This window comes from Gossypium raimondii, chromosome 8, assembly GCF_025698545.1.
Source record: "Gossypium raimondii isolate GPD5lz chromosome 8, ASM2569854v1, whole genome shotgun sequence".
Classification (NCBI taxonomy): domain Eukaryota; kingdom Viridiplantae; phylum Streptophyta; class Magnoliopsida; order Malvales; family Malvaceae; genus Gossypium; species Gossypium raimondii.
In genome coordinates this window covers 54,943,659-55,015,747 of record NC_068572.1, presented here as the reverse complement: position 1 = coordinate 55,015,747, position 72,089 = coordinate 54,943,659, and the positions used below count along the sequence as shown (strand labels likewise).

General features: G+C 32.4%; 5 protein-coding genes and 1 long non-coding RNA gene across 11 annotated transcripts in view; all 6 read left to right on the top strand.

Moving 5' to 3' along the window:
- The window catches only part of LOC105792240 (beta-adaptin-like protein C), a 6,603-nt gene extending 3,947 nt beyond the window's left edge, over window positions 1-2,656 (top strand). For all 4 annotated transcript variants that reach the window (XM_052634928.1, XM_012620719.2, XM_012620720.2 and 1 more), the window contains 6 exons: window positions 35-214; window positions 402-494; window positions 902-1,305; window positions 1,439-1,628; window positions 1,697-1,900; window positions 2,105-2,656. In XM_052634928.1, coding sequence (XP_052490888.1) covers window positions 35-214; window positions 402-494; window positions 902-1,305; window positions 1,439-1,628; window positions 1,697-1,900; window positions 2,105-2,404 — 1,371 coding nt within the window. In that variant the 3' untranslated portion in view covers window positions 2,405-2,656. The remainder of the gene's footprint in view (window positions 1-34; window positions 215-401; window positions 495-901; window positions 1,306-1,438; window positions 1,629-1,696; window positions 1,901-2,104) is intronic.
- A 13,630-nt stretch (window positions 2,657-16,286) lies between these two features.
- LOC105792238 (probable E3 ubiquitin-protein ligase RHB1A) lies at window positions 16,287-19,631 on the top strand. 2 transcript variants are annotated; one of them, XM_012620715.2, is made up of 5 exons: window positions 16,290-16,477; window positions 17,679-17,826; window positions 18,041-18,470; window positions 18,592-18,701; window positions 18,798-19,631. In XM_012620715.2, exons 2-5 carry the CDS (start codon window positions 17,761-17,763, stop codon window positions 18,825-18,827), a joined length of 636 nt encoding a protein of 211 aa, XP_012476169.1. In that variant the 5' UTR covers window positions 16,290-16,477; window positions 17,679-17,760; the 3' UTR covers window positions 18,828-19,631. The 2 variants fall into 2 exon arrangements, with proteins under 2 accessions (XP_012476171.1, XP_012476169.1); XM_012620717.2 differs by lacking the exon at window positions 17,679-17,826 and having other exon boundaries at window positions 16,287-16,477.
- A 13,339-nt stretch (window positions 19,632-32,970) lies between these two features.
- LOC105792237 (AT-rich interactive domain-containing protein 2) lies at window positions 32,971-35,826 on the top strand. Its single transcript, XM_012620714.2, has 2 exons — window positions 32,971-34,195; window positions 34,483-35,826. The coding sequence occupies exons 1-2, from the start codon at window positions 33,329-33,331 to the stop codon at window positions 35,338-35,340; spliced, it is 1,725 nt and encodes a 574-aa protein (XP_012476168.1). The 5' UTR covers window positions 32,971-33,328; the 3' UTR covers window positions 35,341-35,826.
- Window positions 35,827-42,941: 7,115 nt separating this feature from the next.
- Window positions 42,942-45,806, top strand: LOC105793689 (uncharacterized). 2 transcript variants are annotated; one of them, XR_008198423.1, is made up of 5 exons: window positions 42,944-43,262; window positions 43,372-43,441; window positions 43,569-43,806; window positions 44,607-44,666; window positions 45,391-45,806. It is a non-coding gene; the product is annotated as an uncharacterized LOC105793689 (long non-coding RNA). The 2 variants fall into 2 exon arrangements; XR_008198422.1 differs by having other exon boundaries at window positions 42,942-43,262; window positions 43,569-44,666.
- A 439-nt stretch (window positions 45,807-46,245) lies between these two features.
- Window positions 46,246-54,894, top strand: LOC105792236 (puromycin-sensitive aminopeptidase). The gene is given in 33 exon segments (XM_052634885.1): window positions 46,246-46,284; window positions 48,851-48,991; window positions 49,079-49,130; window positions 49,133-49,153; window positions 49,372-49,448; window positions 49,516-49,629; window positions 49,711-49,784; window positions 49,877-49,985; window positions 50,067-50,279; window positions 50,360-50,421; window positions 50,566-50,595; window positions 50,681-50,765; window positions 50,873-50,898; window positions 51,116-51,177; window positions 51,252-51,329; window positions 51,474-51,526; window positions 51,634-51,652; window positions 51,806-51,810; window positions 51,915-51,926; window positions 52,026-52,082; window positions 52,187-52,296; window positions 52,369-52,449; window positions 52,550-52,759; window positions 52,839-52,986; window positions 53,081-53,215; window positions 53,292-53,438; window positions 53,548-53,629; window positions 53,715-53,863; window positions 53,958-54,068; window positions 54,143-54,212; window positions 54,215-54,258; window positions 54,414-54,485; window positions 54,613-54,894. Coding segments are annotated over 33 exon segments (2,778 nt in total). The 3' UTR covers window positions 54,703-54,894.
- A 6,291-nt stretch (window positions 54,895-61,185) lies between these two features.
- Window positions 61,186-63,029, top strand: LOC105792235 (cytochrome P450 86A22). The gene has a single exon (XM_012620712.2). The coding sequence runs from the start codon at window positions 61,323-61,325 to the stop codon at window positions 62,925-62,927; it is 1,605 nt and encodes a 534-aa protein (XP_012476166.1). The 5' UTR covers window positions 61,186-61,322; the 3' UTR covers window positions 62,928-63,029.
- The last annotated feature ends 9,060 nt before the right edge of the window (window positions 63,030-72,089 follow it).

Here is a 72,089-nt window from a genome sequence, read left to right as displayed (position 1 = left end):
ATATTTTATCCTCTTTTTACCCCATGCTACTAAGGCATCAATGATATGGATAATTGGAGAATATGCGGAAAGAATTGACAATGCTGATGAGCTCCTTGAAAGCTTCTTGGAGAGTTTCCCTGAAGAGCCTCCCCAAGTTCAACTGCAACTGCTAACTGCAACAGTGAAACTTTTTCTTAAGAAGCCAACTGAAGGACCCCAGCAGATGATTCAGGTCTTGCATTTGCGATCTTCATGCATTTTTTTCTGTTAGTTATCTGTTGATTCTGTTCTGGCTTTATCACATTTGCATATGAAAAGATTTCTCTAATGGTTTTGTTATCTTTGTTTACACTTAGCTATGCGCGTTTATCTTCAGGAATCACATCCCAGCTAATTTTTATCATGTGGGTTTTTTTTAGGTTGTCTTGAATAATGCTACTGTGGAAACTGACAATCCTGATTTACGTGACCGTGCATACATTTATTGGCGTCTTCTATCAACTGATCCTGAGGTATGGTTAACCAATCGCGATTCATTATTCTTTTAAGTTAATTTATTATTCCATTTCTATGAAGTTAATCTCAAGATTTTAAGGAATCGTTTTTCACTACAGAAGACATTTTTAAATTTAGTTCCCTTTCTTATCTTTGAGGGGAAGGACTTAAGAGCTTTAGAATGCTTTTCATCATGTCTGCATGATTAGGCATGTGAGTCCTTTTATTTAAAGACTTTTCCTGCCCCTATGTGGTGGGTTTTCCCTGTAAATCCAGCAAGTCTAATCTTCTGGGTAAAGGGGGTTGCAATTCATAGCTATTGTTGAATGCAGGTGTCACTGTGGACATGATTGTGTCATTTAGAGGTACATCTAGACTACGTGCAGTAAGTTTTATGTAGTTTAGTGTTTCTATTTCCCCCCAGGCTGCTAAGGATGTTGTGTTAGCTGAGAAACCAGTGATTAGTGATGATTCAAACCAACTGGATCCATCTCTTCTGGATGAGCTTCTTGCCAACATCGCTACACTGTCCTCTGTGTATCACAAACCTCCAGATGCTTTTGTTACCCGTGCGAAGACTGCATCTCAGAGAACTGAAGATGATGACTACCCTGATGGAAATGAAAAAGGGTATTCCGCTAATGTTGGTGATGGTGGTGCATCACCTTCAACCAGCTCAAGTAGTGTCCCATATACTGCAGCTAGGCGGCCATCTCCTGCCCAAGTCATGCCTGCACCTGCTTCTCCAGTGCCTGATTTGCTAGGCGATCTGATTGGCCTTGATAACAATGCTATGGTCCCTGCTGATCCGCCAGCAATGCCTTCTGGGTAAGTATGCTGGAATGCTGATAGAAGTCCCGTTATATCTACCAGAACATTTTGCTTTCGGTGTGATAATATTTAAGTTTTAAACACTAAACATGTGTCAAGCTTCACTGATTTCTTTTTACCTTGATTGCAGCCCTCCTTTGCCTATTTTACTTCCAGCATCTACCGGACAGGGTTTGCAAATCAGTGCACAGTTAGCTCGACAAGATGGTCAAATATTTTACAGTTTAATGTTTGAGAATAACTCACAGATCACACTTGATGGATTCATGATTCAGTTCAACAAGAATTCGTTTGGTCTGGCAGCTGCTGGACCTCTTCAGGTAATTACGGTTGGTCTTTAGGTAGTTTGTTAATAGATTATTGGGGTTTAACCGATACTGTTTATTAGGTTCCCCCATTGGCACCGGGAGCAGCAGCCAGGACACTGCTCCCTATGGTATTGTTCCAGAATATGTCTCCTGGTCCTCCTAGCTCCCTTCTGCAGGTTGCTGTGAAAAATAATCAGCAGCCAGTCTGGTACTTCAATGATAAAATCTTGTTGCATGTGTTCTTTTCCGAGGATGGAAGAATGGAGCGAACTAGTTTTCTCGAGGTAAGAAGTTTGTTTCATATTGCTTTAGTTTATTGTGGTACAAAGTTGTCAAAGCCCTACATCATGAAGGATCACACTGCTGAGAGGTCTTCCTCCATGTCCATTTGGAGTGTCATGTTTGTGGTGATTGATCCCTGCTACCAGCACCACCCAATTGTCAATTTTATTTTTTCTAGCATCTAATGATTTCTTCCCATTATGCAGACATGGAGGTCACTGCCTGACTCAAATGAGGTCCTAAAAGAATTTCCAGGCATCATGGTGGGCAGTGCAGAAACAACCATGGATCGACTAGCTGCATCAAATGTGTTCTTTATAGCAAAGCGGAAGCACGCGAATCAGGACGTATTGTATTTCTCTGCCAAGATCCCCCGAGGTATACCCTTCTTGATTGAACTTACAACAGTAATTGGGAACCCTGGTCTGAAGTGCGCAACCAAGACTCCAAATCCCGAGCTGGCACCACTGTTTTTTGAAGCCATTGAGACACTCCTGAAGATTTGATTCCTTCCTCTATCCAGGTATATATTTTGGGTCATCTTAGCAACCTAGCCTAGGTTTTGGATACATTTTGCTCCCTCTTAATATTTTGCTTCACTTGATTAACTCGTATATTGGTTGAATCAATAAACTCATCGAGACACGTATTGCAAAACTCAATCTCTTTGCATAGATGTTTAGTGATCTTGCACTCCTTACATAATTTTTTTGTATATTTCCACTTCCTGATGTAAATACTAGATAGTTTTCTGGTCATTATCAATTGTTACTTTTTGAGGAAGCAGGGGTAGCGCCGGGGCTGCAGGGGCCACAGTCTCCCTAATATAATTTATAAAATTTCAGGTTAATATATCAAAACATCTCAAAATTCTTTCTACTGAAATATGTTAAAAAATATATTTTATAAAATAAAATTCGAATAAAATTAAATATAGTAAAATATATTCCTTTGTATTAAAGAACAAAATTCAAAAATTTGAACTGCCATACTAGTAAAAATAACAAAAATTTAATAAAAGCATACCTCAAACTTATTGTATGTAAATATTTATTTAATGATTTTACGTAAGGGTGTTTAAATCGTCGGTTGAATTAAGACCCAAACTTAATTATTATTATTCAAAATTTTAATTTTTATAATCTTTTAAATAGTTAATCGAACCAAGTTAATTTTTTTAATTCAATCGGTTAATTGAATAAATCAAAATTCATACATGCTCTTTTTCTTTTGATTTAAACAAGTTTAAAATATGACAAATAACACATTGAAAACACTAAATTAAAAACATTATATTAAAAATGTAGTATTTTTTTTGTACTTTTCATGTCTATTTTATAGTCTATATTTGGGGTTCATGGCTATCCCTTTTCAACCATGTCGTCTCTAAAATTTAAATCTTATTCTTCCTTTAAGAGTACAATGTGTTTTGCCACAACATCTAATAATATATATAGTATTTTTGGTGCTTTTATTGATTTTTTATTTTATTTTTATTTTTATTTTTATTTTTCATAAATTTTCTTTTAACCCATTATATTGATAGCTATAGGTTCACTTATATATATAGAGCTTATAGATATATGATATATATTAATAATTATTTAACTTTCAAATTGATAACTTAAATTTTAAAAACTTTTAACAAGCCTTCTACTAAATTAATTTTTGATGGCTGATTGATTAACTAAGGGTTCATTTATTTATATTTAAAAGGTTTTACTGAAAATATTTTCGTATTCTCCTTATTTGTTTCATAGAAAATAACTTGGTCAACGGAAAATGACTTATGGGTCAATGTAAAATAAGCTCTTTTTTTTTTGTAAAAAGACTTACCCTTTTTGAAAAGCGTAAGTCAATTTCCGAAAAAAAGCTACTCTATAGGTAATTTTATTTTTATATAAAATTAACTGAAATCAAGTTTAATATTATTATATTAATAATAAATTTTATTTTATTTTTAAAAAATTAAAAATTAATATAAAATATTATATTTTTCAATATTATAAAACATACATATTTAATTATTCATATTTAGTCATATCATAAATTATTAATATAAATTATTATTTTAATAAATTATTTAATATTTCAATTTTATTTTAATAATAAATTTTAAAATAATAATTGAAAATATTCAATATTAATATTTTAATAATAAGTGTTTTGTAGTATAAATGTTAAAATATGTCATAAGTCTATATACTCTTCACAAATTTGCAATTTAGTCTCTGTATTTTTATTTTCAAGAATTTATTCCTCTACTTTTTGGATTTGAAAATCAAGTCCAATTGTTAAAATTGTTAAATTTTTTTGTCAATTTTGTTGATGCCACATTTTAAATAAAAATACTCACTTGGTAGTCATGTAACTAAAAATGACGTTGTAATGAATCAATTTAACAAAATATTTTTAAAACATGCAAAAAATGTAAAGTATAAATTTATAGGTATAAAATAGACTCAATTAAATAATGAAAAGATAAGAAAATCTTAAATGTATGTTTATTTCATTAAAATAGTTTCTATGAAATATTTTTAAGAAATCATTAAACAATGAAAATATTTTATATAGATTCATCCAAATACCGTAAAATATTAACTTCTTCAAGAAAGTAAGTCATTTTCTAGAAATCATTTTTCAGAAGCCATTTTAAGTGGAACAAACAGACCCTAAATTAATTTAGTCCCAACAGTTAAATTATTTCTAATTGAAAGTACACACACCCTTAATTTGATTTGGTTGAATAAGCATTGAGAGATGGCTGGTATTTGTAATGACTCAAAATTTACGGGTATCGGAAAATTGTAGTATCGGGCCTCCGTCTTAGAAAATTAAACCTGTAGATAATTATTATGAATATTTGTGAGTCTATTTATGTGTTTAATTAGGTTTTAATTAGGTGAATTTAGCTTAATTTAGGATAATTAGCAAAAATGACTAAATTGAGTAAAGGGTAAAAGTTTAATTATAGATTAAAAGAAAGTATAAAGGATCAAAATGACAATTAAGCCAACTCACAAGTATGAGCGGCAATTACTTCATAAAAATCTTAGATTTTTATGATTTAATTATATAAATATCTTAATAAATTATAATGAATATTATTATTTTATTAGATAATGTAATTTATATTAATTAAAATTATGAAATTATATTATAAATTAAATCAAATAGTGACAAATGTAGGGTGATAAAGTTGTAAATATGTAATAACATATGTATATACATTTGTATTATAATTATTTATTTATTTAAAAATTAAGTTAAAAAGATATTTTGATAAATTATAATTATAATTATTATATTATGGAGTAAATTAAATTAAAGACAAGTGTATGGTGATTAAATTAAACATGTGTAAAATATATAAAACACACTTGTAATAAAATAAAATATTTTCTTATAATTTAAGTAAAAGATATTTATGAATTAAATATTATATTATTATTAACTAATACAATAAAGAAATAAAATAAAAGAATAAAAGAAACAAAGAAGAAAAGAAACAGAGACCATTCAGGGAAGGAAAAGAAAGAAAGAAAAGAAAAGGAAAAACTAGGGTTTAAGGATATAAGCTTTAATTTGGTAAGTCAATTAAGTCCTTTTCTTTTAATTTTGATGTTTTAAAAGCAAATTAAGTTGAGGTTTTGGAGATTTTAGGTTTTTGAATATAGTTTGCGTTGAACAAAAGATGAATTAGGGATTTAATTGAATGGATTTCAATTTAGAATTGATAAAAGGATTAAATTGTTAAGTAAGCTATAAGTTTTATGTTTTAGGGACTAAAATTGAGGAAAATTTGAAATTAGGAAAATATGCTGAAAATTTAATAGTTAAATCTGAATTTGGATGAAATTTGAATAGAAATAGAGTGTGAATTGAATTAGAAAAGTAAGTAAACTTAGTTAGGATTAAATTGAGAATAAGGTAGGAATCGATTAGAAATTCAATTATTTATTATAATTAATGCTGTAATTAATAGTGTAAATTATTATTATTTTCAGTAGCTAACAAAGAACCGAGACATCGGCATCAAAAGGAAAGGAGAAAACTATCAAGGACTAAAATGGGAGATTTACGATTTGTATTACTATAATTCAAATCACTTTTTATTAAATGTTTTATATAAATTTTATATTTAATAAATGAGTATTAGGTAAGTATTAATATTTGAGTTGAATGGGAATTGGATTGGATGGTGAATGTGTATGTATAATTGAATTGTATATTGATTTGAATGTGAAATTGAATATTGACTTGAAAAAAAAAATGGAAAGGTGAATTTTGAATTGAATTGTGATTGAAAGTGAAAAAGTCAAATTGAATTGAAATGTGAATTTAGAGACCCTATTAACTAGTCGGGCTGAGTCGGATATAGTTGGCATGCCATATGATTGGAAGAGTTCAGGGATACTTCGACCTCAAGTCGATGAGACACTGGGTGTCACTATATTTCTTCGGATAGATTCAATGAGGTACTGGGTATCAACTTTCTTCGGCTTTGTCGATGAGACACTGGGTGTCAACTGTTGCTTCGAACTATCCGATGAGGCACTGGGTGCCATACTAGAGTGTTTGGTTGGATCCGTGTATCCGCCAAAGTCCGAGTTTTGTTAATAGGGTAAATAATGAAATGATAAACCGAATGAGTTGATCAATCAAGCTACTGAAATGAGATGAAAAATTTAAATTGTGAATTGAAATGTGATACGAAATTGGGGAATAAACCTAAGGTTCATGATGTGTCCAAGTTTAAATTGTGGATATATGATATTAATTGATGAATTGTTATTGTTGAAATATGAAATTTGAATTTAAATTTGTATGTATGATTTATGTTTTACATGTTTATTACTGTTATAATTTGAATTATTGTAATACCACTGAGTATGAAATACTTAGGGTACGGTTGTTTCCGTGCGCAGGTCGATAGAAGTCAAAGGTCCCAGTTCAGCATCCAGATCAATCCCGACTTCTGCATAACTTTAGTGATGTATTTTTCCTTTGGTAAATGTGGCATGTACTTCGGTTTTATTAAAGAGTCTTGTAAGTTTTGGTTGTAAAGAATTGACCTATTATATTTGAATGATAAATGAAACATTAAGTTATAAAATGGTATGTTTGGTACTAAAACTGAAATAGAATGAATGAAGTTTATTTATTTAAACAATAAATGCAAATATTTATTTAGTAAATTACTAAGTTAATGTTTAAGATATGGTATATTGTATGAATTGTGTGAATTGTATGAATTACTAAGTTATAACTGTAATTTAGTAAATTACTAAGTTAATGTTTAAGATAGCAAATATTTATTTAAACAATAAATGAAATTGTATGAATTGTGAATTGGCTGCGGTTTGAAATTGCAGGGAAGGTTAACTAATTATAAAAGGGTTATATTGAGTTTTTTTTTTAAATCACATAAAATAAAATAATAAAAAAATGAAGTCAATTAGTAAAATAAATATTTTTATGAATTTACGATTATATTATAATATGTTTGTTATTTATTTAAGAAATTATTTATAGATTGTCTGATATATCCGGTAATGCCTCGTAGCCCTGTTCCGGTGACGAATTAGGGTTAGAGGATGTTACAGTATTCATAAGATTGAGCAATGTGATATATAAAATATATACAATATATATGAGATCATCAAAGTCGACCTAATACATTGTTTTCAAAATCAGATTAGATCAATCGAGATACCAGTCTAAAATAAGGGGTTGGACTCAATGGCGAAGTTAAGAATTTTGTTTACGGGCTCAAGGTAAATTATAAAATTTTGGGGGTCAAAACTAAAATTATTGCGTTAAAAAATACTTAATTTAAATTTTTTTATTTAAAACTATTCAATTTAATATTTTACTTTTTTTAGAGGGCCTAAAATAGCCAATTGGTTGAAGGTCAAGGCCCTTAACCCCAATGGATTAATTGGCACGTAAATCGGTTAAATGAATGGATCGAATCAATTGAATTAATTTAAAAAACTATTTAAATCCACAATTGAACCAATTAAATTAATTAATATTTTATTTTATTTTTAATAATTTTTGAACACACCCAACCAATTCTAAAAACCTTGCCTAAGTGTTGGCCGTTGAAGTCCAAAATTATCTTTCATCTTCCATTTCAAAGCAAAAACAAATAAATTTGCGCCAAAAAGGAGGATTATGTGTCCCTCCCCTTACGTCTACCTTTCTCTTTTCTCCAACAATAAACAAACAAACAAAAATTGACCTTTTTTAAATATAATTATTAAATTAAAATATGTTTATAAGTTTCACAAATTTAAAATTTAGTCCTTACACTTTTTAATTTCAGAATTTTAATCTTTTTATTTTTTCAAATTTTCAAATTTAAGTTTAAGTTATTTTATTAAATTCAGTTTCATTAAAACATTATTTTATAGTTACATTGCTACGAATATTTTTATTTTAAAATATCACACCAATTAATTTAATAAAAAATCTAAAAATATTAAGAAAAATTAAATAAAAAACTAAATTTCTAGAAATAAAAATAGGGTAATCTGCAAAAATAGTCACTTTTGTTTGCCTCAAGTTACATTTTAGTCACTTATGTTTGAAATGTTACGTATTAGTTACTTATGTTATTATTTTGTTACGAAGTGATCACTCTACCGTTAAGTTCCGTTATCTCTCTAACGGTAATCCTATGTGGCAGTCCAACTAGATTTTAAGTGCCAACTTAGATTTCTAAATGGGATGAAAATAGATTTTAAATTAAATAAATTTAATTAATTAAAATTTTAAACCTAAACCTTAACTGAAAAAACTGTTCATCTCCTCTTTTTAATTTTTCTTCATCTCTTCTTTTTTTAGGTTTTTTTTTTCATTTGATTAGAAAAACTATTATTAAGATCAAAATAGTTGAAATCAAATTGATCGCTTCATAAAGATGGATTCAATGGAGACTCGGTATGTCTTCTTTGCATTCCTCTGTCTCTTTTATTCAATACTAAAAACAAAAGATTAATTTTTTATTGTTTAATAAAAACCCTAAATTAAAATTCTTGATATTTTCTTCAACTTTTTCAAATTGTTCTTGTTCCTAATCACTATATTTTCTAATCATTAAAATTCCTATGTTCTTGTTCCTAATCATCATATTTTCTAGTTTTTTTCACAGTTCTTGAAAAATTGATTGCTCAATCAAAATTTTCTAATCTGAATCAACTTGTATGTTCACAATCTCTTTGTGGGTATTCCATATTATTCTTTCTTACTACTGATTTTGAGCTGAATTACCTTGCTATACAAATAAATCCTCTTTGTGACTTAAGGAATGCAACATGTAAGTCCAGAAATAAACCCAGAATTTTTTAGTTGCCAACATAAAGAGATAAAGAAGATGATCAAGATCCAATAATAAAACCAATTGTAAGTTTTGGGCGTTGGAGAAAACAGGGTGTGATAAACAGGTTATGTCAGAAGGGCTTCACACAACCTAATTAGCAAAGAAGAAAAATAAGAATACAGGAGTGGTAGAAGAATGAAACCTCGAATCATCTTTGCATGAGAAATGTCTCTTGCACTCCACCGTGCACTACGATACAACTATAACCAGCTTCCAGCAAGGAACAAAAGTTCTTCCTTGTGGCTGGTGAGGCACCCAACCATGTCCACATATGCCTCAAGAATGGAGTGTAGAATACCTATTCATTCACCAAAACCAAGTAAAGCGGCTGAAACAAATTTGAGTTATGGGTTATGGAATGTGAAGGATGTGAAAATTTGAGGAGTTCAATTGGGCTTACAGGGTTGATGGTAAGGCATTTCAGTTTGGGAAGAGGCATGAAACATGTACGTTCAGCCAACGTAACAACTCTGATTGGCAACACCGAATGTGGGGCATAACCGAGAATTGCAACATTTACATGCTAACATCTATTATTTTCCCCAACTGGCAACCACTAAATAACTTAGATAGCCCAAGCATGAACATATACTCTCAATATATTTTTAGTGGAAAGAAGAAATGGTAAACAGTAAGGGAGTATTTTTGTTTCTTTGACCTGTCTACTGAACAAAACCAAAAATAATTTTAAATCTATCAAATAAGAATGAAGCAAAATTTCACTTAATAAACCAAAAACAATTGTAAATCTATCAAATAAGAACAAAAAATAATTATGTTGCTGTCTCCCAAAACATATACTTTAATTTTAACTCAGGTGTAGTTTGATGCAAATGTATATGTTCAGTTTTTCATTTTAACTCAGGTGTCAGGATGTGAATAATGATTACTGTTTTCATGTTTTAGATTATGTATTTTAATGTTGTCCAAATGTGAATATTGACTGTTGTCTGAATGTCCTAAAATGTTCATAAATTCATTACTGATGTTGTTTGAAATTGAACTGAATTTGAGATAATGTTTTTTCAGGTTTGAATTGTGCAATTTGTTGATACTAATATAATGTTTTATTTTTCTTTTTTGGTTTAGGTTTGAAGTTGAACAAAATACTTTAGGGGGAGATTTTGGAGGAGAAGCGTCCGACTTAGATGATAGTTCATATAAAGCTTATGAGTCAGGTACTTCTTATTCTGATTTTTTTGAGTCTGATGGTGATAAGGTAGATGAACCAGAGGTTGAACTAGTAGGTGAAATGATACAGAATGAGTTAGACCACTTACTGGATTCAAGTTTTTAGAGTTTAGAAGATGATTTTGATAGTAGCAGTGATGATGATTTGAATAATGACGTGGATTATGATAAATATGGGAATAAAAAGTACCCTCTATTCAATCCTCAAACTGATATGAGGAACCCTATATTGATAAAGGGTTTGGTTTTCCCTAGTAGAGACATTTTAAAAGATGCGATTAACAAGATGGGAGGATAAATAGGGTAGTAACCAAACTAACTAGGAATGACATGCTTAGGGTGAAAGCAGTCTGTGCACCTAGTTGTCCATGGACGTTATGGGCATCCAAGTTAAATCCCAAGGATCCAATGGATGGGAGTTGGCAAATTAAGACCTTAGTCAACCACCATAAGTGTAGCAAAGTAATGAAAAATAAGAATATTACTTCAAAGTGGATGGCTAGACATTATTTACACAAATTTCAAGTTGATCCCAATTATTCCTTAACATCCTTACAGTATATCTAGTTCAAGGGAATCACAAAGCTCAATATGCCAATATATATGATTATTTACTTGAGTTAAGAAGAAGCAACCCTGGTACAACAACCATCTGTAAATTAGACTGTAGGCTATTTCAGAAGCTTTATATATGCCTTGAAGCATGCAAATCAGGTTGGTTAACTGGTTGTAGGAGAATTATAGGGTTAGATGGGTGTTGGCTGAAGGGATATTATGGTGGACATTTGCTTGCTGCTGTTGGGGTTGATGCCAATGATTGTATATATCCAGTGGCTTTTGCTGTAGTTGAGAGTGAAAACAAACAATCATGGTTTTGGCTCCTCGAGTTGTTACAGAGAGATTTGGAGATCGACAACTCCTACAATATATGTTTCATGTCTGACAAACAAAAGGTACTATAAAGTCATGGTATATGCTAAATTGTTTATATAAAAATGATTGCTTAGCATGTTGTTTTAATTGTTTTACAGGGCTTAATAGAAACGATTTCTTTGTTGTTCCCTAATGTTGAAGTAAGAAATTGTGCCAGACATCTTTACAATAATTTTAAAAATATAGAAGGATTTAGAGGCCAAGTTATGCGTCTTACTTACTGGAAAGCTACTAAAGTAACTTTTTCAAGACAATTTGAAGAAGTAATGTCTGAAATGAGGTCACTGTCAGAATCTGCTGAGGCTTGGCTGCGTGACAAGGATCCAAGAACTTGGTCAAGAGCCCACTTCTCAACTAGATGCAAATCTGATCTACTACTGAACAAAAACAGTGAATGTTTCAACAAGGTTAAAAATTATTTTTTAAATCTGACTATTTATCACTTCATGTTGTATAATTGTTGTTTGAGTTATTTAAAGACTTACTCTCCTTGCAGATCATTTTAGAAGCTAGAGATAAACCTATCCTAACGATGTTGGAAATAATTAGAAGAAAATTCATGACTAGGTTGGTTTCTATAAGAGAGGCTGTTGAGAAGTATACTGGACCTTTATGTCCAAGGATACAGAAGAAGTTGTCTAAAATTGTTAGTCAGTCCAATAAGTAAGTTTTGCTAACTCTTTTTTACTTAGCTTGAATTATGTTGCTTGGATGGAAAAGTTTTTAACTTTAAAATGTTACTTTGTTTATAGTATATGGCCGATATATGCTGGAAATGAGAAGTATGAGGTAGACTGTGGATTAGGCAACAAGCATGTGGTTGACCTCCTCAACTCTTCCTGTTCATGTAGAAAATGGGATTTGTCAGGAATCCCATGTAAGCATGCTGTTTCTTGCATACAATTACTTGCTGTGAGCCCTGAAACTTATGTAAATACATGTTATACTGTCACTACCCAGTTGAATATTTACAGCCACTTGATTAACCCTGTAAAAGGTAATAGCCCTAAAAACCTAAAAATTTATGAAATATTACTTATTTATAAAATGTGTTTGACATCTTTAAATTTTTGTGTATAGGTCCTATGCAATGGGAACATGTAAGGGACATGGAACCCATTCTTCCTCCCATAATTAGAAGGCCCCCAGGAAGACCCAAACAAACAAAGAGGAAGGAAATAGATGAAGTAAGAAAGAGTGGATCAAAATTAAGCAAGACAGGATAGCAAGCTAATTGATGTAAATGTGGCAAACCAGGCTATAATACAAGGACTTGCAAAGGGATTGTTGGGGGTAACCAAATGGCAAGCCAATCATCGAGCCTACAAAATTTGAACCAAGCGACCTCAATGGATAACACATCAAGCCAACCACCATTAACCCAACAAAGCTCAAACCTGAGAGCAAATTTTAGGGCCAAATTACCTTTCAAAAGGAAATCTATTTTGTGAACAAAGAATATATCCTTTTAGAAGGGTTGTTGAATCATGTTAACAATACATTTTATCTTAATTGAAGGTTTGAAACAATTTTTTTTTGAAATGTTAAACTATTGAACAATTACTTGAGAAATGGCTATTGGACATGTTATATATTCACCTATTGGACAATTACTTTAAAGCCTGTTGTTTTAGTTGCTGGATTGCAGGTAAGCATCTATTTACTTGCCCTCGCAACCATGTGGAGTTTTAATTATTGAAACATAGAACCTGAATCTGTGCGTGTATTTGGCATTTACAAGATAGTTTCAGGGGCATTATTATTAAAATAATAATCATTTGATAAAAAGTATATTAGTATGCAAGTGTATAACAACTTTTCTCTTTACTGCAAGAAAAGATATAATTACAAAAAGGTAGTTGTACATACAAAAATGACATATGACAATTTAAGAGCCGTACAATGAACAAATAGTTGTGTTCTATGAGCCGCACAGTTTCTCCATTATAGGACCCAGTAGAGTAGGTCTCATGGTAACAATGGCCAAAGCTACATCCTGGAATAAAAACCAAATATCATGTTAAAATAATATGATTCCATAAATGCACACAACATTTAGACTCGAGTATGGTATTAGCATGTTAAAATACAACGTAATATTCACCAATAAAACCAACACGAATCATCAGAAACTACGGTATCTTGAGTCTTGACATATATCATATTCATAGCCTCTTATACAAAAAGTCTAAAGAATAACTCCTTTCCTGTTACGTTATCCATGCAAACGATTGCTGCACTAGATTTCAATAACCATGGTGCAAGAGTATACCAAATAACAGAAGTGACATATACCCTGAACCATGCAGTGCCTTTTTTATGAACTTGTCATTTGAAACACTTTTTGTATCAAAATCACATTCCAAAGCAGCAAAATCATTAGAGACACGACCTAGGATACATTTTATGGAAGAATGACTTGACCCCCAAAACTTCCCCTTCGAGGCACTGGTTCATTATACCACAAATTTAATATCGAGGCCATCGTCACAACATTGGGAAGAAAAAATAGTTTTTCATTGTTTAGTATTTGTAAATCTTATGATGTAATTCATATGCTTGTAACACATCTAGAAACTGACCTGCAATAACATGGATGCTTTGGCACATAGAACAGTATTTCCCATTGAAGGAAATCCATTACTATAAGAAAAATTTATGTCTATCATCTTTCCAGGAGACGAGTTCACAGGAAGGGTAACGTCATCAACGCTGTCAGTTTCCAGCATCGACCATCCTTCATCTGTAAACCCATTAACAGCCTCATTAAATCCCTTAGAGAATAGAATATGTTACTGCCATCGGCCAAGAATCTACCTACACTGACATAGATGGTGAATTACTGAAAGAAGAATAAACATACTTGCTCAATGTATGACTAAGTGCACGCAGAGTGAGGTCTTCTCCCTAACCAAGAATATTCGGTGAGATATTTCGAGAAATCTGCCTCAAATGACGCAAAGCCTGCGCTAACGCCAAGATTATACCATGAGACATTTAGTGTTTTGGTTTAGCTCCTAGCTCTACATTCAAAGAATATATGCAAGGAATAGTCTTACCACCATTGTTGTCTTCTGAGCAAGCAAAATATAGAATCAAAGTATAGCTCTACATGTTTCTGGTTGCATTTTATGGGATGTCTACTGACGCAAAATAAAATACATGTTCACAAACAATTTCAAAACAGTCTGACATGCAGCATGTACAGAAAATAAACCGTTAATTGACTATAATCAGACATCAAAAATTTGTGCACTGATTGTAAAGCTCCTCTGCTCTAGTCGAAATATACATTCTTTGACGGACTTTCAAGAACAATATCGCACACCCTATAAGCTATAAAGCTAAATATCGTTAACAACTTTCAAAATTTTGATACTATAACTAAAGCATTCAAAGAATAGCTTTTAGAAGGGACTACCCCTGCACAAATAGGTATGATAATAAGAGAATACTTGGAGACCAATTCACGAAAATGACAGGTCAAAGGTTTGTAATGCTCGCGAGCATCTGGACACTTGAATTCTGTAACTGTAAAAAGAAAACAAGAGAAATGTAAATTAAATATCTTGAAATGCGAAACATAGAAATAGACGTTGATAAGCATACCCATGTAGATTTGTTCTTGTCTCCAATAATTTAGCTATTGTCTCCATTGCCCTTCTTTTCATATACACATATGTGGTATGGTCGAACCAACATTTTGCATCAAGTTGTGTCTCTAAATCATTCCAAATATCATTTTCTCGAACTCAAACATATACATATTTAGAACTATAGACATCAGTAATGTACAGTTTCTAGGATACATAATTTCCTGTATTATACATGTGATATTATATGAAATTGAATATCATGAGATACCCAAACATTGGTTGACACATTATGAGCAAAAAAACTTGAAAATTTCAAGTTACCCACAAATTCATATCAACCAATAAACCGAATAAAAAGCTCTCATAGCTAAAACTACAAACAAAACTCAATTTAAACAAACAGAATGAATACAAAATCATAATAGAAGATGCCTAGAAAGCAAAGTTAAACAAAAACAAAGAAATACCCAGAAAAGAAGGGGATAAAAAATTATATACGAGAATGAATCGATGGGGTCTAATTTACTATCACAAAAGGGTTTAGAGGTGGAGGTAAAGAAGGTAAGAAAGTAATTACAGGAGAGAGCTACAACGGATGCGATTGCAAATACGGTAATGAGACGCAAGAACTCGTCTTTTGAAGGGAATAAGCTTTGGGGTGGTTCGAGTATGGAGTTCAGTGAAGAATTTTTTGAATATGAATTATGCTTGGATTTTGGACGCTTTTTGGGTGTTGAAGGCATTTTCCTTTTTTCTTTTTTCTGAAGGTTAGATCAATACCAAATGATGTTAATTTTTCCTTTGAAATTTTTCACTGCTAAAAACAGAAAGGGAGGGAATGAATGAATGAAGGAAACAAATAAAACAGAGCCTCTCTAATTTTGGTTAAATTACACCCAATATCTCTAATTTTGGTTAAAATTTATTTTCATCCCATTTAGAAATCCAAGTTGGCACTTAAAATCTAGTTGGACTACCACATAGGATTACCGTTAGAGAGATAAAAGAACTTAAACAGTAGAGTGATAATTTCGTAACAAAATAATAACATAAGTGACTAAAACGTAACATTTCAAACATAGGTGACTAAAATGTAACTTGAGGCAAACAAAAGTGACTATTTTTGTAGATTACCCATAAAAATATAAGAAATAAATTTTAAATTTGCATGACATTATACTTTTTAGTATGATGCGTGGAAGTAACCGTAGAAATTGGCGCGTGTAGAAAATTCCCATTAAACAATTCTGCAATGGTGGAATCTAATATCAGTTTTAATGGGGGAAAGTCTTCTTTCTTTTCACTGAAAGATATTCATTCTCCCACACAAAACAGAGCTAAATTTTACTTATTCAAAACAAAAAAAAAGGGGTCCTAGAATTTACACTCCAAACAAGGAAGTAAAATAAATTAATCTTTTATCATTCAAGTTTCATCTGGGAATTCTTGAATCCATAATTTCAATAAAAAAGGTAAAATTTCACGTCCTATATGTTCTTTTTTTTTTTTTTGCTTTCTGTGATTTGGTTTGCTTAGCTATTTAATTATGGTTTCTCTAGGGTTTGATTATATTTTTCTTACTACCTCTAGAATTGTTGAATTACTGGTAAATTTTATTGGGTTTTCTTTTCTTCTTTTTTTCTCAACCTTATGAAATTTAGATGTTTTGACTATAGCTTTTGCATATGATATTGATGAAGAGTAGCTCAAAGGCAACTCTTTTTTTATTTATTTATTATTGAATTCACCTCTTCTGTTTGTTGCTCCAAGTGTTTGAGCATTTGGGTTAATTAGTCTCACAAAAATGTTTGGTTTGATTTGATTACAAGTTTGTCATTAACACTGTCCACCTCGATTATTTAAGGAATCGGAACTTGGGGTTTAGTCCTACTCCTTAATTTAACTATCAGAGTATTGCTTTTCAGTTTACTTCATTTGGTTGTCTTGAATTTCTTGATATGGAATTGTAGCTGGAAAACTGAACTGACTTGGTAGCTTGTTTCTTAAACTTCGTTTGTTTTTAACAATCGATAATGGATGTTGCTTTTGTTTTTACATGATTGAATTCTGCTACTCTGTTGATCATAACATGCAAAAATTTGTAGCTTGTGCTGCAAAGAGTAGAATATGATCCAGCTTGCCTTTATTTTAGGGTCTTTATCTAAGAAGGCCCTTGTACCAGGAATCAGATTGTATTTTATCATTTCTACTCAGAAATGGGTAAATTAGTCCCTGTACGTTAAATTAAAGAGCAAATTGGTCATTTTTATTAAAATTTTCATCCATTTGTACAGTTAAAAACTGGTGTGACTGATAGAATAACCAGAAAATAACACATGGCATGTCACATGTACCTCATACTTATGTATAAGTATCAGTTTTTAACAATAGAAATGGATAAAATTTCTAACAGAAGGACCAAAGAGGAACTAATTTGCTTATTTTTTTAGTAGAGGGGGAAAAATGCAATCTGATTCTTAGTACAGAGGCCTCTATAACACTTTTACTGCTTTCTATCATACATGTGCTTGTTGATGACGAGTGTATGCAAGAAACCGGATATAGAATATGTTTTGCATTGTCATGTGGCATTTGGCATGTATATAGTTTACTAGACTGAAAACTAAGCTGTTTATATCTTCAAAAATGATTTCAATCTTTTTCTTAAAACAGGTTTTGCTCACCTTCTGTTTGTGAGATTCTGATCTACAAAGTACCAGTGGTGTTTTATGGGCAGTGGACATAAGTAAAAGGAATGGGAGGTTGTTGCTGTTGCTCTTCTAGAGGAGTAGAAATAAGTAGTGGACCAGCATATTATTACGTTAGTATAATTTTCTTCCCCCACGGAATAATTATTAGATACTGGATTAGTGTTCCTGTTGAAGTGATCTCATTTCATTTAGTTATTAGATACTGGATGACTAAACACTAATCTGAACTTGAGCCATACAAGGAAACTATTTTGAAACTAATCAGTTATTGTATTGAATTCATTTTCATGATCTTTATTGATTGGAATTCCTTTCCTTTAATAGTATCCAAGAGCATCAGATGAGCGCATGCCTTTATCTTCTCATAGTGTTGCTGCCTCTGCTCTCTCTACCGGGCTCCTAGTCGACACAAATCTGGAGGTATCTGTGCCCGATGCTTATAGACCTCCTCCTGCTCCGGTGCCATTTGATGCAATTTTAGGACCTCCTCAAACTCCTTCGGTAGCCCAAATTCATAGCAGTAAAAGTGACGAAGCAGTGCAATCGACTAATGTTGATTCTGGTCAAGAAACAGTTGCTGCCAATACTCGAGAGACTTGCACAAAATCTGAGGACACAAAGGGATTGGGCTGCAAAGCACAAACTGATACAGAAATTGAGTCACCAAAGGAACTAGAAGTCGAACTTTCAAAACCAGTTGAACCAGTTGTGTCTACAAAGGAAGAGGAGGATGTTTGTCCAACCTGTTTGGAAGGTATGTCTTCCCTTTGCAATTTATGAGTTCTTTTAACGGTTGCCATTTTTCAGCGAACTTGTGCTTCTACTCTCGAGGAGAAAAGGTTGTTGAGAGATCCTTGTGTCTGTTTTTCATGCAGAGTATGATGCAGAAAATCCAAAAATTATCACAAAATGCGAGCACCATTTTCACCTTGCATGTATTCTTGAATGGATGGAAAGAAGTGACACATGCCCTGTGTGTGATAAGGTTTGTCTCGAAACTATTTTCATCTATAAGTCGATAGGTATTATCATATCTAATCCAAGGAAATAACAAGAGTGTTCTAATTCTCTTATGATGTAGGAAATGATGTTCGACCTACCCACCGACTAGTTTCATTGTGGTGGACTCAGCTTTTAGTTGCTTCAAATTAAGTTTGTTGCAAAGGTTACAACTTACAAATCACAACAGATTTTCGGTTTTTCGTTTTCCCCCTCATTTATTATAGCATATTTAGTGGCTGCTTCCAATTAGCAATAGTTTGGTTTTGGGTCTCTTTTCTTCATCGTATAAAGGAGTTGCCAATTCGTGAACATAGTCTCTTTGTGCTTTCATCCCTCAAAACTTTTAGATGAGAAGAAAGGAGAAAGAAATACAGAAACAGCTTAGATGCCATTTTTAACGATCATCACTTTATGGCCTATGCATAAAGTGTTTATTAGATCAGCATGCCATTAGTTTCTACCTCCCCGAATAAGTGAGTGCCTGAAGTTGAATAAAAGAGATGCTGGTTTTATTTTGCCGTAATTTGTCCAGAAACCTTTGCAGTCAGCCGCAAGCAGCATATCATACAACACACACACACATATATATATTTTCCTTACCATGAATCTGCAGTAAATGGGATATGGTTACACTTATTTTCAGTTCATGTATATGTGAAATTGTTGGTGGTGGATTTGCTTTTGTTTTCAAAAGACAGAAGGGATAAACTGAATAGGCATTTTGTAATACAACATGATTCTTGTATATAACATCTATTTTTTTCATATCAAAGTTTGATCATTTCACATAAAAAAATTTACAGTTATTTTTACTATTCATATGAAATTTTGTATGTAACGAGATTGTATTTATTATTATTGGATGATTGGATCGATTTTCTTCAATTTGAAATCTTCTTTTTTTTGTTCTCCAGTTCATCAGAATCAGCACTTACATTTTGCAAATCTTTAATTGCCTTTCTTTTGTTTTTTTTCCTTTCCCAATTAGTTCCACAGATTTTCCGCTGTCACCCAATTTTCATTGATAGGTTTCGACTTCCCCCAACTTTGTGGGAATGAATTCTTTTCCCAATTTATGGGATGGTAGGCATGGTAAAATAACCGAACCTTGTCAAAATTGATAGGTTTCGACGTCCCCCAACCTTGTCTTACGTCCATCCTCCTCTATCAGCATAGTGAAAGAAATACCCTTTTACGTTACCCCCAATCAATATAGTTCCCAATTCCCATGTAACAAGCTGTCAGCAAGCGAATGAGTTACCTTATTTGCGTCTCTACGAATCCATAGGAAGGAAAGGGAATGGAACTGAGATTGAAGGCGACAACAATCCTAAACAATTGTTCCAAACTCAGATAGGTCGCATTGATGCCTCAACAGTGCATGCCGGACTTGCAGACAACCAGTCTCGACCAAGACATCGAATCGATTCAACAAAACCCAGGATAAAGATTCACGAACAGCAAAGACTTCAGCCATTCTGGGAATTTCAAGCAGACATAACCAGTAACCGCTCGAACAAAAGGGCCCTCTGAGTCTCTAACAACAGCTGACCAGCCTGTAGCATTTTGATCGCCGAAAATTGCAGCATCAACGTTGCATTTCAAACTACCCATCGGTGGCTTAAACCAACTTAACAGAGCAGTAGGGGCTGCTGAACCGAGCACCTAGATTTTATCAAAACCTGCTTCTCCACCCTCCAGTTCTGCAGGAACGAATCAGCAACACGAAGAATATGAACAGTCGGAAGACAAATCTGTTTCCACACAAACAAATTCCTATGAAGCCAAATGCTCCATAAAATACAAAGAGCACGACCCGACATAATATCATCATTCAAACACAGCAAGACATAAATGAAATCAGTAACAGAATTATAGGAAACAGTAATATTAGTAAGCTGCCACACTTCACAGGCGAGCCTACAACCAAGCAAGACATGCTCGATTCCTCAGTCTGTCCACACTGAGCAATATGTTCACGCCGCGCTGGATAAGATTTGTTTTGCAAGGACGCCCAATGGATTTTCCTGCTGTCATAGCCATTCGACCCTCACCAGAAGAAATTCATCATTTTTTTGCAACGCATCGCATGTATTCAACGGGAGGAGAAAGCAAGCTATAGGCTTTCAAACCACCTCCTTACCTGCTTTTGCCAACAACCTATTTTACCAGCCCAAAATACGTTGCTCAACCGGTCACGGAGAAAAGCAAAAATATATATTTGATTCAACTTTATAACATATATTTTAATTTTATAATTTTTTACTACAATTTCTTAATTTTATCAAGGGTATACTACCAAAACAGTCATTTTTTATTTAGCTCATATTACATTTTAGTCACTTATGTTTAAAATGTTATGTTTTAGTCACTTACGTTATTGTGTTATAACATTTTAGTTATTAAGCCGTTAATTGCCGTTAACGATATAATGGTAAGCTGACGTAGCACGTTAAATCATCATTTCAAACAAAAATTTTAGGTTAATTTATACAATCGGTCCCCATATTTTTTCGTTTTGAGCAATTTACTTTTTTCTTTTATGTTTTTTAACTTTCTTTTTTTTTCTTTATTTTCCATTTACTTCTGCTTCTCCCTCTGTTTTCCTCCTTTCTCCATTTCTTTTAACGTAGTTTTTTTATGTTTTCCATTTGTTAAAATTAGTCCCTATACTTTTATTTTTTTTGAACAATTTAATTTTTTTGAGTGAGGCGAGCTTGTGGATTAGTTTTAACAAATGGAAAATATAGAAAACTACATTAAAAGAAATGAAGAAGGAAGAAACAGAGGAGAAGGTAAGAGAATGAAAAATAAAAAAAAGGAAAGTTCAAAGAATATAAAAGAAAAAATTAAATTTCTCAAAATGAAAAAAATATCAGGACCGATTGTAGAATTTAACATAAAATTTTCGTTTAAAATGATGATTTAATGTGCCACGTCATCTTACTATTACATCGTTAACGGAAATTAACGGCTTAGTGACTGAAATGTTATAACACAATAACGAATGTAACTCAAACGTAACATTTCAAACATAAGTGATTAGAATATAATCTGAGGCAAACAAAAGTGACTATTTTAGTAGTTTACCTTTTTATCAATATAATGGATGGTGGTCAATCGTCGCTAGCGACATCAGTCACGACGAGAATTGTCGGGTTTGGGAATAGTCAAAGAAAATATTTGGAATGGATCTCAATTTAATGTTCTTTCCATGTTTGGTGAGAATAAGGAAGAATCTAAAATAAATTTTAGGTTAATTTATACAATTCCAGAATCCTTTCAATTTAGAAAGTAGAGTATTATTGGGGAAATGGAGGCTGATAAAAGAGAATGGGTGTCTGGAACTAAAAATAATAAGGGAAAGGGGTTGCGAGTTTCGAATAAGGCCAGAAAACAAAAAATGATGTTAATGGGTTGGTGGGCTTGAGAAAGGATGGGACAAGGAATGACTCGGGGACACTAAATGATGCTACTATGGCTAGGCCAGACAGGAGTAGTGGTGGCAGGTTAAGTGGGCAGAGGTTACTTAACCCAATGCATCACACGATGGTGAATTTGAAAGAAAATAGGAGCCCAAATGTTGAGACTAATAGGGCTGCTAATCAAACAGAAAATTTGGGTTTTTCTAACCTAATTGCACCAAGCTCTCTTCAAATGATGTTGAAATTTTTTTTGACAAATGACTTGTTGGAAGTTGGTGAATCGAGCAAAGTCTTAAGCAAAGGCAATATGGGTGATTTGATACCCATTGAACAAGCAGTGGAAGGAATAGTGGAAAGTTTGGACATGGTTGAACGAGGAGTAAGGACTCAATAAGAGAATACCATGTTAGCAAAAATAGGGCTTTCGATGAGTTTGCAAAATCGAGGAAATTCTACTGAAGTTGTTCGGGTTGAGGATATTAGTACTTAAGAGTGAGTTCTTGGCTTAGGTATGTTGGCATTCTATTTTTATGAAGTTGGATATCATTGTATGGAATTTTCAGGGAGAAGATCATCCAAATTTTCATAGGTTTCTCAAGGAATATTTAAAAGAGTTTGATTTTGGAGTTGTTGTTCTAGTTGAAACCAGAACTAGTGGAGTTAAGGCTGATAAAGTGATAAAGAACATTGGTATGGCAAATTCTCATAGAGTGGAAGCTTGTGGCTTTTCTTAGGGAATTTGTATATTATGGAAGGATATTGTTACTATTTTGGTGAAGGCAAACCATTTTCAGCTTGTTCATTTAAAGTTGAAATTACCAGAGATAAATGAGTGGGTTTATTTTACTGGTGTTTATGGTAGTCCACGGTGGTCAATTAGGAAAGAGTTATGGAAGAAACTAGTCTTGATTGCTAAGAATATTAATTTGCCTTGGTTGGTTGCAGGTGACTTTAATGCTATGCTTGGTGAGGATGATAAACAAGGGGGATTGAGGAAAACTAAAAGTAGTTTCCCTCTATTCCAACAGTTTTATGATGTGTCTGGGTTGAAAGATCTTGGGTTTAAAGGTTCGAAATATACTTGGAGTAGAGGGCAGATGTTTGAACGTATTGACCGAGTATTGGGTAATTCTCAATGGGAAATGTTGATGCCGGATACAACAGTCTATCACCTCTAATGAGTTAAATCTGATCACCGTCCTTTGGCTATCTAATGTGGCAAAAATAGAGGTAGGAAACCTTCTCGACCTTTTCGGTTCTTGAGTGGTTAGTTGTCGCATAATGGATTTGTGCAGTTTGTTAATGACAATTGGAGGAATTATGCAATGGTAGAAAAGTCCGTCAAAAAGTTATTGAAGCAGCAAAGAAGTGGAATAGAGAAGTCTTTGGTAATATTTTGAAGAGGAAACATACAATTTTAGCTCAGCTCAATGGAATCCAAATGAGGATGGAGAAATATTGATCAAAGAAACTTATTGACCTTGAAAAAGAACTACAGATTGAGCTAGAAAGTGTTCTTGATAATAAAGAACTGATGTGGAAGCAGAAATCTCGTAGTAATTGGCTGACACTTGGTGACCGTAACACCAAGTATTTTCATTCTCAAGCTAATAATAGCAGGCGTGTTAATCAGATTAATGCTCTGAAGTTAGAAGATGGGATGTGGTGCTATGAAGATGAGAGGTTAAAGTATGAAGCTATGTCTTTTTATCAAAGATTGTACACTAATGAGAAGGGTAATATGGGCAGATTCCTGGTAAGACGAATGTTCCCTACAGTGGAAGCTGAATTTCTAAAAGCACTTGATCGAAAATTGACTACAAAAGAAGTTTATGATGCTTTATTTAGTATCGCACCTCTTAAGGCCCCGGGAATTGATGGTTTGCATGCTTAATTTTATCAATCGCAGTGAAATGTGATTGGGGAATTTTAGTTTCACTAGTCAGGAGGGTGTTTGAGAATGGTACGTTAGAGAGATTTTTTAATAAAACATTGCTTGTACTTATTCTGAAAGTTGTGGGTCCGAAACCTATTACGCAGTTCAAAACTATAAGTCTCTGCATTGTCCCGTATAAAATTATTACTAAAGTCATTGTGAATCGACTTAAACCTCTGATGCCACTTTTGATTGTTGGTAACCAAACTAGTTTTGTTGGAGGATAGAATATTATGGACAACGTTGTTATCGCTCAAGAGGTGATACATTCAATGAGGATTCGTAAAGGGCAGAAGGGATGGATGGCAGTTAAAATAGATATGGAGAAAGCTTACGATCGGTTACGGTGAGATTTGCTTAAGGACACTCTCGAAGATGATTAGCTGCCTGATAATTTTGTTCGTATTATTATGAAGTGTGTTTCAACATCCTTTGTGCAAATTTTATGGAATGGAGCGCTAACGGATGAGTTTTATCCTACAAAGGGTGTACGACAAGGAGACCCAATTTAGCCTTATTTATTTGTTTTGGCAATGGAGAAGCTTGGTCATGCGATTAATTTGGCAGTTTCAGAAGGGAAGTGGAAGCCTATTAAATTAGGCAGAAATGGGCCTCACATTTATTTTTCGCTGATGGCTTGGTCTTATTTGGAGAAGTAGACGTGGATAATGCTCAGTGTTTTCAGACGATTCTTTAAGCAATATTGTTTTTATTCTGGTCATAAAGTCAATCCTAGTAAGTCGAAAGTTTATTTTTCAGCTAATACGGAGGTACCAGTTTGCAATATGCTTGCGACTATTTTAGGAATTCAGGTGGAAGTTGTAACACCCCTAACCTGTATCCATCGTCAAAATAGGGTTATAGAGTATTATCGGAGTTTACAAATTAATTTACAGACATTTCATTTCATCAAGCATTCATATTTATAACCAATCAAAGTCAAAACGTTAATGACCTAATGTTGGCCAATTTAACTTATACATGTCATTATAACTAGAATCAAATCATCCAAAATTACCGATAGAACCAATGGATAGTGTGATATATCGCCGAGAAGCTTCCAACCCAATCGAGCTTCCGATAATCATTTCAATGCATCTAATAATTATACATATTACCAATAATAATTCAATTCCAATAATAAAACACATATTTATATAATATTCATAGTTCATACGAACTTACCAGGCTAAATTGCAGAAATACCAAAATTTAGGGACATTTTGGTAATTTTTTATTTTCCTTGAATTTCCACCCAATCTTGACCTAAATTAATATTTCATTCAATTTATTAATTTAAATAATAAAACAATTCATTTCATCCAATTTGGTCACTTTTTGACATTTTACAAATTTACCCTTAAAATTTTACTTTTATTCAATTTAGTCCCTAAACCTAAAACATGCAAATTAGCCATTTTAATGAAAACTCATGCTAGTTGAATAATTATATATTTTCCTCCTCTCCATTCCACATCATTAATGTATATAACATGCTTATATGTAACATTATATATAATTTCACTATTTATTTATATGTTCATTTAAAGTTGTCCACTTGAGTCATAGTCACTAAATTATTTATATCTTGAGCTACGGAACTCCAATTAAGATCCACTAAATTTATATGAAACTAGACTCACATATCTTCTTACCATAAAATTTTCAGAATTTATGGTTTAGCCAATAACTACAGCTTTATTCTTTAAAGTCATCTATTTTCTCATTGTCTAATAGTTTTGACCCTTCTTCACTAAAAATTAATTATCTTCTAGTATTCGGATGATGTTCTTGTTTGTTTCTATTGAAAATATACTAATTAATAATTTTAAACATATAAATTGTAACCCACAATTATTTTTATACAATTTTTAATGATTTTCAAAAATTAGAACAAGGGAACCCGAATTCATTCTAACCTTGTCTCACAAAATTTATTATATCCCATGATTTACAATTCCATTACTTACACCATTTCTTCTATGAGAAACTAGACTCAATAAGATTCAATTCCATATTTTTTTCATCCTCTAATTTGATTTCCACGATTTATGGTGATTTTTCAAATTTAACCTACTGCTGCTGTCCAAAACCGTTTTAGTGCAAGATGTTGATTACTAAGTTTATAACTCCCTTATTCCCTTTCTCTATAATATTTCCCATCACTTTCACTTATTTCCCCTCACTAATATATCAAGAACATAAGTCCTTATATAAGAAAATTCTACTATAACATCATTTCTATGCTTTTTCAATAATATCAAACTTAAAAAATATTGAAATATTGATGTTCTTACCTTGTCCTATTAGTTTCAAACTTTAACTTTATTTTCTCTCTCCTCCAGCTTCTATTTCTTGAATCTAACTTGATATTTTAGCTCCCCATAGTCTCATTGTTATCTTTCTCTCTTGATGGATATGAAAATTTTTTTGATTTCTAAGTGAAAATGGTGAGTATTTGGTGAAATGACCAAATTGTAAAGAAAAGAAAACTTTCTTTCTTCTTCTTCTCACGTTGGTGCATGGAAAAGATGATGATAATTCTTCATCTTTCTCTCCTTATATATTAAATACAATAATAATAAAATAATAAAATATCTCATTAAAATATTAATAAACTAATATTTAATTAATTAATTAATCTAAAATATCACCAACATCATCATTGCCTTCTAGATTTCTCTCTTCTAATTGACCATTTTGCCCTTTATAATCTTTAAAAATTTCATCCTTAGTCATCACTTAATTTGGTAAAATTACAATTTAGTCCCTCAAAATTCTTTACCTTTTCAATTTGGTCCTAATTCATCCATTTTCCTTAGTTTCTAGATTATTCCACCCTTAAAATATTTGCACTATTAGTCCTTCAAATTTTTCATATTTACACTTTACCCCTCAAATTTTGAGTATTTACTTTTGATCAACAAAACTTTTCTCGCTTTTACGATTTAATCCTTTCTTGAATTAATATATCATAATATATTTCCCAATGTTGCCATAACTTAAAATTTCCCTTTTTGTCTCTTTATTTCCTTATTTTACTATATCAAGGATACTTACTTTCTTACTGTAGTAATTTTCGGGGTAGTACAGTAGTAATTTTCGGGATATTACAGAAGTTGACTTGGGCACTTACTTAGGGGTGCCACTATTTCATAAAAGAACTACTAAAAGAACTTTTCAATTCTTTGTTGATAAAGTACAGAAAAAATTGAATGGCTTTGATGGTAAATTGTTCTCATTTGCAGGAAGAGTGATGTTGGCGAGATTGGTATTGCTAGCTATACCAGAGTATTTTATACAGTCCGCTATGATTCCAATAGGGGTGTGTGAGAAGATTGAACAGATAGTTCGCCAATTTATTTGGGGTTCGACGAATAGTGGAAAAAAAGTGTCTTTGATTAAATGGGACTATTGTTGTCAAGATCCAATGAAAGGAGGCCTTGGTTTAAGAAAATTAGTACCTAATAATATCTCATATTTGATGAAGCTTGTGTACCAGATTGTGACAAAGCTGAATGAGTTGTGGGTAAGAGTGTTGCGTAGCAAGTACAAAATGGTGGAAGTTTGTCCCCACTCGATTAGTAGAAATGCATGTTATTATGTATAGTGTTTGCTGGCAAAAGTATGGGAACAATTTCACTAGAGACTATATTGGAGTCTAGGAAATGGCAAATCTGTCAGCTTTATAAAGGATGTTTGGGTTCCTAGGTTGGGGCCACTATTTGATCATTTGCTTCCTTTATATAGAGGTTTCAATACATATGAAGGTAGCTACTTTGTTGATGCTAATGGTTGTTGGAAATGGTCGAAGTTGAATAACATGTTCTGTACAAAGGTTAAGGAATACATAGCTGCTTGTCACCCACCTAATGACGCCTTTGGGGAAGATGTATATCTCTGGTAGGCCACTGACAACGGTAAGTTCACTGTTAAGTCTGCGTATAATAGTATTGTCAAGAATGATTCTCTGCATGATCTTAATGGGTGGAAGGAAATATGGGGAATTTCTTGCCTCCTAGAATTAAACATTTTCTATGGCTAGTTAAGTATAGGAATATTCTCACAAACTGTGAGAGGGTACGGAGACGGATGACTGATGACTGATGATGCAAGTTGTTTAGTCTGTAGGGATGTGCAAGAAACCGACTTACATACTTTACGAAATTGCCGAGCTGCTGCTGAAGTGTGGAAGAAGATACTCTCTGTGGATGATGTTCCAAGTTTCTTTGGGAAGGAGATGAATGGGTGGATGTCTGTTAACCTTAGAGATGAGTATAGAATGAGAGTTGGAAGGATTGAAACATCAACTATGTTTGGGGTAATGTGCTGGATGTTGTGGAAAAATATGAATAATTTTGTATTTCAACATGTGAGGAGCAGAGTGGAAGATATTGTAAAAGCTATTGAATGTTTCACTGTTAATCTATGTGATACAAATAAGAACATAAATGTTGCTAGAAATTGCAGAAGCAGTTTCACTAAATGTCGTTCGTCCAACAGTGGATAGATCAAGATTAATACAGATGGAGTGGCAAATACAAATGGGAGTTGGTCGGCTGTTGGGGGTGTTTTGAGAGACTGCTGGGAATTGGATTGAAGGATTTCAAAGGTTCATCGGAAGGGGGTTAGCGGTGAATGTAGAGTTGTGGGCGATCCTTCATGGCCTAGAAATGGCATAGAGCAGGGGGTATGCTAAGGTTATTCTTGAAACAGATTGTATGACAACAGTGGAGATGATTAAGGATGGGTTAATGAGTATGACTACAATGACTATAATTAGGAAAATGAAGATGATGCAATGACAATTTGCTAATGTCAAATTCCAATTTGTGCGTAGAGAAGGGAAGATGGTTGCAGACTAGTTAGCAAGGAATTGTTCCTCAAATGCAGAGAGTTTAGTTAAGGTTGTAACAGCCTGTTTACAGTGAAATCGGAACAGTGGTTTCGGGACCACAATTTGAGGTTGAAAGAAAATTTATTTTAATATTATTTTATGGTCTATGGTATGATAGGAATGTCGTATGAAAATCTTGTTAAGAAATTTTACCGATTACATGTCTAATTTGTTAAAAAGGACTAAATTGAAAAGGTACAAAACTTGCTAATTATGATAATTAAATGACTAAATAGCTTAACTAATAAATAAGGGAGGACTTAAGGCATAAATATGCTTAAAGTGGATGGATGAGGCGGCATAACATGGGAAAATAATAAAATAAAACCAAATTAACGGCAAAATTGTAAATAAGTTGAAATTAAAACTAAAACAAATTGAAATTAAAGGTTTCTAGACATTATCATCATCAATTTTGGTTCAAAAGCAGACATAGAAGAGAGATTAAGTTGGTTCTTCAATTTTTGCTTCATGTGAGTTCAATTCTTACCCGTTTCTTGAAATTTTTATGTTTTTAGATTGTTACAATTAGGTCCAACTAAATCTTACCTTAGTTTTTGATTTTATTGAAAATTTTGGAAGTTTCAATTGATGAGTTTATATGACTTTAGTTATTAAATGATGAATTTGAGATGTTGATAGGTATTTAAAAGTATTTTGTTAAGGATTTTTGATGAAATTGTGATTTAGGGACTAAATTGAAAAGATAGAAAATTTATGGAAAAATTCTAAATTTTATAAAATACATGGGATGCTATTGCGATTCATAAAAATTGGCTAGGCTTGGAATAAAGATTAAATTGTATGAATTTCATTTTCCGAGCCTAGGGATAAAATCGTAATTAATTAAAAGTATAGGGGCAAATAGAAATTTTTCCAAAGGTATTTATTGAATTGAATTGAGTATGAATTGTATTAAATTGAGTCAAATTCATTCTTATAGATCCGGATAGACCAAATGCGGAGTTAGAACGAGAAAAAGAAAAAGTATTAGACTAGTAGCTTATAAGTCTATGGACATTTGTCGAGGTAAGTTCATGTAACTAAATTGTATATTTATATTTTTTAATTGAATGTTATGATTGTGAAATGTATGATTGCCATGTATGAACATTGATCACATATCCGAAAAATATCTGACAAGTACAAAGTCCCGTTTGAACCTAATAAATTTGGTGGATACAAATGACATGGTCATTAAGGGTTCCCGATTGGTTGTGATCCTGCATGTGTTGCAGACACACCACAGCTCTTATGATCATCCCATTATATGGCTCTCATGAGCTTCCCGATTAATGGCTCTCTTGAGCTTCCCGTATATGGCTCTTATGAGCTTCCTATTACATTGCTCACATGAGCTTCCCGATGTATAGCTCGGAAGATCTTCCCAATTACATGCTCGTATGGGCATACCTATATATGAATTGACGAATTATAGAATTGTACACTTTGTGTGTACTACCCGTGTATCCATCGAAATTGTAAATGATTCAACGGACAAAGTTCTGACATGAGACAATATAAATTCGAAATGAATTATTATGAGTAAATACTTAAAATACATGGATATGATTTATACATGTTATATGAACACTTGATGTGGAAAGTATATGTATACGAAAATTTGATTATTGTTGTGCTCATACATGTTTCTTGATGTTTATATGAAATACATGTCTAACACAGTTGATGAGAATATGTGTTAGGGCTTTTGGTCAATTTGGTTTGAATATGATTTGTATGCTTACCTTAATTGTGATTAATTGGTAAGTTAAATTCCATGTTATACGAACTTACTAAGCATTAAATGCTTACTCTATTTTATTTTCCCTGTTTTATAATAAATCGGAAGCTCGTTGGGTTGGAAGCTTGGCGGAGATATCTCACACTATCCATCAGCTCATTTCGGTATATATATTACAAACTAAATTTTGGTTATAATGGCATGTATGTGTTTGGTTGAAATTAGTCATTGGTATGGTTTGTGATTGGTACATTTTGATACGTATATATATAAGGCATTAATATGCTTGATGTGTGTTTGAAATGGATGAATGATGGAAATCACATAGGCATATTGATGAGTGGTTTGAGATAGTATAATTAGTAAAATATGCATATATGTGTGTACGGTTATTTTGTCAAGTTTGGATTATTGAACATATGTGATGATATGTTATGTATTAAGCTTGATTTTGGCTTGGATTGAAAGTCTTGTTATGGATTATGAGTGTGCAAATTGATGTGTTTAGGTTGAAATCAAAATGGGTGAAAAATGTGGCTTGGAAAATGGTCTATTTTCGTCCACACGGGAAGAGACACGGGCCTGTGTCTTAGCAGTATGTGATACACGGCCTAGCACACGGGCGTGTGGCTTGGCCATGTAACCTAAGTCAGAGAACTCATATGTTTGGACACGGGCTGAGACACGGCTGTGTGTCCCTATTTCAAATGTTCACACGGCCTGAGACACAGGTATGTTTCTTGACCGTGTGAGACACACGAGCGTGTGTCCCCTGCATATTGGAAAAATTTTCTGAAAAAAATTTTGAGCACTCGGTTTAGTCCCGACTTATTTCTAATGCGTATTTTGGGTCTCGAGGGCTCATATAAGGGACAATATGATTAATTATGATTGATTTCTGATATGAATGTTAAATGTTATGAATTGACTATATTTGATTTGTAAATTTCAGTAATGCTCCGTAACCCTGTTCCGGCAATGGATATGAGTTAGAGGTGTTACAAAGATAGAATTTTCTTCATTCCATGTTAAGAAATTACTTCTAAAAGATAAACTAGGAGATGACATTGTAAGACCAAATTGAAATAAGGCATTATGATGCCTTCTTTTCTTCTATAAAAATATATATATCTATATTTATAAATTAAAATTGTATACCCAAACTCGCTTGTATTTGTAAATGGTTAACCTAAATTTATTTTTAAATTCACTCATATTATTTTTTAAAATTTTGAAAAATATTATATTTTAATTTAATATTTAATAATTTTATATATTTTCCATTTATTAAAAGTATATATATATGCAATTTAATTTTTTAATATGTTTACATTATAGCATTATATACTACTATAGATTTATGTTTTGTGAAGTTATAATTTAATCTGGGCAAACTACATTAGCAGTTACCCAACTATAAATTTTTTTCTTTTTTGGTCATCGAATTAACTTAGATTTTTGGGTGTTTCCATTTTTATGTTAGCCAATTGGTGACAAAAAAATATACAAAATAAAATAGGTGAATGACTATTTTGTACCTTTTCATAGTTGGGTGACAAAAAAAGACATAATTGAGTCACCTCTACTATAGTTCACCCATTTAATTTTTATGTATTATAAATTACATAAGGATAAACTACATCCAATGTCACTAAACTATTAGTAAGTTTACGGTTTTTTAGCTCAACCTAAAAAAGTTACAAAATAACCACCGAATTATTTGAAAGTTTTTATTTAAGACAATAAGATGTTAAAATAGCTCTTGGTTGGCTTTCTTTATTCATATCGCTTGCAACAATCAAAAGCTCTCCTCCTTTTCTTCAACTGTTCATTTTTTTCTTAAAATAGTTTAAATGTTATGAATCTGCGAACCAAAATCCAAACTATTTTCTTCTTTGATCTTCGACATTAGTCGTCAGATCGACATGGATCTAATGTATATTTTTCTACTCGTTGATAGATACTGATCCACCGTACCAATTGTTGAATCGTCGCTTGGAGCTTGTAAGCCAAACTTTTTTCTAAAAAAACTTAATATCCCGGTGGTTTAAATGAAAATTTTCGAATAGTTTAATGACTTAAATGTAAACTTTCAATAATTAAATAAATATTTTATAATTTTTTAAAATTAACTAACCAAAACGTAAACTTAATAATAATTTAGTGATATTGATTGTAGCTTACTCATTATGTAATATATAATATATTATAAACTTAGAAAGGTAGGAGATATTTAAAATTGACCTTATTTCTTTTACTTAACCCTAAGTATACCGAAATTTGATAATCCGAACCTTAAAAATCCCTGTTCTTCACTCTTTTTTGTCTTAATGATACATTGCATCTCTACTTTCTCTGGGATCCTGTAAATTGTATTGGGCGGCTTCTAAAAAGCAAAGATAGTCAACAAATACAAAAACCCACGAGGTAATATAACTTTGTAGACAAAGGGGCAAAGGATCTTATTTATGCCCACTTACAGATTTCATCTTCTTTTGTTATTTCTTTGTTTTTGCTTGGATTCATCTTTCATCAGCCATTTAAAAAGAGTATAAAGAAAAAACCCTTTTTGTTTTAGAAAGGGAAAGGAAAAGAAATTCTAACTTCCATGGCAGGATGGTCAAGTTTAACAAATGGGTCTGGTTTAGATTGTGTAAGTCATGTAACGAAGGATAGTGTTGAAGAGTTTTGTGATCATAAAGATAGATTGAGATGCTTGTTTGATCTGGTTCTTTCTGGCTATTTAAAAGAAGTTACTGGTAAGGGTTTTATCAGGCCTATGCCACCAATGCTGGGGAATGATATGCAATCACCAGATTTACTCAAGCTTTTCCTTGTAGTTAGGGAGATTGGTGGATATGAGTTTGTGTCGAAAAAGGGACTATGGGCTTTTGTGGTGAAAGAATTAGGGTTGGATCTTGAGGTTTCAGCTTCGGTTAAATTGATTTATGCCAAGTATTTGCATGAGCTTGAAAAATGGTTGAAGAAGAGAAATAGAGAAGGTTCGGATGTTGGGAATTTTGGCTTCTTGTCATTAGAGCATGAAGAGGAGTTTAGGGGTTTGTTTACTAATGGGGTTCGTCCAAAAGTGGTGGTAAATAGAGTGGCTCTATTGGAATATGTAAAACATGACCAGTTCATTGGTATGGATGCTGCTAACCGGTTGAAATGTAGATTGCAAATGTTTGGTGATTACGAGGAAAAAGAAAGAGTATGTAGAAATGATTTCGGTCCACCTTTTCCTCAGAAAGAATTTACTACTCGTAAAAGAAAGAGAGAATCTTTATCAGGAATGTTGAATTGGGTAATCCAGGTTGCTAAATGTCTGGATGATCCTTCAGCAGGGGCGATATTGGAGCCTTCCAAGTGGAAAGATCACGTTGGCAATGAATTTTGGATACAAGCCATTAGAGCACGCGAAGCTTTAAGGCGGAAAAGGGATGATCGTTCAGTTGTTGAACCGTCTCTGTCGCAGGTTAACTCTTTATCCTACATAAATTTTGGTTTTGCTAGTTGTTTTAAGATTTCATCCTGAGACTTTGCTAGAGCATCATCAAATCTTGGATGGTATAGAACTATTTATTAGTAATAGTTGCTGTTGACCAAAATCTACATACAAAGTTAATGATTCACAATATATAAAAATTCAAAGTTATCAATAAACAAGTTTGTTATGTGAATTTTACTCACTTCTATACTAGTTCGCGTGTGAAATTAGGTTAGTTTGTCGAATTTAGATGTGTATTGTTGTTTAACTTGCAGAAGAACCGTAAGATGCATCCATCCATGTTCGATGATACATCTCTCCATCACCAGTTTGCGGAGAGGTTAAGATCATGCTCTTGTTGCATTTCTGCTTCAACCTTAGAGAACAACTTGATGTGTCTCAACAGTACAAAGTCTGAATGTGGTCCTGAGGAGCAACCTGTTGTAGCTATGGACTTATCATCGTTGGATACAAGTATGGCTGCAGAGCCATCTGTGGATGATTCTTTCAGAAGACAAGTGTTTGTAGGTCCTCGCTTTCAAGCTGAAGTCCCTGAATGGAGTGGAATAGTTTCTGATACTGATTCCAAATGGCTAGGCACATTGGAATGGCCCGTGAAATGTGAAGAACATAATTCATTGGCTGTAACAGATCAAATTGGTAAGGGAAGACCAAATTCATGTAGCTGTCAGATTCCAGGCTCTGTTGAATGTATTAGACTTCATATTGCTGAGAAAAGGATGAAATTAAAGCTTGAACTGGGCTCAGTGTTCTATCGTTGGAAATTCGATGGGATGGGGGAGGAAGTCACACTTCGGTGGACAGCTGAAGAAGAAAAGAGATTCAAATACATGGTTCAGTTCGAACCACCATCATTAAATACATTCTGGCCTAGTGCGTCCAAGTTTTTTCCCGGTAAGACTAGGCAAGACGTGGGAAGCTATTACTTCAATGTATTTCTTATCCGGCGTAGAAGTTATCAGAACCGTGTGACTCCTAAAAGTATTGATAGTGATGATGATGAAACGGAGTTTGGGTGCATAAGTGGTAGTCTTGGAAGTGAAGCCGTAAAGGTTCCTGGATCAAATATGCTGACATGTTTTCAAAACAGTCAGTGTATCAACTGGGAGTAGGACGAACACCGATAGATTAAAATCTGAACCCACTCTCTTTGAACCAAATATCTGAACCTTATCAAAATCTCTTTGGGATAGGGTGATGACACCAATGATGCTATGATGGTGTCTTGGACCTGGCTTTATAGTTCATTGACACTGGTCAATGAATTTACAAATGAGCTAATGTGCACTACCTGTATCAGCAAAAGCTTTATCTTTTGCTGCATTTACATCTGTGAATACTGCGATCCCACCATTGCTGCTATCCTTGTGTTTAATTTGCCTGTCACTGCAGTTTTTGTTGAAAATCTTCACAAACAGATTCTTCTCATGAATTGTCCTCTTATTCAGTGTCTAATTTTACTTTTGTACTGTCTCAAACCTGGACATTCATGAGAAGAATTTGGTTTTCATGTTCAACTTCAAATTTGATTATTAGTTGTCCACTACCTTGAACTACAAGTAAACAAGCTTGATTTTTATGCTCGTCTTCAAATTCAATTTTTTTTCTCAAGTTAGATATATTTTTCAATATTAATTAAATATAATAAATAGATATTAATAATAAAATAAAAATTGATTAGGCTTGTAAGTTATTTGACATGGATATTAAGTTACTCGGATTTAAAGAAAAGTCGAGCATTTGCAAAAAAAAAAAAAAAAACCCTACCATTTTGGGTAACCTTCTTTGGGGACTAGAAGTTGTTCCCACATAAAGTATTTCCTTGGTTAGGCCTGGATACATTGTGTGTTGGATTTTGTTTCGTCTTCTTCCCATTGTCGTTGTTGTCTCTTAGTGTTGTCTCTAGCCCTTAGGGTTATTGCCCTATGCCCTTAGCTCTCCTCAATGTTAGGAAGAAGTCATTTTTCGATCATCAATCATCAAATCGTCAAGGGATTTAGGTTGATTGTCCCACTTGACTACTCGGGATTTTTGACCGTTTAGATCTTTGATTGGTCATTAGAGGTGAATGGTGGTGCAAGTTTGGCTTTGCTTGGTAGAGTGGAAAGAAATTTGTAAAGATGAAAAATTGAAAGAAAATAGGTGTGTTTGGTAGGAAAGATAAAATTGAAAGAAAAAGTAATTTTCTTTCCATTCATTGTTTGGTAGAGTTCAAAAATGAAAGGAAAAAATATAAAATATTTGAAAAATGTATAATTTTAAACTAACTTGCAGCTTTTTTTATTTTCTCTACTGTCATTTTTTCAATTTAGAAGGATTAGTTTTTATGCCTTAGGATGGAAAATGATCATTTCTTCTATTTTTTTCCTCACTTTTTTTTTTTACCAAGCACACTTAAAATTTATATTTTTTCTATTTTTTCACTCCCTCATTTCCCTTCATTTTTTCACCCAACCAAGTACACTAAAGGTTTTTGTTGCATTCGACTATATGTCCATTTAGATGGTCATCCTCCTCTGATTGTAACACTCCTAACCCTAATCCATCATCGAAACAGGGTTATAGAGCGTTACCAGACTTTTCAAATCATAGACGAACATTTCATAACATTTAATATATATATTAGAAACCAATCATAAATTACTCATATTGCCCATTGTATGAGCCATCGAGGCCCAAAATACGCATTAGAAGTAAATTGGGACTAAATCGAAAACTTAGAGAATTTTTTCCAAAATTTCAAAATTTTCTTTAGGTGCAAGGGACACGCGTCTGTGTGGCCAAGCCGTGTGGCTCACACGGCTAAGAGACACTCCTGTGTCTTAGGCCATGTGGGCATTCGATGTGAGGCACACGGCCGTGTCTCAGCCCGTGTCCATGCCCGTGTAACTCTCTGACTTGGGTCACACTACCAAGTCACACGCTCGTGTGCTAGGCCGTGTGATATGAAATTAAGGTGTAGGTGTCACACGACCAAGCCACACGCCCGTGTGCTAGGTCATGTGCAAAAACTTGGGCATTCTGTTTCTAAATTTTAAAGATGCAGGGGACACACGGTCAAACCACACGCCCATGTGCTAGGCCGTGTATCACACACGGCTGAGACACACGTCCGTGTCTCTGCCCGTGTGGACGAATATAGACCAATTTAAGGCCACATTTCTCACTCATGTAGTTGTCAACCTAAGCACAACATTTTAGCACATTAACATACTATATCAAAGTATTCAAAACGAGCCAAAAACATGCGATATATACAATATATCACCTCATATACCCTAAATACTCAAACTTATCCATCTAGTCCATTTAACAAGTTTTACTAAAGTTTACTACTAATTAAATACCTATAACTAATATTTCATTCACATCCACATCAAATTTTACTTCATCTCCCAACCAAAATGTATATACCTAAGTTGTTATGTGAACAAAATATTGTTCATAACATTTATATAAGCTAACTTTGATCAAATACACACCAACTCTATACATGCCATATAAACCATAGTATACGTTACAAAAACTACCAGAATGAGCTGGATAGTGTGACTTGTTGTGCTGATTCGATCTCTTGACCTTACGATAATCTACAAAGGCATTAAACAATACAAGTAAGCTTAATGAAGCTTAGTAAGTTCTATAGGTTAAACATAAATCTTACCGAACCTATTATAACAATCAATTAAATAAATTCATTCAATGTAAATTTTCTACCAATCACAACTTTAATCGATGAATACACTTATTTCAGTACAATACCAATAATAAACAATCAATCTTTCAATTTCAATTCCATGGGTCACTTACCCAATCTTACCAAATCGAAGAACGATTTACGGATAAGAGTACATCGTTTTCGGAAGCCCGAAGGCTGAACAGAAGCACATAAGTGCTAAACAGAAACCCATAAGGGTTGAACGGAAGCTCATAAGAGCTGAACAGAAACCCATAAGGGTTGAACGGAAGCTCATAAGAGCTGAACAGAAATCCATAAGGGTTAAACTGAAGCTCGTAAGAGCTGAACAGAAACTCATATGAGTTAAACAGAAGCTCGTGAGAGTTAAACGAAAAGTAAACAAGAAGTTCGCAACAAATGCTGAACCTCAGTTTACTTGGGTAATTTTTCGTCAATTCTTCCTTTGCTGTCTTGCGTCACACGACGATTGTACTCGAATCTCGCGTTCCATTTAACTCTGATATTCACTCCAATTTTATAACTTAACAATAATTCCATTTTCAACAATATACTAAATACATAATACCATTCATCAATTTAATAGAAATATTAAATTTTAACCATACGAACTTACCTGAGTGAAATTGTAAGATTTGTAGAAGTTTAGGGGCTATTCTGCTAATTTCTCTTTTTCACGAGTATCTACGAGCTCTTGATCTAAAATATAAAATTACTTATTCATTAGTACATATTTCAGTTCCAATTCACTTAACAATTAATATCCCTTAATTTTTGAAATTACACAATTACCCCAATTTTACAACTTTTGTAATTTAGTCCCTTACTACTTAGTCTATCAAATGAACTAATTTTTCTTAATTGATAATTTATCTAAATATTCTAGGCTATCTTACAGCCCTTGATACATAGAAGTTTAATACCAACCCTAATTCTTTAATTCTTCACAATTTAGTCCTAAAACTCAATATCTTACAAAATCACTTAATAAAATCACCGGACAACAAAATTAAAGCTCTAAATCCATGTTATTTTGTAAAAAAATCTAGTATTCATCAATGGTAGCTTTGAAATTTCTACTAAAATAAAAAAACTAATGAAATAGCTAGTTGGACCTAATTGTAAAGGTCTTAAAAATACAATAATTACAAGAAAAAGGCAAGAATTAAACTTACATGAAGCTAAAATATGAAAAGCAGATTTAAGAGCTCTTCAATGGTGTTTTTGGATAGAAAATTGGAGAAGAAATGATCTAGAAAGTCTTAAAATAACATTTTGGCTATTTAATTTAATTTTATTTTCAATTTTACCCTTAAATCACCAAATTTCATTGTTTTTTTCTGCTTATGCCGGCTCAGCCTTCCCATGTGTGTCTAATTGCCCTTTTAGTCCTCCCATATTTACCATTTAGGCTATTTAATCACTATTTCTTTAATTAGCAAGTTTTGCACCTTTTTTAATTTAGTTCTTTTTAATTAATTAACTATCAAAACGTTAAAATTTTCTAACGAAACTTTAATGCTACCTTAATGCCACTCCATAAATATTTATAAACATATTTACGACTCGGTTTATAAAATCGAGGTCTCAATATCTCGTTTTCTAAGCCACTTAACCTAATAAATCCTTATAAAACACAAATTACTAATTCAAAAATATTTCTAAAATCACATTTGACTCGTAAATACTAAATAATAAAATTTATGAGCTTACTCATCGAATTTGGTGGTCTCGAACCACTATTTTCGATACCACTGAAAATCACTGACCTTGGCCATGCGCTTTATGCTAGCCATCGATCATTTTTCCAGCATGTTGTGACAATTTCTCTTGGAATAATAATTTTTCTAAGGGTTTGGTCGCAATTTGATATCACGTGGTTATCACTAATGGCTTTTTTGAGTTCATAGCAATTCATGTTCTTTGATCCTTTATGACTTCATTTCTCAAGTTCATAGTAACTCAAATTTGGCTAGACGTTTATTGCATTTGTTGATTCATGTTAGAGTTGTGACCACTGCTACAATGGCAAGGATTTGCATAGAGACTCATTTGTACAAGAATCTGTTTATCTTGATGGTTAAGGGCCAGTTTAGAAATGCTTCTCAAAAATGTTTTTGGGACAAAAAGCATTTTTGGAATAAAAATATTCCTAAACAAGCTAATTTTTTAGAGAAAAAATACTTCTCCCAAGTAAAAAATTAACCTAAGGGCACTTTTTTTAAAAGTTAAAAATTTTAGCTTTTCCCCAAAAGTTTTTTTTTCCAAAAGCATTTTTGAGAAGCATTCCAAAACTAGGCCTAAGAGTGTTATACAACTTTTGTCATCTAAAGGACTAAGGTCCTCGATTGCTTTCTCATATTATGTTATTGGATTTGTGACTTTATTGCTCTTTTGTTTTTTGTGATGTTAGCCCCATTTGATGCAATAAAATTTTCTTCTATGAAATAAAAATTTGAAAAAGAAATAGATTAAAAATTATTGAACCAAATTTAAAACTTTTTCATCTAAATTTGAGTAGTTTGTGAACATGTATACCTTATTACACTTTTTACACATTTGAGTTTTTTTTATACATTGCGTACTTCTTATAACTTTTCTCCCACACTTAAATAGGAAGAATAATACGTTTAAGCATGTTTAAACTTACGTCTTTCTGATTGTTGCAATAATAATAGTGTCGACTAAGTTAAGGCTGAATTGACTTTATACATTAAGTCTTAACTAACATTTTGTCTTATGATAACATTTAATCTAAATAAATAAAGATAAATATCAAAATTATACATGACCATTGATATAATGGAGTTGAGGATGTAATGGTGTGGGCTCATGCTTCTTATGGGTTTACTCCACTAGATTTTGTTACAATTGGATGCTTCCTAACTCGTTGGGATATGGCTCTTATCACAGCTTTTGGGAAGAGTTGTGGAAAAACTAAGAACCTTACCCAAGATCAAAATGTTTGGGTGGATAATTGGTAATGAGATTATCCCTACTGTTGTTAAATTTGCCCTTTTTACGTTACACAATGACCCTCAATATGGAAGTTGTGGTAATCTAAGAGAAGATATTTTGCATGCCATTTAGGATTGTCCTTTCTCCAATAAAGTACTAAAATTGTGTGGCATTAATGATAACTTACTTAGTGCCATTGATTGGATGAAGTTCGCGATGTGGAAGTTTGACAAAGAGGCTTTCACAAGCCTTTTGGTGGTCCTTTAATAGCTTTGGAATGTTGGAGCTCCATCAAGGAAGGCTATGGCTCCACAAGATGCTCTTTTTCATGCTTGGACACTTTAGAAAGACTTAAAAAGAATTTATAATTTGATTCGAGCACCCTTTTTGCCTAAGAGACCAAAGGTGGTGAAATGGGAAGCACTTATTACCGAGCAGCTCAAGCTTAACGTTGATGCTACATGTTCTAACTTGAGGGATATTTTGATGTGCTTTTGGCTGAGGCCATTGCTACTTTGGGAGCGTTTTGTCTAGTTAGGGAACATGACTTTCCCTACATCATTATTGTGTTTGATTGTTGTTTGTTGGATTTGTCATTGTAAGCTTATTTTATTGCTGAGGCCCATAGGTTGTGTGCTAGTTTTGATTCTGTTATTTTCCAGTATGTTCATAGGTCAACTAATAGGGTTGCACATAGATTAGCCCGATCAACCCTTGATTAAAACATGGGTTTATATTTTGGTTAGGACTATCCGGATGTCATTCACCACCTTGTGTTGAATGACACTTTGATTTCTTATTGATTTTTTGCCCTTGTGGGTTTTTTTTCTTAAAAAAAGCATGTGATTAAGTTAGTGTCACAAATCAACTTGACACCAACTCAATTAAGGAAATTATTAAAATAACCTTACATATTTTAGATAAGTTATATTATTACGAAATTAATTTTGTTTTTATTATTATTAAAAAAATAAAAAAGTTGTAAGTATTGAGATTTAATCCTATATCACCTGCATTTATAAAATATTTTCTTTATCACTTCAATTAAAACTTCATTTTAATATATTTATACATTTCAATGGTATTACACATTGCTTCACCCACATTGTTTTCAAATATTAAATTTTATTATTTATTGTATATTATTTTAAAGCATACATGTGTTCTAAATATGTGATTTTCACATATATACGTGTGTGATAGAATTTTAGTATTATATAAAATAAGTCGTTCAAAATTTATTATATATAAAAATAAAGCAAAACTTACAAATTTGATTATGCAATAAAAATAAGAAAGATACTAAAGTTGAAAGTGTCTTCCAAAATCCTTTGTCTTTTCTCTAAGTGAGAAAAAATAAAGTCATTTTTTTCTCTCGTTAGATACCACGATCATGTTTCTCTTCTTTTTTCTCGGAACAATAACTCTAAGATCTACCCTTCATTTTTTTCTTCGACCATTAGCCATCATGTCTGAGCATATGGAACCAGTGGCGGAGCCAAAAAAATATTTTCTACGGGGATCAAAATTAAATTGTATATTTTTATTATAGTAAATATGTAATTTCATTATTTTAATAGTCTATATATTTATAATTTTTAAAAGATTAAATTAATTTTTTATCGTTTAGGTGATGCAAAGTGCAATTTTATCATTACTATTGTCACATTTCAAAAATTGAGTTAAAAGAAATTGGGTTAGTAAGACCAAAAGTGTGCACCTTATGTTCTTAAGTTAAAATTGTGGGAATTATGACAATTGAATTGAGCTGGGCTAGTTGTTAAGTGTTGTGAGTGGTGTGAAAGAGGTTCTAAGTTCAAATCATGTGTATTGTATTTTTGCTAATTTTTGTCTAATCTCCTATCTTAGATCTTCTAGCTTAAGTAATATTTTCACGCAATTAATAATAAAATAAGTCTGCTAGTTCAGTGATAAAGTGTTAGCTTACCATTTGGTCCTGTGTTTGAATATTTGCGTGTGTAATAAGAATTATATTTGTTGAATTTCCTGTGTGCCGCTCACGTAATAAGGTTGGTTAGAAATTGAATTCTAAGGGTATATCTGATTTGGATAAGGTCTAGTTTTAGTGGGAGTGTGGGTGGTTATCATCTGCTAATAATAATTTGTTTTTTTTTTTTTGAAATTTCCCCAAAATTCTCCAAAAGTTGTCGTCCCACTTCTCCCTCTTTTTACATTCGGTTTTTTGTTATTTTGTGATCAACTTTTTCATCATTTTTTTTCTTTTTTGAATTTTCATTCTTTGCGATTTCTTGATACTATTCCCTTTCTTTTACTTCGTGTTTCATCCTATTGCTGCCTATTAGTGTTGTTTGGCGTATTATCTAAAGTATGTCTGTTCATTCGGTGTTTTCTTCAGTGGTAATTTCTATTTACACCTAGAGCATCATGTTGTTTTCTTTTTTGTGGAAGGGTTGTAAGTATGGGTTGGTAAGATTTGTGTGAATTGATGGTTTTGATGTACTGTTAGGAGAGGTTTGCGAATCACATGGCATCCTTTCAACGAATTAGGTGATTTGAAGGCCTACGTCTCTGTTTGGGTAAGTGATCATTTGTCGAAAGGCTGATTTTTATTTTATTAAAGTTTAACCTTAGCGATTGTAACCGTGTTAGTGTTTTGATTAAGTGTTTTGTGGCTAAATTGGGTCATTTAATCATTGATTTTAGGTTCTGGAATTGTTGCGGTGTGTGTCATCGAAAAACAGTTAGGTGTGTATCGGAAAATTAAAAAAATAGTGAACAGCAGAAAGTTGAAATTTGGTTTGTCGACGCCTCACGATCGTGTGACAAGTAGTGTGCCAGATCGTGTGGGCCACACGAGTTGGTCAATTGGGCCGTGTGAGCCCATTTTCTAAAATTTTTTATTTTGACCCGATTTGATTCGTGATTTGTAATTAGCTTATCGGTAAGATCCGTAACGCTTAAATAAGACTTGAAAATAAGGTATCTGTTAATATGCTTTTGTATGGGATGCGTTTAAGATGTGTGATTTATACATGTACAATTTGTGTTATGTTAATTTTGATGGTACGTTTCCGTGTTATTATGTTAGGATGTAAGCATGTGATGTCAGAATATGATTATTTGTATATCTCTAGATCTATTATGTAACTATGCATGTGACTTCATGGCAAAATTGATGCGTTTCTATAAGGTTTGATACTTCTATTCTATAAAGCATAGACTCTCATGCCTTTTGTCTTCTATTAGTGTATGTCAGCATGTCTTACATGCTTATCATTCTATTTCTATATATGCATGCTAGGACACGTTATAAGGTTTGGGATAATGTTGAAAAGAGGAAGATTCTGATAGTTTAATGATTTGCATATTCTGGTGGTTTATTCACATTTCTGTCTAGCAGTTTATCTGCGATTATGATGGCTCGACCACTTATCTGCTCGGGCAGCTTTGTTACGATTTATTGGCTTGACCACATATATTTGACCTGACATTTTAACTGCAACTCTGGTGGTAATGTCCACAATTATTTGTTGCCGTGATTTTGTTGAACAGAGTTCTGGGGAACTTTGGTGTATAGCGAAACTGGGTAGGAAGTTTTCGAAAAATTTGCATTATGTTTTCTAAAAAATATCGCATAAACATAATCATGTATTCTTAGTTTTGCTCAATTGTTCGTGATGAAATTCTCTTTGAAACTTTGAACTGTATATTGTGATATGTGTGTTCTATGTTGAGTTTCAGGTAATTAGTAAAGTTTAGCATCGGACGGCGTGCGAGAGCTCGGATTGAATTTTTGATCAAGTAAATAAATCGGTTTATGATTAGTTTATTTTTTATCTTTTGGTTAGTAAATTTTTTATGGATTTGTTTTGTGGTTTCTACTCATTTTTGTCAAATTTTGGTATTTTTAACGTAAAACGAAGGTAACGCATGATTTATGAGATTAGAAATCGGTTTTCAAAATTAAATTCGGTAAAAAGAAAAATCCGCTGCTACATGACTTGGTGGTTTTACTATGAAATAGAAGTTTTCAAGTACAAGTTTTTCTAAAATATGTAAGAGCTTTGCCATATTTATATTTTCGAAACTCACACCGAAATTAGAAGTTTCCAAACGACATCAGGTTAAGAGTTTTCTATAAAATAAATAAGTTCTGTTCGTAATTTTCAAAATAGCATATAATTGTTTTGCCAAAAGTTAATATTTTTAGAATTTACAATTTATAAAGCTGGGATTCAAACTTTTGGGTTTTTATACAAATTAATGTAATTTCTCTAAATTTGGCTGTAATGTTTAAGTCGGATTTGAGGCGTTATAAGTAATTTAAAATTTTATAAATGATAAAAGATCTAAATAAATTTTTTTTCATTTTAGAGGAGGCGGGGCCCTTGCCAGCCCCTTGGCTTTGGTTGGAGCATGGCTCTTCTCTTTAGCTTTCTTGCTATTTCTTTTTATTTTTGGTTCTCTCCTAAGCTTAGCCTTCTTGTACATGAGTAAGATGCCATTTTCACCTGCTTTTCGACAGGTTGAATCTCATTGGGTTTGGACTCATCGCACTGACTCGGTTTTGTCTGGCGGTTGATGTCGCTTTAGATGGTTGTGGTTGATCTTCCTTTGATGGTTGCGGTTGGTTTCCACAATGACTCTAACATTGCTTTCACTTTTAAGGTCTTGCCACAACATGTTCTCTTTACTGGAGAAGTGCATGTCGTTGATGATATGGTTAACTAGCCTTGATCATCTTAGTCGCCCTCTTACTCTTCTCCTCCAATCACAATGCCAATAGGGTGTATGGCGACTAGGGATTGAGTTTTTCTTTCCTCATTTGTTACATCTTCTTGAGCTTTCTAAGCTCTTTTTTTTACTATACTATCCTTTATGGATGGGGATGTTTCCCATGAACAAAAAACATAATGTCAAATTTATTCCCTTTTTTGTCAATTTGATCTTCATTCTTTCTTTTTTAGTTAAATATGACCCTCAAACTTTTATAAAAAAAAGTTAAATTTGACCATCAACTTTTTAAAAAGAGTCGAATTGATGTTTTTAACGAAATCTTGACTAAAATGTTAAATTTTAAATATGAAAACTCACACGGTAATACACATGTACTTTATGTCAAATTTTGAATTTTATGAACTTTTTTTATTTTTTGAATTAGTATTTTTACAATTTCATATTTTTAAATCCATGTTATCATGAATTGCATGTGGATTATCACACGAGTTGTCACGCCAACATTATTAAAATTTATGTTAAAGAATATAAATTAAATTATATTTGAAAAAAGCTAAACTATTGCCAAACATTGCTTGACTAGCTTGTATTATTTGTTTGTTTTATTAATTGAAACCAATTAAAGTATTGGTGGGTACAGGTCATGGAGATGGTCCACAAAGGGGAAATTTACTTGAAGGAGGTATATTGTGGAAATTTTAGATACATAGAAATAAAATAATTTAATTGGAAGGGGAGTACACAAATGAAGTTCTAAAAGTAGACTTGGAATGGATGGAATCAAGACCGGGATATAAGGAGCGAGTTTCAAATTAAAAGAGGTCCACTTTTATTGGATGGACAATTTTAATCAAAAGAAAGAAGGCATCATGACAATCATGCTTGTTCTAGGTAAATGACAAGTTGTTGGGCAAAATCATTGAAAACATTTCTGACCAACATTCTCACACTGAAAGACCAATTTCAAGGAAGGTGACAAGGTACTTGAGATTTTGGCAAAATCTTGAGAGAAGCTTGCAGTCACATGAGCCGGAAAAAACTACCTAATATTATATAGTAGACTACAATTACTAGTTTTTTGCAATGTTTGGTTCGACTTTGATTCCATTTTATTAAATTTAGTTCAGCTTAAATTCGGGTTATACTTGAATGTACTTGGTTTAGTGTAATTTTCTGTTCAAAAGTTACAAAACCACAATTATTCGAATTAAAGTGGGGTGAAGCCAGAAATTCTTTTAGGGGTCGAAATTAAATTGTAATTTTTACAATAATAAAAATGTAATTTTGTCATTTTAATAGCTTATATTTTTATAATTTTGAAAGGATTAAATCAAAATTTTACCCTTTTTAGGGGGTCAAAGTATAATTTTACCTTTACTAATTTAAAATTTTAAAAACTTTAAAAGACCTAAATAAAAAAATTTTCCATAATAGGGGGCCGGGGCTTGCCAGCACTCTAGCTACGCCCTGAATTAAAGCATATTCTATTTTTATATCATTTTTGTAAATTTGTTGCATAAAATTTTTCACCTACCTTAAACGTGTGCTATAATCTAATATGTTATAAAGAATAAAAGATATTAAAATATTGACATAACCATTCCACTTAATAATTAAACTATTGAAACAAATATGAATATTGTTGCACTTAAGTTGATTAAGTTTTACTCAGTTGGTATTGTAACAACTAGAAGAATATAAGTTTGAGTGCTTTTTAAATATTTTTTTATTTAAGAGTTTTGAAGTTACGATTCACTTAATTTCCATAGATGTTCCTAAGTTAAAAAGTGTTGTTGTAATACTAACCAACAACATGATTTCCAATTAAATTATAGTATAAATTCTTATTTTTGGAAATTGTTTTCCATATATAAGAGTAAATTATATGGTTGGTCACCCAATTTTAATAAATTTTTATTTGGATATCAAAAATAAAAAGGTTTGCGATATAGGCATTATTGTTATATACTTTCATCATTTTAGTCACTATTGTTACCTATTTTTATCATGTTAGTCATTTATCATTAATTTTTCCATTATATATTCTCATTTTAGTCAACTAACTTTAGTAAGCTTTCATTTTGGTCACTCATTTTCACTTTTAAAATTAATTTTAAAATTTACTAATGTTTGATGATTAAAATGAGTTTATGTAATGGAAAATTAACACGGGTGGCTAAATGATAAAAGTATGTAACAACAATGATTAAAATGATAAAAGTATAAAACCACAGTGTTGATATTGCAAACTTTTTTTATTTCTGATGCCCAAAATGAAAATTAATGGAAGTTGAGTGAATAATTCTAGTTTACCTTGCATTAAATATCTTGTTTTTGTTTCTATCCAATGTTTTCTTTTCGTTTTCATAAATACTCTGTTTTCCTCTTCATTTGATCATCCAAATAGGTATGATCCCCACAATCTATTTCCTTTTAAACTCTAATTTAATTGTTGTTTTTTAGCATATATTCCCCAGTAACCAGCCTTTCTTACTTATTCACTTTTTTTATAATATAATTTTCTTGTCCATAGTTTTGTTTTTATACCCATATATATAGAAATACTAACAGTGTAGATCGATCGTTTTAGGCTTTTAGCCATCTGGGTATCTTTGTTTTAATCCCAAAAAAGAAAGTAAAAAAACTCTTTTTAAGTTTACAGTGTAGATGAATTGTTGCATACGCGTTCGAAGTGTATTTAGATTAGTATTTTTGTTGGTGGCTTATATGAGATCGTATGTATTGTATAGTTTATATTTACTTATTTGCTTCTATATGTAATCATGTATGCACATAGCTACATAGTTTACTGCTGCTGGCAGCTTGAATGGTGATTATGAGATGCTAACTTTGGGAGGTGTATTGTTTTTTAAGTCATTTTGTGACTGTTTGCTTATTTGGCAGCTTCAGTCTAAAAGTAGTGTTCTTTATCATAGAATAAACAATTCCTTGAATTATTTTTTCTTGGTACTATGCTTGTCTAGCTGAAAATTTATTTTATTTTTATTTTGGTTAAGGGCACCTGTAGAAGGAATTTAAGGTTTCCTTTTCTTCATCTTAGTTAAGTTGCTATGTTTTGCATATAACCATTTTTGTTCTATCCCATTGACACATGCTTATGTGCATGCATTTATATGGAAGTCCATAATTTGTATACAGGATTGTCAAATTTTCATGGATGTTTTTGTCACAGAATACCTCTTATGATTACTTCTCTTATTTTTGTTGCTTTGGCAACTTTGTTTTAGAGGGTGAGGGAAGCCAGAAGAAGGGAGCTTTGTTCCTTTGCAATAGAATCTTTACCTAAGGAAGTTAGGGAATCCAAAATGAATACACCTGAAGAAATCTTTCTGAAGGACTACAAGTCCCCTGACTACTACTTCGACACGGTATGTATGGGAAATAATTAAATTAGAGTATGCATTGGCTAGGGTTCTTAACCGTGCTTCTTGTTACTTAAGAAAATAGCATTTCAGGTGGATTTGAATTTTTCATTGGGTGAGGAGAAAACAATTGTTGCTTCTAAAATAACTGTTTCCCCAGGGTTGAAGGTATTGGTATCATTATTATTTGCTGCTAAGTGCTAAAGCCTGAACATATCATTCATTATTAGACCATTTTTCTGTTTTTGACAGTTTTTAGCAAAAAGTATTGCATTCGGCTAAAGGATCTGCGTTTTTCTTCCAGGAGAACCCGGTGCTCAAGTTTTATGTTGAAACTTGAAAAACTCACTACTTTTTTTTTTATGCTAATTTTTCTTGTAAAATAGGTTCTCCTTCTCCTTTGATTTTGGATGGGGTAGTACTAAAGCTAATTTCAGTCAAGGTCAATGGCAAGGAACTGAAGGTATATCATACCATTCTCAGAGTAAGTTTGGTGCCATAAATGATTATAATTTATTTTTCATTTGCAGGAGGGAGCTTATATCCTGGACTCATGCCATTTGAAACTTCCATCACTGCCAGGTAACAAATTTACTTTGGAAATTGATACTGAGATACAACCTCAGAAGAATACATTACTGGAGGTGAGGCGTTATTAATTTGGTTCTATAATGTATACTATTTCACCTTAATAACTATATTATCAAATTACTTTCTCATTCTAGGGGCTTTACAAGTCATCTGGGAATTTCTGTACACAATGTGAATCAGAGGGTTTCCGGAAAATCACATTTTATCAGGTTAGGACATGGAAACATATATTGGCTTTATTATTTTCATTTTGATGCATGAATCTGTTTATATCTCATTGACATGTTTAATTTGCTTACGGGACCATCCTGATATAATGGTGAAATACACAAGCCGTATAGAAGCTGATAAGTCATTGTAACCATTATTTCTATCTAATGGAAATCCTATAGAACAAGGAGAGCTTGAGGCAAGCTTTCACATATTATGGTTGGCTCTTTTGGTTAATATTTGACTGTTGTTCAAAGTTATTTTTCTGGTTTCATTCTAGGGTGGTAAGCATTATGTTGTATGGGAGGATCCCTTTAAGACACCATCTTACTTGTTTGCCTTAGTAGCTGGCCAATTGGAGAGCAGAGATGACATATTTGTTACTCGCTCTGGCCAAAAAGTGTCGCTAAGGATCTGGACCCCAGCTCAAGATGTACCCAAGACTGCACATGCCATGTATTCACTTAAAGCAGCTAAGAAGTGGGATGAAGATAAGTCTATATATCCTTCATTTTCGTTTTTGGTGGCATTGAGATTATTTTGTTTCTTCATTTAAATCTTATTATCTTGTAGGTTTTTGGTCTCGAGTATGACCTGGATCTCTTCAATATTGCTGCTGTTCCTGATTTTAACATGTAAGATGCTTTCTCTCTTATACAGATTGGACATTTGATGTACATGTACTATCCTTTGCTTCTTTTCTAGTTATTATGCAGCGTTTATATCTTTTATAACCAATATGATTTGTTTTCCCCTTTTCTATATATTTTCTAATGTAGGGGAGCCATGGAAAACAAGTCTGAATGCATGCCTTCTGGCTTATCTGATCATTCATATTGAATACTCTTACTGTTATGTGTTGTTCATATATGTTTTGTATTTGTTGTCTTAGAATTTCAATTCAAAGCTAGTTTTGGCTTCTCCAGAAACTGCTACAGATACTAATTATGCTGCAATTTTGGGTGTTATCAGTCATGAGGTTTGTTGTGGATGTGGATTAAAAGTGCTCTTTGTTTTCTTGTTTTTTGACACATTTGTTACTGTATGATGTGTTGTGACTTGATTTTATTTCTTGCTTTGATGCAGTATTTTCACAACTGGACTGGAAACAGGTTGGTTTAGTTCCCATTTAGGCTAATTGGCTTTTCAAGAATTACATCCTTTTCTATTGTTTCTTACTGTTTTATTATTTGTTTTTGGAGGTTTGGTCTGTCATAGATGTGTTATTGCATCTTACCACAATGTTTAGATCTATGTTTTGTGATTATTTTGCTAATAAAGGTGGTTAAATCATGTGTTGTTCTAAAGACATCAACTGAAACACTGCAGAGTGACATGCCGAGACTGGTTTCAGCTCAGTTCAAAGGAGGGTCTCACTGTTTTCCGTGATCAGGAATGATGCTTCTGTTGACAAAGAGAGTAAATTTCACCTCATTACAACTTAAATGTGTTTATGGTTGTTGGTAGGAATTTTCATCTGACGTGGGAAGCCGTAAAGTGAAGAGGATCGCTGATGTTTCAAAGCTTAGAAATTATCAAATCCCATAGGTTATGTTTTTTGCGTGACTTGATAGTGATCTCATATCCAATTATATGAGCAGTTATGTTGAAACTACTACGAAAAGGTAGAATTATATCCTTCAGTGTTGACATACTTGAGAGATGACTTGCCTTTGTTTCTGTATTGCTCGGGATGCTGGTCCCATGGCTCATCCTGTTAGGCCGCATTCTTATATTAAGGTCTTAAATTATCTCCCTTATTTATTGGCATTTATTACGTTTTTGCTTGCTCATAAGCTCTCCAAAGTTTTTGCTTCTAAGCTGTTTTCCCTTTTTCCCTTTGACAGATGGATAACTTCTACACAGGCAAGTTTTTGTTATACCTAATAGAAATGTGTAATGGGTGCAAGGATCAGTTTTCTCTTTCTATATTGATTTATTTTTTAATGTGTGAATGTTTTATTTTGTTGTATGATCTTGTTGTATATGAATCTGTTATGGGGTTATCAACAACTGCAGTGACGGTAAGCCCTATCAACTTGCATTTGCATCTTCGTTTCTGTTTTTCTTTCACAAGGCATCTAATTTTAATTGTGTCTTCTTGGTCATTTTGTTTCCTTTTCCAGAGGTTTATGAAAAGGTTCGATTATCTTAACCCATATCCGTCTTGTTTACATGTGTTTGTGTGCAAGGGCTATATTGACACATCAATGAATTTCCTTATGATTCAACTTCCCAGGGAGCTGAAGTTGTTAGGATGTACAAAACACTCTTGGGGACTCAAGGTTTCCGTAAGGTAAAATTTTAAGCATGTTTGTAAGTCTGCACTTGCATGCATTAGCATGCATTTGAAGTTGCTTATGTTGGACAGATTTGTTGAGTGATTTGTTCATTTCTCAGGGTATGGATCTTTGCTTTAAAAGACATGACGGGCAAGCAGTAACATGTGAAGACTTTTTTTCTGCCATGAGAGATACAAATGATGCGGATTTTGCTAATTTCTTGCTCTGGTATGGATCAGTATCTCTTCTTTCCAGTTACCGTGTCTGTCTGATAATTTTGATGCATAATGAAACTCTCAGGTATTCACAAGCTGGGACTCTGGTAGTAAAAGTTACTTCATCCTACAATACTGATGCTGATACTTTTTCTTTAAAGTTTAGGTATACAGCTGGAAACTTTGTTCCCACTTCCATGAACGATCATCGATTCCCTCCTAAATCTGTTGCTGCTGACTTTATGCTTGATTTTGCATTTTCCTAGTCAAGAGGTACCCCCGACTCCTGGGCAGCCTGTTAAAGAACCCATGTTCATTCCTGTGGCTGTTGGTTTGCTGGACTCAAGTGGAAGAGACATACCTCTATCCTCTGTGTATCACAATGGTAAACTGCGGTCTGTTGCATGCAACAATCAACCTGTCTTGAATACCGTTCTTCGAGTAACTAAGGTCTGTAAAGAATCTTCCTACGTTTCATCTTCTTATCTGTAAGATACTTCCATCATGGAGGATAAAAGGCAGAGAACTTGCACTCTTTTCTGGAATGTCTAAAACTGTTCCCAAGCTGCCACATATTGACATTTAGGCTGCTATAATGTCTGTTGCATATCTTTACAGTGCTCCCATCCGTCTTGAATCTGATCTCACTGACAATGATCTATTTTTCCTCCTTGCTCATGATTCGGATGAGTTCAATCGGTTTGTCCTTCTTGAAGTATGAATGTGTTAATCTATTAAATTAGGAATATATGAGAATTTGTTCGATACGTTTCTTTTCTTCTTTTTTTTTCAGTTAGGAGGCTGGACAGTTGCTGGCAAGGAAGCTCATGCTTAGTTTAGTTGCCGTTTTCCAACAAAACAAACCATTGGCCCTAAATCCCAGATTTGTGCAAGGTCTGAGAAGCATACTCTGTGATACAGGCTTGGATAAGGTATGATACTTCTCTTACCAGATAATATAAGATCTTTAATATTCAAATTCCCTCTTAACTGCCTTTTGTTATCCAGGAATTTATTGCAAAAGCAATAACTCTCCCCGGTGAAGGAGAGATTATGGATATGATGGAAGTTGCTGACCTTGATGCTGTTCATGCAGTTCAAACCTTCATTAGGAAGGAGATTGCCTCACAACTGAAATCAGAGTTTCTAAACACGGTATGCCATATGAAGTTTGACTTTATATAAACAAATCTTTATTACTTCACTTTTAGACTAGAGACTGTTTTGCAAGTGGACTTGATTTTCCTTCTTGGCATTTTAACAGGTTAAGAACAATAGAAGCTCAGATGAGTTCGTATTTAACCATCCTAAGATGGCTCAATATGCACTCAAGAATGTTGCTCTTGGTTTGTATTCCTTGAATTTTATTTTCCCAAGATTTGTCTGGCAAAATTTTCATCATCTAATTACCTTACATGTATCTATTTCCAGATATAAAGGAGCTTGCCCTGCATGAATATAAAGCTGCTACAAATATGACAGAACAGTTTGCAGCTTTGGCAGCCATTACCCAGAAGCCTGGTAAAACTTGCAATCACGTATTGACAGATCTCTATAACAAGTGGCAACATGACTTCCTGGTAAATTTGCAGTTCAGCTTCCTTTTACCTGCCAGAATATAAGCTTGAACTTCTTTTATCACTTGGTATAATCTTGTTTTCCTTCTTTGTTAAGGTTGTAAACAAATGGTTTGCCTTTCAAGCCATGTCTGACATTCCTGGTAATGTTGAGAATGTTCGCAACCTCTTAACTCATCCAGCATTTGACCTGCGTAACCCAACTAAGGTAATCTTTCTCTCTCTTACATGCATGTGTGGGCACGATTTGGGCATTGGTGGTGACTAGTTTTGTTAATGTAGGTATACTCACTCATTGGAGGATTTTGTGTATCTCCTGTGAATTTCTATGCCAAGGATGGATCAGGCTACAAGTTATTGGAGAAATAGTATTACAACTTGACAAGCTAAATCCTCGGGTTTGTTGATAATCCCAATCTACCTATCTTCCTTTGTTCTTTTGGGTGAACTGCAAAAGAACAATTTCCTTTGTGAAGGTTACATCTCATCCGGATATGGTAATTTTCTTTTCACTTCTTCAGTAACATTCCCCCCCCCCCCCTTAATGTTGCAGGTGGCCTCCTGCATGGTGTCGGCCTTCTCAAGATGGAGGCGTTTTGATGAAAGCAGGCAAAAACTTGCCAAGGTAATAAGCTGGTAGCACTTATCTAAAATGTTTTGATTCATTTATACCTATCAACCAGTGCGTAAAGAGTCGATGCCACTATCATATAAGCGCAGTACATGCAATTTATAACTAACATGTTTTGCAGGCACAACTAGAGAAGATCGTGTCTGTCAACGGTTTATCAGAAAACATATTCAAGATTGCTTCAAAGAGCTTATCTGCTGCCTTAAATTAACTTTTGCTGCTATCCCTTGTTATAGACAAATAGAAAGAACTTCATATAGAATATGCAGCAACAATTTGTTCTGTTTTTTCAGTGATTGGAGTGTAACAAGACTCATAGATTATGAACTGAAACTGCATAAATCTATTGAGCTTTTGTTTTAGAATTATTATTGAAAGATCTTGTATTTATTCTGTTTTCCAATGCCAACCCCTTTAATTTGTCTAAACATTAGATTAAGCCTGCAGTTGCCAAACAATTCTCTTTTAACTTACAGAAAATATGACAGCAACAATATATATATGCCTCCCATTGTTGTGGTCTGAGAATAATATGGTAGACTTTGCCCCTTGTGGCAATGGGCAGCTTCAAAATATGAGAGAAGCCGGTTTGGCCTTTATTTGGGAATGGCTGAAAGTGAGAATAGAGAGGGAGAGACAGAATTGCCTCAAAACCTGTCAGGGGCCGTGGAATGTGGATGTTATTTAGACTTTTGGGATATATAGTTGCTTCCTCCTTTTAGTTTAATTCTTTTTATTCAATTTGATATTTAAAGTATGATTTCAAAGAAAAACTCGACAAATAAAAATGCACTCTTCTTTTTAATGGCTAGAAAAAAATATACTTTTGAATAACTATTATATTCTCAACGCCTATTGTCATCCACAGTCAACTTTACATTAATTTGTTTGTGGGTCAATTTATTGTGTTTTTGAGTATTTAATAGCTGAGTTTTTCTGGTTTCCTTGACCTAATATTCGTTGTTTCCAATGACACGTCACTAGGTTTTTACCTTAAGTTTTGATACCAAATGTCACAAACTTATAAGATTTATCTTTTTAGAGTATATTTGATAATTCCATTTCGTAAACATTACAGCTGAAATATCATTTGACTAAAATGTAAAATTAAGTGTTTGGCTGTTGATATATAAAATTATCTACAAGCAATTTTATTGTAAAATTATCTTTTCAAGTTTACTTCCTTTAACATTTTTAATATCAGAACTTTTAATTATAAAAATAATATTCGAAAAGACAAAATAATAAGTGATTATTATTTTAACTTTTAAATCATATTAATTAATATAATAAATAAGGGGTATTTTTGTTTTATCATTTAGATTCTATCAATAATTACAACATCTTGACACTATTTCCATAATGTGAAATTAGGGGATAATCACATTGACAATCCAAACACTATAATATTACATTTGGCAAACCAAACACTCTCTTAAAAATAACTCTTCCTTTCAGGACTAAGACAATAGACGTGTTGTAGTTTTTTCTTTGGAAGTTTCTTTTTCTTGGCAAGGGGTTGAACATGGAGATTAATGATTTACAGAGACAGATGATGTAAAGTTGTTTTCAAGAAGAGACAATGTGATATGAACAGAAAGAGATGATCAGAGTGACACCCAAAATCAAAGCCCATAAATTTAGGTTGAATTAATACTGCAGCCTCCAAATTGATCATCATCATCAATGAAAGTTAATACAGTTGGGTGCATTAGATATTATAATACTTTGAGCTATCATGACCTTCATTAACATTAATTAAAAAATAAAAATCACCAAAGTGGGTTAACCAAGTCAGCTGCGGTGGCAATCAATGGCATTGTTTTAAGTAATTTAAATTTTATAATAAATAAAATGGTTATACTATTTTTTCGATATTCAATTTAATTTTTTCAAAATTAGGTACTATAGATTGAGATTATATTGAGACTCAAATAATTTAATTATCATCTATAGCATATTCAAAGTGGATACAAATATTAACTGTATTTGTTTTACTTTTGAAGATAATAGATTCAGATCAGTTCCGGAAAGTGGATGAGTAAAGCTTAATATAGATGTACAGTTTCACTTAACTCTTATTCGGCTGCAATTAGAGGAATCATTAGAGATGCTGGTGGTAATTGGTTACATGGTTATTCGATGACAATGTTTAGGATTGAAGCGAGATCTATGTTAGAAGGGCTTCGACTAGCTTGGGACAAGGGTTATCGACAGGTTGAGCTTGAATCTGATAATGTTCTGTTAGTGGAATCAATTTTAGTCGATAATTCTATCGATAGTCATATTATAGAATTATGAGCCATTCATAAGCTAATACAGAGGAATTGGAAAGTTCGTATCCGTCACATTTCCAAAGTTCACAACGAAGTTGCAGACTTTATGGCCAAGCATGCTGCTATAGTATTCACAAGTATCCAGGTATTCTTCGAACCTCCTCAAGTTGTGCAAAGTTAAGTTCAAAAAGATATTATGAGCTTTTGACTTTATGCTTGTTATTATAATCGTCTAGTACTGTTTTATTTACCAAAATAATAGATTCAGATTTAAATTAATCAAATCAATTTTAAGGGATATTGAGCATATTCGGATATTTGATAGAGTATAGATTTGAACTGTGATAATCAGATTTAATGTGAATAATAAGCGAATTGAATTTTAAAATAAATTTGTGGTTTTAGATTCAGACTTCATAAAAATAATAAATATCTTACTCATTATATACAAATAAGGTATTTTAAGGTATATATATATAAGGAAATATAAAACTTAATAAAATATTAAGGAAATATAAAAAGTTGTGGTTTTTATTTTCATATTTTAAAGTGTTATAAATGTATTTTTTTAGAAAGATATATCTTAGAAGTTGTTGGCTTAATTTCAATTTGAACTTTTGGGTTAGGACAAGTAAGTTAGTGTACTAAAATGTGTAAAAGGTCAAAATGCATATAAAATTTTACATTCTACTAATTCATGGTTTATGAATATGATTTGTACATTTTGTATTTATGTTATTTTTTCTATGATATTTTTATATTATATTTCATATTTTGTATAGTTTATTGATTGTTATGTTGTGTCTCGTTAAGTAACATGTTTTGTATTATTTTTCGTAGTTGTATTCATGATTTGTTGAATACATTTGTGCAAATCTTACTTTTTGTGTCGTTTTATATATTAACAAGCTAATTAAATTCTTATAAACTCAACTTTGTTATTGAACCAAAACCCCATTGGTACTCTATTTAAAATTTAGATAATTATATTTCTCACACATTAATATAAATGTGGTTTTTTAAAACTTTCACTTCAATTTTTTTGAAAATTTTAATTAGGGTCTTTTAATTTTTTTTAAATTCTCATCTTATCTTTTAATTTTTTGGGTAAACTACATCCAAGGTCGTTAAACTATTAGTATGTTTATGTTTTGGTCACTCAATTTTAAAAAGTTACAAGATGGTCACGAAATTGTTCAAAAGTTTTCATTTCATACTGCCTGCACCGGTCAAAAGCTCTCCTTTCCCTTTTCTTCTACAGTTTAATTCTTTTCATGAAACAGTTTTGAACGTCACGGATTTTTAAACAAAAATACAAACATCTTTATTCTTTGATCTCTAACACTGGCCATCAATTCGACTTGGATCTATGGTATGTTCTTCTACTTGTCAATAGGTATCGATCCACTGTACCGCTCATCAAATTGCCACTTGAAGTTTATTAGTCGGACTTCAAAAAAAACCAACAGCCCCGTGACTGAAAACTTTTAAGTAATTCAGTGATCATTTAGTAAATTTTTAAAGTTGAGTGACAAAAAACATAAACTTGCAAACTGTGGAAAACCATGTCAAAGTTTTACATCCTCTCAACTAAGAAATGCTTGCAACGTTGTGGCCCCAACTGGCAGACCATTAAATATTCTTGCTGTCTACTCATTTATGTATGTATATGTGTGAGTGTGGGGTTATGGCTCATGCATCTAAAGTCAAAATTAAAAGTCCCCACGACATTGATGAAGGTATTTGAGTAAAGAAAGGGATTATAATTTATTAGGTACTGAATTCCAGAAGAAGAAAAAGATGATTGGCTACTAAAATTAATCATTGTTGAATTGGTTTGTAATTATTAAGTCACATATTTGAATTTGTTTCCCTACCCTACACCTTAACGTCTTTCATATTAATTCTTTGGGGTTGGATTTCAACTCACAAAGAATGTTTTTATACAATATATTAGGATAAGAAATAGGGTAATGCAGGTTAAACTCGTGTCAAATAAATGTTTAATTGATAATTTGTATAATTTAATCGGTCTAACAAAATATTTAATTGTCGATTTATATAAATTAATCAGTCAAACTGATAACTAAATATACGTGAATTTAAATAACAATAATAATTTAGGTAAATGAAACTTGAAATTAAAACCCTTAATTTTAATTATTAGAATTTTATATGATGGAGCTGTACTTTTGACTTTTGGAAGGAACAAACGCAAATTTATGTAGAGTCGGTGGAGTTTATACAAATTATGAGATGAAGAATTAAGTGATCCATCCAAAAAGTAACTTTTATGATTTATCTTTAATTTTGAATTATAATAATAAGGTAGCACGATTTGAATTGGAACTTTAAATCATATATATATTTATTAACAAGTATCGGACGCAATAATGATGCACATTATATTTTTAATTAAGGTATTCGGTTCAAACCTTAAAAATAATATTATTGAGAGGAAGGATTAATTTCTATAAATTGTAGTACGAATATAAAAGATATCTTGATTTTATTAAAACTATTATATACTTTTGGAAATTATTAAAATCACCATCGACTGTGCAAAATAAGATATTATTATTTACTATTTTTAAAATAAAATGTTTTGTTTAATTAAGGCTTAATTATGCAATTGGGCTTCAACTTGACACATTTTTAATTTAACACTATTTTTGGTCGCACTTGATATCCGAACTTTTCATTTATGTATTTTGATATTTTTGGTAACACTACTAATTCTTTCAGGCATATGATACTTTGAAATCATGATAGGTGACAATAATTACATTATAATGTTGTCATCTTTTAAAAAAAGATTATTAATTATTTTAAAATTTAAAAGTATATAAAAAGCTAAAATTTTATTTAAAAACCTAAAAAATAGCCAAACTTTCTTCTCCATTATACAAAACCAACAAAAACTGAAGAAGAATTCAAGCAAGGACACTCTCGAGGCAGAGATGTTGTCCGTAAAGGGTGAATTTAAGGTGAGGCAAGAGGGGCCTGTAAATTTTTAAAATTTTAAAAGAATATTAATTTTATATATTTTTATGATGTCATAGTTATATCATTATTGCCACATTCACATATATCTCAGATTTAATGGTTTTACAAAAATATACTACAATGAAAAAAAAATTCAGACAGCATAAACACTAAATTGAAAGAATATGTTAAATGCATAATTTAATTAAGTTATATGGATAGAGTTTTCTTTATGATTATCGCTGTCTTTGTCCAATTTACGATTTAAAATTAATTTTCTTTTTAAATTAAAGTGATGTTAAAGTAAAATCCGATAATTCCGAAATTCACTAATTGGTGCTTTTGGGCCTAATAGTAACCAAACGAAATGATAAGAATGCTAGCTGATGTGTGCTAGCTGCTCACAAAAATCCATAACCAGTCACATGGTATGAAGAACAAATTTTCAGCATAATAATAGATTGCTAAGAATGAGGAAGAAAATGGGTTATATACATGTTCACATATATATATATATATATGAAAAGAAATACAAAGAGAGAGATTGTATGTTTCTATTTAAAATTTTTTAATGATTATAAATTGGGTAATCTATAAAAATAGTCATTTTTGTTTGTCTCAAATTACATTTTAGTTACTTATATTTGAAACGTTACGTTCTAGTCACTCATGTTACTGTTTTGTTATGAAGTGGTACTCTGCCATTAAGCTTCGTTAACTCCCTAACGGCATCCCTACGTGGTAGTTACCCATATTTTCCTTTTTAAGCAGGAGAAAATTAGGTTTTAGGGCATAGTTTTGTGTTCTATTATCATAAGAAAAATTAAAAATCTATTCTCCTCCCAGCTAAACATCCAAGTTGGCATTTAAAACACATTTGGACTACCACGTAGGACTGTTGTTAGGAGGTAACGGAGCTTAACGGCAGAGTGATCACTTCGTAACAAAACACTAACATAAGTAACATTTAAAACATAAATCATAAATGATTAAAATATAACCGGAGGTAAACAAAAGTGACTATTTTTATAGTTTACCTTATGAATATTAGTATGCTTATGAATATTAGTAGGCATATATAGGGAGAATAGTTGCTCAACCAATCTAATTTACATCTTCATTAAATGCTCCAATAGTTGGAATTTAAGGAGAACAAGCTCTTCCCTGTAAAATTAGGTGAGCCCCCTTTCTTCTTAAAGTTGTTGGAACTTCGTTTTAAATATATATATATATACACATTACAAAAGTCGACTATCGTGGTCATTTCACTTATATGATTTTCCAACGACCCTAGTCGGCCATTAATGGCATTGTGTTTAGTAGAAGAAGAAGAAGAAAATTAAGTCATGTATAATCTCAACAAATGTGGTTGCCCTTATTAATTACTTTTTGCCTTTCTCACTTTCTGTGCTATCCTATATAATCCTTTTCTTCTTCTGTATCTTCCCTTCACTCGTCATTCTCACAGCCTTCTCCTCCTTTCCTTTTCTTCTTCATAATATAGAACCTGGGTTTCGTTAGGGTTTACGAAATTGAAGGTTATTGTTTTACGTGTAAATTCTTTTTAAACATGGATGGATCTACGGCTCTGATGATCTTATCAGCCATGGTGGCGTATTTAGTGTGGTTCAAGTTTATTTCAAGGTCGCTTAATGGTCCACGTGTTTGGCCCTTATTGGGTAGTCTCCCTGGGCTCATCCAGAATTCTACTTGCATGCATGAGTGGATCGCCGACAATCTCCGCGCGTGTGGTGGCACGTACCAGACTTGCATTGCTGCAATTCCATTATTGGCCCGGAAACAAGGTCTGGTGACTGTCACGTGTGATCCGAAGAATTTGGAGCATATTTTGAAGATCCGGTTCGATAATTACCCTAAGGGGCCTACTTGGCAAGCTGTGTTCCATGATTTGCTGGGTGATGGGATCTTTAATTCTGATGGAGACACGTGGCTGTTCCAGCGGAAGACTGCCGCATTAGAATTTACCACCCGGACGCTGCGCCATGCTATGGCACGGTGGGTTAGCCGAGCCATTAAGTATCGGTTTTGCCCGATTCTTGAATCGGCTCAGCTCCAAGGGAAGCGAATTGATCTTCAAGACTTATTGCTTCGGCTCACTTTTGATAACATATGCGGCTTGACTTTCGGTAAGGACCCTCAAACACTTTCCCCAGGACTTCCAGAGAACGGCTTCGCAATGGCTTTTGATCGAGCCACGGAAGCCACGCTCCAACGCTTTATTTTGCCTGAAATCGTATGGAAGCTGAGGAAATGGCTTCGGCTTGGGATGGAAGTTAAGTTGAGCCAAAGCCTTAAACACATGGATAAATACTTATCCGAAATCATAAATACACGTAAGCAAGAGTTGGTGAGTCAGCATCAAAGTGAGATCCAACACGACGATTTGTTATCCCGTTTCATGAAAAAAAAAGAATCCTATTCAGATGAATTCCTTCAGCACGTGGCACTCAATTTCATCCTAGCTGGACGTGACACGTCATCAGTTGCCCTTTGTTGGTTTTTTTGGTTAGTAAATCAAAACTCAAGGGTGGAAGACAAAATTCTCATCGAGATTTGCACTATTCTAATGGAGACACGTGGATCCGACACTTCCAAATGGGTTGATGAACCATTAGTGTTTGAAGAAGTAGATCGAATGATATACCTTAAAGCCGCACTATCTGAAACACTAAGGCTTTACCCATCAGTGCCACAAGACTCAAAGCATGTAATCGCCGATGATGTCTTGCCGAACGGAGCATTTATCCCAGCGGGATCAAATGTCACATATTCTATATATTCAACCGGTCGGATGAAATTTATATGGGGCGAAGATTGCTTAGAATTCAAACCGGAAAGATGGTTATCAGAAGATGGCAAAAGATTCGAGACCCAAGATTCATACAAATTTGTTTCTTTCAACGCAGGTCCTAGGATTTGTTTAGGAAAGGATTTAGCTTACCTGCAGATGAAATCAATAGCCGCGGCGGTGCTGTTACGCCACCGTCTGACAGTGGCGGAAGGACACCGGGTGGAGCAGAAAATGTCACTAACATTGTTCATGAAATATGGTCTAGTGATGGACGTGCACCCAAGAAATCTAAAGCCTGTACTGGAAAAAATAGGCAAAGCTGGTGAAGTCATTGCCTCTAATGGCAACTATATGACGAATTAATCACAGCAGCTGGAGTATTAATTAAGATAGTATTATACTATTATATATATTTATTTTAAATCATCTATAAATGCAAGTGAAATAAAACCTGAAACCCAACTATATACATGGCTCAAATATTGAAATTTTGTACATTAATTTGAGGAATGATGACAAAAGTCATTGCTTCAATTGCTAATTTTTTTGTTTCCTTTTAAGTAATATCTTTTATTAACCTATAATATAGTTTTCCTATTATTTAATATAATACATCAACTTTGGTCAAATACATAATGTTATACATGAATTATGATTTTATACAATTGTATACATGAAAGTTTGATGGCAAAAGTACTATACAGACCCCTGTACTAAGTGTTAGATTGCATTTTTCCTCATCTCTACTCAAAAAATGAGCAAATCAATCTCTATGCATTAGATCAAAGAGCAAATTAGTCATTTTGTTAAATATTTCATCCATTTCTACAGTTAAAAAACTAATCCTTATATGTTAGCACGAGGCACACGTGGCATGTCACATGTTAGAGTCTGGTTATTTGTCAATCGCTACACCAATTTTTAACAGTAGAAGTGAATGAAAATTTTAACAAAAAGGACCGATTTGCTTTTTGATCAAACGTACGAGGATTAAATTGTCCATTTTTTTGATAGAATGGGCAAAATGCAGTCTAACTCCTAGTACAAGAACCTCCATGATACTTTTACCAAATTTTGATTTGATTCAAATTTCACAAATCACTAACACAATTATTGATAGTGCACCATTTTACATATCTTGTACATAAATAATTTTATTTATTTATACAAAAATAAAGTGGTGTCTTTATTTAAATGTGTACACTTGAATCAAAATTAAAACTTCATGTATACATTTAAACCACAATCAAATTTTATACGATTAATCAAATTCATATATCAAAATATATATTAAAAAATTGATAATATAAGGAGATAAGTTTAGATATAATTGCAGTGGCATCTGATATAATTGGAATAACACCTTTATCATTTTGGAAATTTTGTTATGATTTCCACTAATCCTTTATATAATTGGGCATTCCATATGATTTTGATAACTTTTATAAATTATTTTGATAATATTTTATATTTCAATAAATTTTAAATAATTTAGTTTTTAATATAATTTAGTTTAAATATGACAAAGGTTTTCACACTTTTTGAAATTTAAAATTTAATTTGTGTGCTTTAATTTTGAGATTTTAAGCCATTGTATTTTTATTTAAAAACTTGATTCTTTCGTCCTATTTTGTAATTATAAAAAGGTAAAAATATTTGTTAGCCCACAATATTTACAATTTTTTTGTCAAATTAATTTTATTATTTAAATTTTTAAAGTTTATAAAATAAAAACTTCAAAATATAAAAAACATTTTTAATAAATTCATAACATTATAAAATATATAATTAAAAATATTAAAAAATTGTTATTTAATTTTTCTTCTGATCAATACATATTGGAATAAAATTTGGATAAGTATTTTTAAATTTAATTAAAAACTATATTAAAAGTTGATTTAATATTGATCAAACAAATTGCTCAAACTTTGGGCATACCTTGAAGAAGTAAATACTTTTTAAAAAAACTTTTATACTTTTTTATTTTTAAGATATTATTTTTCGGTTATTTATTGAAAATATTAACAAAATTTGAATAATTTTATGTACTTTTAAAAAGTAAGAGAGAAAAAGGGTAAATATTGAAAGTTAAAAAATATATTTTATCTTTCTTATAACAGTAAAATTGGATAATAGAATCAAAGTTTTTAATGTATTAAAAGATTAAATTTTAAAATTAAAAAATATAAAAACGTATATAATTTCCACTATCTATGTCTCATATAGCTATAAATAATGAAAAGGGGGTGTGTTTGGTTTCAAAATTAAAAAAAGAATTAGTGAAGAAAATATGTTTGGTTGAAATGATTGCAAACAAGGGTTGTGCAATGTGCAGTTAGTTACGGGACAGCAGCGGCAGTTTACGGCTGGTGCGGGATATTTTATCGGTGCGTGGACGGACTTGGGAGGTTTCTGTTAAACATGTGTATAGAACAGTGAATCAATTTGTGGACGGCATGGAGAAGTTGGCTCACGCAGAAGCGGGTCTGATTTTAATATATTTTCGTGGGTAAAAAAATCATGCACCTGACTTTATAAAACACAAAATTGGTAATTATACATTTGACACATTAATACCCTAATTCATGGAATTAACCATATGTCAAAACAAAATTCTACACCCTAATTCCTGGAAGTCAACTGGTATGTATGGTATTACCAAATTTAATATTCTTCATTTTGAAATGTTGGATCTATATTTCTTCACTTATTAAAAATATTACATCTTTTAGTATATATTCTAGTTTTTTTTTTTGTACATCGATTCTATTTTATATTAATTAATTTTAAACTAATTTTGAAAAAAAATAAAATGATTATTAAAAGTGATGATGTAAAATGATTTAATTTTTTATAGAAAAACATTTTTATGTGGATTTTTCTAGACTTTTTAAAATTAATTTTGTAAAATTATTAATGGTGGGTCTACTTGATTTTTAATATTAAAATACCTTATTATGAATAATTAATATGATTATTATATAAATGATTAGTTTTAAGCAAACTATTGAAGATTAATATTAAATTATAAACACATGTTTTATGAAATTAAATAATAAATATATTAGTTATAATTTAATAACTTTATATAAAATAGAAAAGTCAAAGTTCTAATTTCTATCAAATAATTGTCATTATTTATGTAAATATCAGAGTATAAAAACAATTAAAATTTTAATCTCGAAAGATTACTTACTTAAAAATATTAAAATTTTGGATTATAATTGTAATTTTATTTTATAATTAAAATTATTTTAACTATGTATTATACTCATTTGAATCTTCGAATAATTTTTATATTATTTTATTTATAATTAAATTGATAATATTAAAATAATTTTTTGGGTTACTTAAAAGATTGTACGTGTTTCCTTTGAAATAATTAGCGAAAATTCTCCATTTTAAAAAAAATCATATTTAATAAATTTAAAACTATATAATAATTATTAGAAGTGTAAAATAAGCTATGAAAATTAAAATGTAAATTAATTAAATATTATGCAGCAATGAATAAATTATAGATCTTTTAATTTAAGAAAATTAATCTTTCATCTATGAGAATGAAAAACAAGTTAATTAAAAACTTAAAAAGAAATAAATATTTTTCTTACATTAAATATTATAAAAATAAAATAAATTAATTGCGTCAGTTTTGCAGAGGCTTATAGAAGCAATTATCAATCAAATCAAATGAAATTTCCTTTATTTTTTTCCTACATTTAATTTTTTTTGGTTAAAGTTGTTGTATTAAAAGTTAAATTGTCTTTTATCCTTTTACTCAATAAATAAATAAATTAGTCCTATAGGTTAAATTAAAGAGTAAATTAGTCATTTATCTTAAAAGTTGCATCCATTTCTACTATTAAAAACATACGTGGTTGACAAAATAACCATATAGTAACATGTGGTGCGCCACTTGTACTTCATGTTTATGTATAGAGTAGGGGCGAAGCCAGAAAATTTTTTTAGGAGGGCCAAAATTAAATTGTAATTTTTACCATTTTAACAGATTAAATCAAATTTTTATCATTTTAGGAGGTCCAAAGTGCAATTTTAATAGGCCTAAATGAAAATTTTCCGTTTTAGGGGGGTCAGGGCCCCTGCCAGCCCCCTAACTATGCCTCTGGTATAGTGGCTAGTTTTTAATAATAGAAATTGATGAATTTTTTAATAGAATGGTCGGTTTGCTCTTTAGTCTAACATACAATGACTAATTAGCCCTTTTTTGAGTAAAAGAGACCGAATATAATCTAACTCTTAATACAAATGTTTTCATAATATTTTTACCAATTTTCTTTATATATTTTTCATAGAGCACATTCCTAATATGTTCAAAAGAACACTATTAACAATTTTTGAAGCCACTTTTAACAATTAAATTGCTATGGATGATGGGACATTTTGTAGGCTATTATAATCCATTTCCTTAAAAAAAATTGTGTTTGCCCAAAAAACTTTGAATGCCATAAAAAAATATTGGTTAACCAAGATGGCTTTTGCTAGACACACCGGCCAAAAGATAAAATATCAATCTCCCATTTGTGCATCAAATTTACTTCAATAGTGAATATCTTTCTAAAAGTTTCAAGTATGATAGCATTGAAGGTAAGTCATTTTTTGTCTATTCATCTTCAGATGTTGTGTCTAATATGATAGCATTGAAGGTAAGTCATTTTTTGTTTATTTATCTTCATTAAACCTAAATTATTAATTATGTTTTGCATCTCAATAAATCTCTTTAATGTTTTCTTTTTCCTTTGTGGGTCGTTTTAATAAGAAACGACAACTATTGAAATAACATTTGTTTTTATAAATAAAAAAACTATCAAATAGATGGAAACGATAAAATAGGAGATTATCTTCGATTCAATGATTTTTTTACTATGTTAGCACAAGTGAGAAAGGAGAGTACAAATATTGAGTTACAGTATAGAAGTATATTATTGTTATACTCACTCCTCTCAGACACACTATTTGAATGTTCATTCTTCAGAGACACTTTTCAGATAACTCCTTAAGAACAATCTTTTGAGCACATTTTCTGCATCCATTCCTCAGCTACATACCCATGTGGATCTCGCACGTTAACCGCCACTTCTGACGTCAACTTCCACGTCCCACCTAAAGTGATTAATAACGTGTCCAACCGCCACCCTACCTAAACCTATGATGGCAGACCACTTGGCCAACTTACCTTGGTTTACCTATAGGAAGATGACACATAACACATTGGGATAATAACTAAAAGTATATAAGCATTTAGCCCTAACCAAAAAGGGCTTTATGTGTGTATAACACCCTATACCCGACCTAATCGTCGGACCTAAACTATAAGGTGCCACATTCGTTGTAGAAGCAACTATAATTAAATTTAATATGATTCACACCATCAACCGTATACAAATAAGAATTATAAGCAACAATACAACAAATATTCATTATCGGGTCTTGTACGAGCTTCCAAAAGCTTTAAAGTTAACTTGAGATCGAATTAGGGTTGAATTTTAGAAATCTTCAAAACCTCACTTTCAGATGTGTATTTGTACCCTTTTGAATCAAGAGTATTAAACGAAATTAAATTCTCTTCAATTCTAAAACATGTCACACGTCACTAAGTGTTCTGACAATTCCGTCAAACATCTTACTTTAATCGTTTCAACACCTGCAATTTTACACGAAGTATTATTTCCCATCAAAACAACACTTTCAGACACTATTTCATAAGTTATAAACCAATCCCGATTGGGACTCATGTGAAAGGTATAACCCGAATTAATGATCTACTTATCGCTCACTTTAGAATTGTTGATAGAAGCGACTAGAAGTTCACTATCGCTGTAGTCTTCTACAACATCAGCTTCACCGGAATTTTCTGGTTGTTTTCCCTTTTGATTCACAACCTCCATTTTGATCTTATTCTATAGCTTATAACACTTAGATTTAATGTGTCATTTATTCTTGTAGAAGTTACAAGTTTTACCTCTGTTTGAAGACTTCGATCTACCCTTAGATTTACCTCAAGGATTTCGTTCCTGTGTCATTCAACGATCATCATCAGCATTCCGTTCTTGTCTCCCACGAACAATGAGACTCTCTCCCTTAGAGTCGAATTTAACCACAATATGCTTTATCTTATCATACGAGGTCAAAGAATCATAAATCTCATCAATTGTGGGAGACTCGCAGCTATATAAAATCGTGTCTCTAAAGGTTGACTAAGACGGGGGCAACGAACAAAGTAGAATCAACCCTAGATCTTCCTTCTCATATTGAACCTCCATGGCCTCCAAGTTTGAGTGAATTTCTTTAAACACTGTTAAGTGTTTGTGCATAGACGCACCCCAAACGATGAGCATAAAGACACAGCTTCATATACAACTTGCTAGTTAGAGTTTTCAACATATATATTTGTTCCAGCCTCTTTTATAATGCAGTGACGGTCTTTTCACTACACCAAAAGAGGGTTTTAGTGGCGTTTTTTGTGGCGTTTGTCGATAAAACGCCACTACAAATCTGGCATTAGTGGCGCTAACCCTAAAACGCTAGTAAAGATCCAGAAATAGCGGCGCTTTTAGGAAAACGCTGTTAATGGTCAGACCTATAGTGGCGTTTTATATATCAACGCCGCAAAAGAGCATCATTAGTGGCGTTTTTAAAAAAACGCCGTAGTAAATCTGACAAAACGCATCGTTTAATATTCAGGAATAGTGGCAGTAGCGGCGTTTGTTTGTAAGCGCCGCAAACAATGTTAAACAAAACGCAGTGTACAAGATTGATGTATAGTAGAATTGGTGGCGTTTCTGTAAAAACGCCGCTGAAGTGGATCATTAGCGGCGTTTGTTTGTAAGCGCCGTAAAAAATGTTAAACAAAACGCAGCGTACAAGATTGAGGTATAGTAGAATTGGTGGCGTTTCTGTAAAAACACCGCTGAAGTGGATAAATAGCGGCGTTTGTTTGTAAGCGCCGCAAAAAATGTTAAACAAAACGCAGCGTACAAGATTGAGGTATAGTAGAATTGGTGGCGTTTCTGTAAAAATGCCGCTGAAGTGTATCATTAGCGGCATTTGTTTGTAAGCGCCGTAAAAAATGTTAAACAAAACGCAGCGTACAGGATTGAGGTATAGTAGAATTGATGGCGTTTCTGTCAAAACGCCGCAAAAAATGTTAAACAAAACGCAGCGTACAAGATTGAGGTATAGTAGAATTAGTGGCGTTTCTGTAAAAACGCCGCTGAAGTGTATCATTAGCGGCATTTGTTTGTAAGCGCCGCAAAAAATGTTAAACAAAACGCAGCGTACAAGATTGAGGTATAGTTGAATTTGTGGCGTTTCTGTAAAAACGCCGCTGAAGTGGATCATTAGCGGCGTTTGTTTGTAAGCGCCGCAAAAAAATGTTAAACAAAACGCAGCGTACAAGATTGAGGTATAGTAGAATTGGTGGCGTTTCTATAAAATCGCCGCTGAAGCACATTATTAGCGGCGCTAGGGAAAAAACGCTACAAAAGATCTGGACCAAAACGCACCGTTTGGAATTGAGGCATAGAGCCAATAGTGGCGCTTCAGGAAAACGCCGCTAGAGCCCGCTATTAGAGGCGCGTATCACAAAAACGCCAGAATATGTGAAGCCGAAACGCAACGTTTCGTCTTGAGCTATAGCGCCTTTACTGGCGCTTATCCGTAAACGCCGCTGAATATCAGCTTTTAGTGGCGCTTATGCTTAAGCGCCGTAAAATTTCTTAGGGAAACGCATCGTTTCGACTACACATATAGATTCATTAGTGGCACTTATTTGGAAACGCCGTTGATATCAGCTTTTAGTGGCGCTTTTGATTAAAACGCCGCAAGAAACTTAATTTATTTTTCCATTATTTTAGGATTTATTTTTCCATTATTTTCGTTATAGAGTTTTAGGGTTTATGGTATACATACTATTTTTTATTTTGGGCTAGGGATTTAAGGTTTGATGTTCAAGGTTTAAAGATATATATATATACTACTATTTGAAAACTAATTAAAGAATAACATTTTAATTTTACTGGGAATCATGCCACGTTGTAGCACACCTATATTAAATAATTAAATAATATAAAATATATGTTCTGTACTAAACTAGCACATTGGCGACCCGAATTTGACTTGATATGGTTTATGACTTACGGTTTAGACTTTAGGGGTTTGGCCAACTTTAGGGTTTAGAATTTATGATTTGGTGGTTGTTGTTTGTGGTTTACGGGTTTAATATTTATGGTTAATTTAGGGTTTAAGATCTACGGTTAATGTTTACGATATATTGTGGATTGTATTTTGTGGTTTGGTGTTTTATGGTTAATTGACGGGTTTAGGGTTTAAGTTTTATGTGTTGGGATTTAGGGTTTAAGGTTAAAGGTTATATAGTTTGGGGTTTAGGATTTACGATTAATTAAGGCTTACATTATAGTGGTTTATAGTTTGGGGTATGATGGTTACGGATAAATAAAATGGTTGACGATTTTAGGGTTTCAACTTTAATTTAGGGATTAGGGCTTTTGGCTTTAATCTTGGATATTCTAGATTAATATAAATGAAAATTATATAAATATAAATTAATATTTTAAAATATATATCAAAATGGGTTAAATCCCAAAAGGAATACGAACAATGTTTTCTGTTCAACTATTTTATACATTAACTTTTATTGTGTGTGATCCAGATAATCTTGTAAAATAGTAACATAATTATTGATATAATTAAAATAAATTTTATTTATATTACATACATAAATATTTATATTTATTCAATATAAAATGTCTTGATGTATTTTCTTTTTAAAATGTGTAATTATTAGTTAAAATTTTCTCTCTAATTTAAAAGAAATTATTGAAATATTGGTTAATTGAATTGAAATGTTAGCAAAACATCACCGTTTTGTGCTTTACATTTAGTGGCGCTTTTTGTAAACGCCGCAATAATGTATTATGAGTTAAGAAACTGCGTCGTTTGGCATTGTCTTTAATGGCGCTTTACCTGAAACGCCGCAAATGGTTTAAGTTTTATATATAAACGGTGCCGTTTTACTTATTTTAGTTGTGGCGTTTAGGGTTGAAAACGCCAGGAGTTTGATTTAACTTATGTCGAAACGACGGCGTTTGACTTGATATTTTGTGGCGCTTATGGATAAACGCCGCAACTGGGTTAAATAGGAATAAAACGGCGTCGTTTTTTTTCCATCCTTTTGACCGAAACAAAACCAAAAACCCCGATTAATTGATCACCCTCTTCCCAATCTGTTATCTCCCCCAAATCCCTAAATTCCCCTAATCCCTAACAGTTCCCCATACCCGACGTATCCTCAGAAGGCATAAATCGCTTTGCCACATCACGCCCCCCTGCGTCTCCGGTGCCCCAACAATCGGTAAGTTCGGCATCTTCCCTTTTCTTTTTCATGCGTGGATGTTATCTGGCATACCGATTTTGAACAAAAAAATCCATAAACATCAAACAATGTCTGTTTTGGTAAAGAAAACAATGAACTCCCTTTTTTTCCAT

Bases quoted from the DNA above. Each gene is read 5' to 3' on its own strand.
- LOC105792238 (XM_012620715.2), top strand. From the start codon at position 17,761: ATGGGAGGTTGTTGCTGTTGCTCTTCTAGAGGAGTAGAAATAAGTAGT. The intron at 17,827-18,040 runs GTTAGTATAATT...TTCCTTTAATAG, and splicing joins GTGGACCAGCATATTATTAC to TATCCAAGAGCATCAGATGA. The intron at 18,471-18,591 runs GTATGTCTTCCC...TTTTTCATGCAG, and splicing joins TTGTCCAACCTGTTTGGAAG to AGTATGATGCAGAAAATCCA.
- LOC105792237 (XM_012620714.2), top strand. From the start codon at position 33,329: ATGGCAGGATGGTCAAGTTTAACAAATGGGTCTGGTTTAGATTGTGTA. The intron at 34,196-34,482 runs GTTAACTCTTTA...TTTAACTTGCAG, and splicing joins TTGAACCGTCTCTGTCGCAG to AAGAACCGTAAGATGCATCC.
- LOC105792235 (XM_012620712.2), top strand. From the start codon at position 61,323: ATGGATGGATCTACGGCTCTGATGATCTTATCAGCCATGGTGGCGTAT.